The sequence below is a fragment of the Suncus etruscus genome, chromosome 16 (genome assembly GCF_024139225.1).
Source record: "Suncus etruscus isolate mSunEtr1 chromosome 16, mSunEtr1.pri.cur, whole genome shotgun sequence".
NCBI lineage: Eukaryota > Metazoa > Chordata > Mammalia > Eulipotyphla > Soricidae > Suncus > Suncus etruscus.
The window spans coordinates 62,612,607-62,684,695 of NC_064863.1; the positions used below are offsets into that span (position 1 = coordinate 62,612,607).

Below are 72,089 nucleotides of genomic sequence, written 5' to 3' on the forward strand. Positions count from 1 at the left end.
TCTTTCAGAAGTGTTACATGATTCCCACCCCAAATGTCAGGTTTACCTTTCTCTTTATTATCACCCAAATCTTTCCATACCTCCCTAGTTATTACTGATTTCTTTCTTTTTTGTTTTGGCCACACCCGGTGATGCTTAAGGGTTACTCTGACTATGTGCTCAGAAATCGCTCCTGGCTTGGGGGACCATATGGGACTCCAGGGCATCAAACTGTGGTTTGTCCTCAGTTAGCAAGTGCAAGGCAAATGCTTGACCACTTGTGCCACAGCTCTTTTTTTATTTAAAGAAAATGCATCACCTCTATAACATAGTTGATGATAATACATTTTTAGATAAGTGAAAGCAAAGTTACTGACAAATATGTAAATAAAAAGAAAATGGAAATACAAAAATAAAGAAGAAAAAAGAAATATTATTGTGTCATCAATGAAGTCACCAATAAAATGGCAGAAGGTTTGTAAGACTTGTTGTTATATAATCCAGTCTGTTAAATAGGGATGTTCCTTAAGGATGACATCAAACAAATGAAGTTGTCTAGAAATTCAAAGCTAACAGTACTCAAATTTTAAGGGCCTCAAGGCCCTCCTGGAAGAATGCCCATTTTAAACATGGTAACTGCATTTGTGGGTGTAGATAAGCAGCCAGGCTTTTCAGGAGAAGGAAGATAAGGGTTTGATGCCTATTCTTGCTCAAAAAAAAGAAGCCCATATGGATTTGTGTTGATATACAATACATCTAGACTGATGCTAATATCACACCAACAACTGGCATGGTCTGATCAGTGTACCCATAGGGAATCATAGAGGGTGAGTGTTGAGGCAGGCCATCTGAGTAACGGTGATTCTGAGTGATGGAGACAGCAAGCTTGGCATCAGCAGGGTGGGGGCCTGGCCCATCAGCTCCTCCTGAGATGGCCAGCTTTGTGCTGAGTAGGCCGGAGTAGCCATCATCTTTCAGAGCTCGGTTTACATTTCATTTGAAAAGAGTGAGTCTATGGTACTGGCCTGTTATGAACATGGCAATTGTGTTTGTGGGCATGGTTACAACTCTACGAGTTTTTTGTTAGGATTATCATTATACACAGAGGGAGTGTGGAAGTTCTTGCTTGCTGTTGTTGAATTTACTTATTTAAGTAAACTTATCTTTTAATTTAATAAATAACATTATGTATTCTATTTTCTTATTAACATAGAATTTATTTAATCCTTATATAATCATAAAAGAGGTCTGATCAAATGCTCATTTTTTAAGTGATTAAAATAAAACACAGAAATTAAATAGCTTACCCAAGTCATGTAGCTAAGATAGGCAAAAATTTAGATATGGTCCTCTATTTCACATGTTTAATGGCATTGAGTTGCCTTTCTGATCATTTGGAACAGAGTTGCTTGTAGGGATTTATTTGGTAATGAGATGGGAACGATCCCAAGAATATATGCATTGACAGTAAAACTCCTGGTTTATTTTTTCATTGGCATCTTAATTGATATAAAATACATCTAGCTGATGCTGTCTTTACCTAATTTTGCAGATTATACACACATACACTGTACATGGACTTTTTAAATTAATATCTTTATTTAAACCCTTGATTACAAACATGATTGTGTTTGGGTTTCAGTCATGTAAGGAACATCCCCCTTCAGCAGTGCAACATTCCCATCTCCAATGTCCCAAATCTATCCTCCTCCCCACCCTACCCTCGCCTGTACTCTAGACAGGCTTTCCACTTCCCTCATTCATTTGCATTGTTATGATAGTTCTCAATGTAGTTATTTCTCTAACTGCACTCATCACTCTTTGTGGTGAGCTTCAACACACATGTAATTGAGCTTGGGAAAGCAGTGAATCTTTCTTACTTACATAAAGTTGACTTTCACCAGGCATCAGAAATGAGTCTCAAAAGGCCATTATGTAGGAGAGGTCGTACTCGAAGGGGGGAGATGAGCACTTAAACAGAACGGCACAAGCAAAGTGGAGCCCACACCCTGCTTTCCTCTAAGCCTCTATACGCTGTGCATACACAAACGCCACCCTGAAGATCTTGTGACCAGTGATCACTTCCCTTCATTTAAACTTCCTGAGTGGGTAAACCTATGCATCCTGTTGACCAGACCTCTATATAAGTTCCCTACCCTTACCCACAATAAACGAGTCTGTATGTCTCCCTGAAGTTGCTTTAATTCTGTGTGAGCTCGTTCTTCTCTTTCTCAAACCACTCTAAACATTCTTCTCGGGCCCTTAGTTGTGAACTCAACCTGGAAATTCATCATGGGCTTGATCTTCATTGGCGTTCAGTGTGGGCTGTGAGATAAGCGCTCACCTACCCATCGGGATGGTCTCTCCTACATGGTTGCTTGTTGAGGCTTCTTTGGGCTGGAAGGGCTTTAGAGAGATTCGGCTTTAAGGGGGCCTTCACTGGTGTTCTTGGCGAGACGCCTTACCTCTGCTTTCCCAAGCTCAGCCTACAACATACAGAATTTAAAATATAGTTTGTGATGTTTCAAAGAAAAAATGGAGCTTATAGAATTGGAGATTTGCAAACAATTTCTGCTTTAAAGTCCTGCATTCGAACAAATATATTAAATGTTTTTTAAAAAAACACCATTCATTTCTTTCCTCATTCATCTCCCAAGTACCATATTTGTAATTTTTGACCTACTTTAAGGATTCCAAAACATCATTAAATGTGGTTTATATTCCTAAAAAACAAAACAAAACAAAAACACCATTCATTTTAATAAATATTGAATGCTAGCTATAGACCATCATGGTGATAGGCTTTGGAATATTTTTGCCAAATTTTATATATCTAGCCAAATTGTATATAATTTATTTTATAAAATAAATTCAGTAATCAAAACTTAAGCTTCTGTTTTATATATATATTTTTGGACTAGTTCAGCCACAGAACACTTTCCTAGCATCTGTGAGGCTCAGGGGTACAATCCACAGAGTACAAAAAGGCCATTTTTAAATTTATACAATGACCGTTATAATAAACAAATTTTGAAAAGCAGCAAAAAGAGAAATTCACTTGTAATTCAAGACTGTCCAGAAAAACATAATGTTAATACTTGAAGGCATAATTTTGTGTGTTTATATGCATACATATTTTTTGGAGGGAGCAGGTAAAATAACCAATTGTATACTTCCATTGTATATTTTCTCCATGTTTTTCATTTACTGACATGTTACAGCACATATCAATAAAGATTATTCCACAAGTTATTAAATAGGCTGCACTTTACTATATTTTTAACATACATCATATTGATCTATTTTCTCCTATAGTCCATTTGTTTTGTTAACGTTAGAGTAGTGAATTACCTGCAAAGCTTTACAAAGCAGTGATTCTCAGATACAGAGATGCTTGATTTAGTTAGTCTGACATACAATATAGGTAATAGAAAATTTAAAGTTTCTCTACTGATTTTACTGTGCAAGAGAAGATTGAGAATAGTATACATTGGAGAGTGAACCACTTCTAGAAATCAGGTGCACTTATTAGTGGCCTTATATTGTATTATCATAATAATCTTGAACTGTTACATCAACTGTGTAAATGAGTCTATTCACAGTTTAATTCACATGCAAAATTGTTTTGCAACAAACAAAATGAATAGAGAACTTGGTTTATCAAAGTTCTTCTTCTAAGTTTTCTGTGTTAAGCCTAATGCAGCATTCAAAGTACCTAAATATGGACATATTAACATGTTAGTGAAGGTAAATTTTGAGTTAAACGGCAACATGTAAATAAAGCAGTGCCTGCTGAGGGCCTAGCATATGATAGGCACTAGATGAATGATTTATGAATTATATATTTTAATAAATTTATAATTAAATATTTTCCATTCCTATTTTTTCTTATAAAAGATTTAAAATTTAAATTAAATTAAAATTTGAATTTGAATTTAAAAGAAATTGCTGTATAGCCTATGAATATTCTGTAGTTTAAAATATTTGACATAGTTGTAAAATGAAACTAAATATGTAAGATTTTTTTCTTTTTTACTTAAAAGAGGTCAAGTCCTTGAACATAAAAATGTAAATAATTCTGCTGTTAATTATTGACATGTCATTCCACTTTCAACCTATGGGAAATAAAGTAATAGATATACCTACAAAGGATTACTAGTTAACAGGCAATGCCTAAAAAGGGTATAAAAGAATTCTAGCATAACTTTCAAACATTCATCTTTACTACTGCTAGCAACAAAGAAATTACCAACCATGAAGTGGGTGACATTCTATATTTTTTATTTTTCTGCTTATATTTTATGGAATCTAGAGCAATGCATAAAATACACATGGAATAGGTAAGGTATTTTGCTTTTCCTTTTTATATAAAATATATAGTTTCTCTATATAAAATTTTAATTGTGTAATATATTTCCCTTGATTTATTTGTTCTAGTTCCTGTTCCACATAGAAGAAAATATTTAATTGGTGAAAAGATCTTCAAATGAATTATTAACTTCTCAGGAGACTTAGAATATTATGGCAGTGCTTCATATTGAGTTGTTTGCTTACCTCATATTGAATTGTATTTGTACCTTATTTAATTGGTGTTTATACATAATGTTTATTAGATCTCTTGATATTTATATATTTTTAGTTTGGGGTGACATGTGGTGACATGTGGTGGTACTTTGGAGGCTATTTCTGTCTTATTGCCATGTGGATCCAGGGATCAAACCTGAGTATCTTGATGCAAAATGTCCATTCCAGTACTTTGGCTTATCTCCCTAGTCCAGTATCTATTGTTTTTTACTTCAACAAAAGAGGGAGTCATTATTTTTCTGAAGAAAATAATGGGACTAGAAACCTAGAGTAAATTATGTTCAAAAGGATACAAAAATATATTCATCATTTGACTGCCATGTCACTTAGACACAAAAGTGCAGTATAAAACTTTAAAGAATTAAAAATATAAAATCTGGTTGTTAATAAAAATTACTATAGGTTTTTTTTCTCTACTTCAGTTTCCTGCAGTTTTCTCAAGTATAAATTGAGAATTTAGACTATTACTTATGTGTTCTCAGTTCTAAAATTGCAGTTGTAAAAAACTTAAAGACATACTACATAAGGGAATGATTACTTTCGTTCTTTCTTTTGGGGGAGGGAAAGATTATACCTGGTGGTGCTCAGGGGTTACTCCTAACTTTGACATCAGGAAATACTCTTGGTGATCTGGTGGGATTTTATGGGATATTGAGGACATAACCCAGAGACAGCTCATGCAAGACAAATACCCTAACCACATAACCACATCTTTCCAGTTCTGAAATAATAACTTTCTTAACTGCAGAGGAAAACAGCATTTCTCATGAAGTTATTTTGCTTTTCAGCTTCTGTGTTGGATTCTTCTCAGTGTTCCACAGACACAAATATAGTTGACATGTAAGTTTTGCTTATACAAATGCATTCTATGTATATAAAGTATTAAAAATTTTTAGTTATATAAATTAAATAAAATTTGACTATCCTATAAATTCTTAAAAATTCAAAATTGGTTTTTATTATTTATTTATATTGAATATTGAATTAATGTAAAAAAAGTTAACTATTGGCCCATACCTTTTGAGTTAACCTCTATGTTCCTTGAAATTTCATGGTACCAAAAAGTCAGATTTTAGAATTTAAGGGTTAATTTCTTTTGGGGAGGCATTGTTCTGTTTAATTAAAATTTTAATTATAACACCATAATTTACCAAGTTGTTCATAATAGTAATTTCAAACAATTAAATGTTCAAACCATCACTACTACCATGAGTGTCCTAATTTCTGATCCACCACTAGGAGTATGCATCTATACAGACACCAGACAAGCTTACCTCATATGGTTTCCTACAACATAAAGTCAAATGGATTTATCAAAATTTAGATAAACAATTTGAAATAATTATTATATCTCTCCCTGGTGTTATTAAAGTCAGTATTTAAAGATTTACTGGGACTTGGTTTGTGACATTTGAGCCTTTTGTATTATTGTTTAGGTTCACTGAGCTTGGTCTTCAATGTGTCACTTTCTCATTAGATTTCCAGGGCTGACACTATTATGGAATTATGAGGTGTTGTGTGGCCTCTGTGGCTGCATAGTACAGGACCTGTAATATGAAACAAATTTGGTGGCTAGGCAGTTTGATAAAGTTAAGTTGTGGAGCTCAGTCATTTCTGTTGAAAGTATAGGTAAGATATGTCATTGGGTTTTTGTGAGTCATTTAGAAAGGTGAATCTGACCCCACCATTTTGAGAGTGCCTGAACTAGACTACCTAGGAAGAGTCAGCAGCCATTAAACTAGGAATAACTTTTTTTTTGGGGGGGGGGTTTGAGTCATACCAGAGGCACTCAGGAGTTCTTAGTTCTGGCTTGCTCTCAGAAATATCTCCTAGCAAGATCTGTGGGACTATATGGGATGTAGAGATCAAAACATGGTCCACTGCATACAAGGCAAATGCCCTACCCATTGTGCTCTTGCTCTGGCCCTTAGATTAATTTTTAATCATGACTAACATATAAATATTTAAAAATTGTTAACTCTTAAACCCAGAGATTGAAGGTACTAAATTCTCATTTTTTCTATTTTAAATACTATTCAAAATAATAAAAGTCATTACATTCTATTTTCTATTATTGCTAGCTTTTTTACGCCTCACTTCTGAAATTTCCAATAAGAAACTTAAAGTAATGCAAAGTTACTACTGCTAGTACAAGGAGATTTGATAAACCAATATTCTGAGTCAATGGTCTCCAGATCAGCCCTTGATAATGCTTCAAGCAGACACAGGCAGAATTTTAATGATCTATTTTTTGCTTAAATGTAAAGATAAACTATAAAGATTTAAAAAAAATTACATGTACATTGGTGGCCACAAATTGAGGGAAACTTTCTCTTATGAAAAATTTATTTTTTCACAGACAAATATATATATATATTAAAATAATATGAAGGAAGGAGACAATAATAAGATTGATTTATTTTTCTGGATGAATAGAATTTTTGTGGGTTTTGTTTGTTTGTTTTATATAGCATTTTAGTTATCATCTTTTAAGCAACTCACAAAACCAAACCAAAAAATACTGAATTTAAACTCGAGAAAAATAAGCTTGATTAGAGTCTGTTTTTAAGTATTAATGAATGTTTGTTTCAGAGCTACTATAGTTTTTGCACAGTTTGTTCCAAAAGCTACACATGAGGAAATAAGCAAAATGGTGAAAGATGTGCTAACTGTTGTAGAGAAACCTACTGGCAGTGAGCAATCTACGGGGTGTCTAGATGATCAGGTGAGTAATTAATAATAATTAATAATACATAGCACCGTTAGAGTCAGCCAAAATTTAGCATGCAGAGGTAATATGAAAAGTTTTGGTATTTAATCGCCTGTTATTTAAAGAGACATTAATTCTAAATTGCCCAAAATGATAAAGAAAAAAAACTATGGATAACTATTATAAAGAGACAAAATAGTCATGGCCTCTAAGAGCTAAAATACTGAAATAAGATTATCTGGGAAAGCATAGGGCATGTACTTCACTTCTTTAAACTTTGGTTTCCTTAATTATCAATAAAGGATAATAGTAGCTTCTATTTCAGAATTGTCATGGAGACTAATGCAATAATAATAGTGGGAAGTAACTTTTTATTTTTAGTTTTAGGACCACACCTGGTGGTACCAAATGCTATTATACCTGGTTTGGTGCTGGTGAATTGCTTCTGGAAATACTAGGATTGAACAATTTGAGCTGACCAGAAGTGAATTTTGAGGAAGGGTGGGGACATGCTAGGCCTTACCTCTAACTCTGTGCTCCAGGATCACTCCTGGAAGTTCTCAGAGAACCACTTGAGGTGCTGGGATAGGCCACATGCAGAACAAGGTCCCCCATCCCTTTATTATCTTTCTGACCCCTAGAGTTATATTTTTGAAGCATGTAATGACATTTTCTAGAGAGGCAATGCAAATATTGATAATCAAAATGTTTTTATAACAGTGAGCATGGCACTGATGAATCAGAATGAACACATAGGGAGATAAGATGCCTTGGATGAGGTTGATTGACAGACTAACAGCTTCACTTAAAAATATCAATTTATTTAATCTTGACAATACTACTTGTGGAAAAATGCTCATTATCAGTAAGGAAGCTGAAGGCCCAAATTTAAGTAACTTTTTAAAAGGAGCCCAAATCCAGGATTGAGGCCATCTGGTTTCAGAACTCACACTTGGCTTAGTTGTATTATGCCCCACCACTGTGGTGAATACACACAGTACATACTTAGGTCTCCAACTTTAGCAACTAAACAATAACAAATCACAAAACCACTTACATTTTGAATTTCAAGTATTTTCTTATAGTAAAATCCAAATCCAAATACTTATTGTAAAGATATCAAATGAGTAAATAATAACATGAAGTTCAATAAATAAGTCATTACTGTTCCTTTTTCTGCATATAAAAGAACAATATAATGATGGTGTTAATGATAGAACAAAAAAAAATCATGATCCTTTGTCATATTGTACCAGAAGATAATTTGTCTGAAGTACTGTAGAGGATTTTTTTTTTTTTGCAATTTCAAAGTACTTACAACTCTGAAATAGATGATTAATAAAAATCTCCTTTTGCAATTTGAATTTTCAGCTTTCCCAACCAGATAATCTAAAAATATTATCTGGCTGGAAATTAAATAAATAATATTAATAAGAATAAACAAAATATATTTTATATTACAATTTTCCCATGAAAAGTTATTTTTATTGCATGTTAAATTATTTTATTATTTAGATCAATTTATTATTTAGATCAATGTCTTATTATAATAATTATACATGAGATACATATCCATATCTATAAAATAGTACAAAAATCAAAAAAGTTCTTTAAGATATGGGGGCCCAAATTGTTGATAACATAAAAAATATACTTAATACTTATATACTTGGCTTTTTACTTTTTTCCTTTAAAAACAAACAAGTTTGTATAGATGATAATCCTTAGACTGTCTTAGAAATTATAACTCCTAGTTTATAAAAGAAATAAAGGAGAGCAAAGGCACATTGAGAATAGGTATATTGAAGTTAGTGTGTGGAATTATTTCTTTAAATCTATAGCTCTGATTTTAAGTATTAAAAGCTTAAAAAAGTATTAGAAATACATTTCACAAAAATTTAGGTGAAATTAGTGGCTTTTAATTTAAAATAACTTTTTTAAGACTGCCAAGATAGTACAGCAAGAAGGACATTTGCCTTGCACATGCCTGAAGTGGATTTGATTGATGGTACCACATACAGTTCTTCAAACCAGGCCGAGTGTAATCCCTGAGTGTAGAGCAGGAGTAAACTCTGATCCTATGATCAAATCCTTTATCAAATCCTTGGTGTGGCCCCCAAACAAACAAGCAAACATTTTTATTTTTTGCAGTTCTCTGCCTTTTTGGAAGAAATTTGCCATGAAAAGAAAATTCTTGAAAAATACGGACTTTCAGACTGCTGCAACCAAAATGAAAAGGAAAGACATAACTGTTTATTATCACACAAAAAGGCTGTTCCAATTTCCACTCCACCCTTCCAATTCCCAGAACCTGCCTCAAGTTGTAAGGCATATGAAGAGAATAGGGAAACATTCATGAATGGGTAAAAATCTACTTTATTATTGTTTTTTACATTTCTTATTTTAGAAATAATATCTCTATTTAAGCAACATGATTACAAACATGATTGTAGTTGGGTTTCAGTCATAAAAAGAACACCCTCCCTTCACCAGTGCAACATTCTCTCCACCAATGCCTTCCATCTACCTCCTCTCCCACCCTTTACTTGTATTCAAGACAGGCATTCTATTTCTCTCATCACTACCATTGTCATGGTAGCTGTCAGTGTAGTTATTACTTTAACTTAACTCATCACTTTTTGTGGTGAGCTTCATATAGTTAGCTGGTCCTTTCAGCCCTCATCTGTATTGTCTCCGGGTATAGTTACAATAATGTCTTTGATTTTTCTTAAACTGATAGATGAGTGAGACTATTCTGTGTTTATCTATCTCCCTCTAACTTATTTCACTTAGCATAATAGTTCCCATGTACATCTATGTATTGGAAAATTTTATGACTTCATATCTCCTGATGGCTGCATAATATTCCATTGCATATATGTGCCACAGTTTCTTTTTTTCTTTTTTTTTTCTGGCCACACCTGTTTGATGCTCAGGGGTTACTCCTGGCTAAGTGCTCAGAAATTGCCCCTGGCTTGGGCATATAGGATGCTGGGGGATCGAACCATGGTCCTTCCTTGGCTAGCACTTGCAAGGCAAACACCTTACCTCTAGCACCACCTCACCAGCCCCATACCACAGTTTCTTTAGTCATTCATCTGTTGTAGAGCATCTTGGTTGTTTTCAGATTCTGGATATTGCAAATAGCACTGGAATGAATATAGGGGTGCAGAGAGAATTTTTGTATTGTGTTTTTGTGTTCCTAGGGCATATATCCCTAGGGATGGTATAGCTGGATCATATGGGAGCTCAATTTCCAATTTATTGAGGAATATCCATATTGTTTACCATAAAGCCTGGACTAGATAGCATTCCCACCAGCAGTGAATGAGAGTTCCTTTTTTTTCCACATCCCTACCAGCACTGATCTTGTTCTTTGTGATGTGTGCCATCCATGTGTTGTGAGATGGTACATCATTGTTGTTTTGATTTGTATCTACCTGATGATTAATGATCTGGAACATTTATTCATGTGCCTTTTGGATATTTGTATTTCATTTTTGAGAAAGTATTTGTTCATTTCTTCTTCCCATTTTTTGATGAGGCTAGATTTTTTTCTTGTTAAGTTCTGTCAGTACCTTGTATATCTTAGATATTAGCCCCCTATCTAATGGATATTGGGTGAATAGTTCCTCCAATTTTGTGGGTGGCTTTTGTATCCTAGGCACTATTTCCTTTGAGGTGCAGAAGCTTCTCAGCTTAATATAGTGCCATCTGTTTACCTTCCACTTGTTTGGAGAGTGATTTTTCCTCCTTAAAAATGCCTTTAATCTCAATGTCATGAAATGTTTTATCTACGTGTTCTATATACCTTATGGTTTTGGGTCTGATATCAAGATCTTTAATCCATTTGGATTTGAGCTTTGTGCATGTTGTTATGGAGGTCTTAGCTCAGTTTTTTGCATGTGACTGACCAGTTGTTCCAACGCCGCTTGTTGAAAGGCTTTCCTTTCTCCATTTTGCCTTTATTGCCCCTTTATCAAAGATTAATTGATTGTATGTCTAGGAACAGGAATCCACTTTAAAGGTAAATGAAAACTCCAACCAAGCATCAGTGTCCAGCTGATTCTAGTTTTTCCATTATTTATAGATATACTTTAAAACAAGAGAATAAAAATAAACATATTTGGTATTGGTTTTATTGACTGAGTTTCTGAAAGAGGAAATAGATCAACAATACTAAGTGTACTTTCAGTTCCCTATCCAGTTGCAATTTAATAGGTCCTTGAATTATCATCATTTTTCCAATTATGTTCATGAAGAAAAATTTTTATTTGGGGCCTGTGGAGTTTACTCATTCTTTTTTCTCTGTTTGGATATTACATTCACATTCTAAAAACTGTACCTCAGATTCACAGGCATGTCTCAGTTAACTATGATGGAGTGAATGTGAGTATGAGTTATGCTCCAGGATGGAAAAGTTGGGGTCCTCTCTTTTGACCCGAGTTGCCAGGATAGACTCCTGCCCACAATCTTCACCCAGTTGAAATAATTTATTTTGCAAATAAGAAAACGAATACAAATGACTTAAATGTAAGAAATGTTGGACTTCTTTACATAGAAATTTGGTGATATTTTTATACTCAAATCTAGGATGTTAATTTATGCCATTACCCTATGATCTAGATGGTTTTGTTCTATTATTTGACCTAAAGTTGCCATTTCCAAAAATCTACTGAAGTTGCTAAGTGAGAACACATTAAAGCCATTAGAAGTTCTTTGATTCCTTGAAACACTCCTTATTCCAGTCCTCACCCTTGCACTTCTATTCTCTTGATTTTATTTTTCCTAAGCATCTATAAGTTCAGAATGATTGTCCTTCCAGAGCAAAGTATTTACTATTTCATGCTTACTAATTACTAAGAAATTGGTACTAAGGAAAAGGTAACAGCTATTGATTAAAAAATCTGTAGGGCAGATAAGGTTCCATAAATACAACTAACATGAGTTCCATGCTTAGGATGTTGTGAAAATTTATGTACTTTGTGCTTATGACCTATTTAAATAGCTAAAAACAGCTTTTGTATTTCCTTATCTGAAGACTTTTGTCTAATAGTACAATGCTAGAACATTTCCAAGTGTGATTCTAACTCAGATCCTCATTGAGACAAGCATATATCTATCTCTTAACCACTTTTGTCTTCCTGAATTGGGATAATCTAAAGTCTGTTTGTGGAGCATTTCTGTTATGAAGCTTGTCAAGGTATCTAATTCCATTTTGTACTGAAGATAAAAAAGACTCTATCTTTATATTTTAATTAGTGGAGAGAACATTTTGCTAACTCTTAAGCATGTCCAAATAGATTTATACTGAAAAAGCATTCTTATGAATCACAGTCAGTATTGTAGTCAGTTTGTTTTCAGGATAGAAAATGGTATCAGCTGTTAGATCCCAATCTCAAATCTGTATTACCACCTGAAAATCTCAAGTTTTTATTTATATTTTAAGTTTTTAATATTCCTGAAAATCTTAAGAAAAATTTGAAAATTTTTATGGGATACAATGTTTTTGAATTTTGAACAAAATCTAAAGTCCAGTTCCAATCAGTAGTAGATTAATTTTTATGTGCTTATTAAATCTTGTGGTTTAATTTTGCTTCATTTTTCAGTTTCATCTATGACATAGCAAGAAAACATCCTTTTATGTATGCACCTATGATCCTTTCTTTGGCTGCCAGTTTTGATAAAATAATTCCACCTTGCTGCCAAGCTGAAAATGCAGTAGAATGCTTCCAAACAAAGGTATTATATTTGTGAGTCTATATGAACCAACACATTCATCTAACTGTGACTCATTAAACCAAAGTAAAACATGGAAATGTACTTATGGGCATGACATTAATTTAAGAGTAGAACATATTTCAGCAGTCTGATACTCTTTAGACTAAACCCCCACAATTTTCTCCATTTTGTTTTGGTTTTTGTGCTAAATGTAGATTGCTGATCTTCACATGTGAAACATATCTAGCCCCAATACTTTTGAAAAAAATTATTTCTTCATAATTTAGCCAATAATTATTAAGTTATTTTTGTGGGCTAAGGGAAGACAGAGGTGGAGGGGGTATTGTAAATGATAGTGAAAGGAGTAAGAGATAAAAGAAAATGAGAAAGAGATAGAGGAGGAGGAGAGAAAAAACAGAGAGAAGAAAAATGCTGGTTATTATTGTATATTAATTTATTTTAATCCTTAGAACAAATCTGAGATATGTCTTATTGCTAATTAACAAACAATAAAACTTAGTAATAGAGAACTGTATAGATTTTTAGGTCCCGAGAATTAAAAATATATCTACAAATAATTACTTCCCAACAAGTTCTTTAAAAAAATTTCTCAGGAATTGTGATTATTCCAAAAATGTCAGGAAGAGGTTCAATCTCATTTTTTTTTGCAACAAACATATATTTAAGTAATTATTACAGGAGGAGGTAGAGCAGAGTGATAATAGAATTTGTATTTGCCTTGTCTATGACCAACCATTTCAATATGCAGCATCCCATTTGCATCTCCCAGCTCACCAGGAGTGTGATCTCTGAAAGCAGAGTAAGCCTTGAACACTCCAGGGTATGGCATAAAAACTGGAAAAGAATAAAGAAGAAATGATCAGATTTCAATTTGTCTTAAATCTATTAAAAAGATTAACTGTAGATTATTTTTTACTTGGTCTCATATATGAAAGCTTTTATTTCCAACTATTTGATTTCCATGTCTGGCATAGATGCATTTAAAAAAACTTTTAGAAATGAATGAATAAATGAATAAAAGGGGCAGGAAGATAACTCAGTAGACTGAGTATATGTTTTGCCTGCAGATGGCCCGGTAATCCTAAGACCAAAAAAAAATTATGAATTAACAAGTTAACTTCTGAAAAAATATTTTATTTATTTTTTAAACAAAAATTCTATTTTCAGGGTGGCATGGAGAATAAAAGCAAAAAATATATTTTCATTTTTATTGCTAAAATTATTAAAGCTAAAAATGTGCTACTTTTTTGTCTTGTTTCTTTTATATCTAGACAGCATCACTTAAAAAAGAATTAAGAGAAAGTAGCTTGGTAAATCAACAAGTATGTTCATTATTGAGAAAATTTGGAACTTCAAGCTTCCTAAAAATGTAAGTTTAAGCTTTGTCTGAGAACAGAGATATGAGCCACATAATGATAACAATCTGCATCCAGTTGTATTAAATGAAATATTCTTTTTTTAAAAATGATTTTTATTGTGGCCAACGTGAAATACAAATCTCTTATAATAATATTTAAGGTACATAGTGACATTGAATCAGGGGTATTCCCACCACCAGTGTTGTCCTCCCTCCAACCCTGTTACCAAGATTCCCTTCCTGTGCCCCCCGGACTGCTAGTATAACTGGTCCCTTCTGTGTATAGCTTGTTGAAGATTGGGTATCGATTCTGTTGTTGACTTTGGGTTTGGTGTTTAAGTCTGATCATTTTTTATTTCTACTCAATGTTCATATGATTGTTTGATTCTGGTAGCATTCATTTCTTTCCTTCTGAATGAAATATTCTTTACTGAGTGCTGATGTAATTAAAATAATAAAATCTTAGGATTGAAAGGAAGTAAACAGATCAATCTTTTAGCATTTTTTCTTTTCTTTTCTTCTATTCTTTTTAACATTGATTAAGGCCTAGATGAAATAGCATGTAGAGAAAACTTCCTAAAGCTGAACATATGGCCTTCCTTGTGTGAACACGTGTGAGAGACTCTAAGTTTGAATCGTGGCACCCACAAAAGTTTCTGAGTTGTATATTATTTATCTGTATTGACCTGAAATTATGTCATAATTAGACTTTGTTCTTCTATATTCTCAACAAAGTAGATTCAGTCCTCAAATAACTATTTTTGAGTTAATTAAAATGCTTTATATAAATTTTACTTTCTAGCTTACAATAAAGTTTATTACGTACAATAACATTTTTCTACACAGTACAAAGATTGCCATTGATGTACTAATTGTTTATCATTAGATTTTTCCACATTATTCACTAATGATCTCAAATGCTAATTAAGGTTCACAGTAAAAAGAGATTTAATTGCAATTAATAGAAAAAAACTTTTGTAAGATGAGTCATATTCTTTGTGAGTAAGGCTACAAATTACAGAGGCAAGGTGTTAAAATTTTGGTTTTAAATTGATAAGACATACTTTTTTCCTCTTTTTCTTTTCTTTTTTGAACAAGAAAATATTTTACTTATTTATTTTCTTTTTAAAACTGAAAATATGCTATCAATGGCTTAATTTTGATAAATAAACAGGATTTTCAATTTCTTTTTTTCTTTCCTCAGAATTACTGCTAAATTGAGTCAGAAGTTTCCCCAAGCTAATTTTTCTGAAATTCAGAAATTGTCCCTGGATGTGGTTCATGTACATGAAGAATGTTGCAGTGGGAATGCTGGGGAATGTCTACAGGATGGGGTAAAGCAGTCTCACTTTCTAAAAACTGATTTTGATTAGTTTTCTCTCCTTTTCTCTTGTTCTGTTAGTTCATAATATAGTCATGGAATGTTACATGGTATAGTTAGCTGAGTGGAGTTGTAGAGTTCTTGATAACAAAGCTTAAGCCATTTTTTGTTGATACTTTCTTATGCTTAAGAGGTGCTCTTATTCATTCTTATTCTCAGGGAACCAGTAATGCCTCAGAGAGAGGGAAGAATTCTTAATTTTAATGCCCTTGTTTTTTTTAATTTATTCATTTTTTAAATTGAAAAAATATATTAAATACTTTCTATGTGTAACACATTTGTTATGATAGTGCAGGCTCATCCTAAAGTGTTTTTGGTCTGATAGGAGAGATCAGATATGTAACTGTGTTGTGCTGAAGGACAGTATTTAGTTTTCTAGTCTTTCTGTGGCTGTCAGTGTAATGTCTGGTACTTGGAGATTATTTGATTATATAATCATGTATTTGTTATAAGACGGCAGAAAATATAGCACAGTGTACTAGAGATATAGATAGTACAGCCGATTAGGTGCTTGCCATATACATGGCCAATCCTGTTCTATACCCAGCACCACATATGGTTCTCAAGCATACCCCTCAGAAAAAACTTTTGGGCAGGTCATGTATGTTCCTCCCATCAATATATACAGGCTAAGAAACTTTTGTCACAAAGTTGAAAAGCTAAGATAGCTATGTCACAGTGAGTTGTGGATAAAGCTCTCAAGGTAAATTCTAAAGCCCAAACCAAAAACTTCAGCAACAGAAGTCTCAAATATGCCCCTGTCAGTTATGTTTAAATAGTATGAAACCGGTTTATTTTGGATAAACCCTAGGATTCTTAGACATTCTAAGAGTTGTCTGTTTGTCCAGTGCTCTCTCAGATCCTCTCCAAGGAAATTTAAAGTCAAGCTTTTAGGTATTTAAGAGACCTAAAATAAATCATGCAAGGCTTCCCATGGATGAAAATGACAATAAAGTGTTCAATTTAACTCCATTCCATGATGGTTTGTCTGAGACAGTTGTGGAACTCAGCAAACTGGAAGACCTAGGGTCATAGTCCTAAGGGTAGGCCAAGGCTTGTGAAATTGGGAGGATGAATTGAGAAGTTCCAGAAAAACAATTTTTTTACATTTATTTTTACTTCTATAAGTATTTACCTGCACATTAGAGACTCTTGTAAGACACTTTTTCAAATGTCAGTTGTCTTGGTTTTTAATTGGCAATTTTGCTCTTTTATCTTTTTTTTTTTTTTTTCGGGCCACACCCGTTTGATGCTCAGGGATTACTCCTGGCTAAGCGCTCAGAAATTGCCCCTGGCTTGGGGAAACCATATGGGATGCCGGGGGGGGGGGGGGTATCGAACCACGGTCCTTCCTTGGCTAGCGCTTGCAAGGCAGACACCTTACCTCTAGCGCCACCTCGCCGGCCTCAATGTTGCTTTTTTATATAGTAAATTCAAATATTATTTTTTCAATTTTGGAACTCATAACCATATTTTTCTTTTAAAATAGGAAAATAATTTTAATTTGGTATGTAAATTGTATTTTAATGATTAAATAGCTCTAATTGTCCCCAGTGAGTATTGATAAAATTTTCAGTCCTGTTACAGTTTTATCTTGGCTTTTTTCTTGGCCACTAGGTGGCCATTTCATCACCTACAGACTGCCATCTTCAGGTCATAATGAATCACTGCAAATTTACTCTCAAAGCTGGAACAAAGTTTGCTTTCTATAATATTACATCAATAGTGTATTTTTAGTAGCACTTTTAATAAAATTTATATCCACATATCTAAGAATATATGTAACTACAATTTTATTTAAGGATTAAGTTTATTTATTTTAAAAGTTTACATTTAAAATTAAATAGTAAACTTTAGGTAACAACCATGTAAAGAATTAAACAAATGAAAAGAAAAAACAACGAGGAAAGGCAAAGTAGAGAGAAAAGACAAAAATGGGAGAGAAGGTAAATAGGAGAGAAGGTAAAAGTCTTCCTTCTGCTTCCTTTAATTTTTCCCTTTTCCCATTATTCTTTTATTCTTTTCTTTTCCTTGCTTTTTAGAACTGGCCTTGTATTAAGAATTGAGGATTTGAGTTAGAGAACACATGAGCCTTTATAAACTATATATATGTTTTTATTACAGGGAAAAGTTATGTCCCATATTTGTTCTCGACAAGATATTCTATCAAGTAAAATAAAAGAATGCTGCAAATTGCCCATACTTGAACTTGGTCAATGTATAATTCATGCAGAAAATGATGGGAAACCTGCAGATTTATCTCCAACTCTAGATAGATTTATAAATGCTAGAGATTTTAGTCAACTTTCTTCAAAGGAAAAAGACATCTCTATGGCAAGGTGATATACTATGTTAATGTGTTCTCATATTTATTGTAATAAATAGAAACATTTCTTCAATTGGAAAGGCACTTTATATAGATAATTTCTTAATCAAGAACAAGATTTCTTAACACAACAAATGACAACACTATAGTAACCATGTTACCTAACCTACAGTAAACATTTCTATAAAATGCTATTTATTTTTACATTTCTTAAATTAAAAAATTGAATTTAATATTAAGCTCTAATTAAAAATTAAGACTTTACAATGATAAAATTTTATAGTCTGTAAATAAACGAAATGGTTGCTCTTCGCCTTTCATTTGGTGCAAGCAGTAAGGTGTCTGCCTTGCACTCTCTAGCCTAGGATGAACTGTGGTTCAGTCCCCTGCAGTGTCCCATATGGTCCCCCAAGCCAGGAGCAATTTCTGAGTGCATAGTCAGGAGTAACCCGTGAGTGTCACCGGGTGTGGCCCAAAAACAACAACAACAACAACAACAACAACAAGTCTTTTACTCAGATTTCTGTTCTAAAAGAACTGCCAAAGAAACTTTTCATGACAACCTGCTCAAAGTTGGTATTACTCATTCAGTGTCATCAATATTTACATATTTCTTTTTCTTTATTTACCACCACCTGAGATTTGATCACCTTTTTCTTATTTACTTCTGTTCTGCCAGGATGTGTGCTTTTGAGAGGTCATACATTCTTATTTTACATATTTTATTATTATTACTATTATTATAGTATAAATATTATAAATTCTTAGTGCTTAAATAAATATTTGCATAAAATAGGCACTGGCAATTATATTTTGGCTAAACTATTGTAAAGTTCTTAATTTTAAAACCAAAGTAAAGGGTGCAAAAAATACACCCACTACTTTAAAAAAATTGAGTGTAATTTTTATTAGCAGTTTTACCATTCAGATTTTAAGTATATTTTACTTTTAAGTTTATTTACTTGAATATTTTTTTGTTTGTTTGCTTTTTGGGGGGCACACCTGGTGACTCTCAGGGGTTACTCCTGGTTATGCTCTCAGAAATCGCTCCTGGCTTGGGGGACCATATGAGAAGCCGTGGGTTCGAACCGTGGTTTGTCCTAGGTCAGCGCGTGCAAGGCAAATAAATGCCCTACCGCTTGCACCACCTCTCTGGCCCCTACTTAAATTTTTAACTACAGTATTTCTTTTTATATATGAATACTCTATTAACGATAATAAAATTATATTTTCTCAATATATTTCAGATATATTTATGAATATTCAAGAAGACATACTGATCTTAGTACCATGGCAATTCTAAGATATGCTGAAAAATTCCAGGAGTTATTGGAAAACTGTTCTCAGTCTGAAAAGCCTCTTGAATGCCAGGATAAAGAGGTATATTACAACTTTTTAAGATACAATCTGAAAACCTCCATTAATGCCCATTAAAAAGTGTTACTTGTAGACTAGAGAGATAGTTCAGCAGGTAGTGACTTATCATGCTCGGAGAAACTTGGGTTAGATCATGGTCACCTTTGGCCTTCTAAGTTCCATGGGGAGTGATCTCTGAGCAGAGTCAGAAATAAGCCCTAACTACTCCCATGTGTGGCTTCTCTCCTTTCAAAAATCAAAATCAAAATACATATTGTTGTTTAAAATATTGTTTAAATTTTAATAATGGCATGCAGCTATTATCAACTAATACCAGCTTCATGTTTTCACTCAAACAACTGTTAATAAGTAGTAATAAATATATATATTTATCTAGTTAGCTGGCAATTGAGTACTTTACTTAGAATTAAAATAGTGTTGGAACATAGCATATCTGAAACCTGAAATTTAACTATGAATAACATTGAAAATCACATTGCCTTAATATTAAAATATTTTAAAGTAAAAACACTTTAAATTAATAAAAATTTTTAATATTAATCCAAAATTCTTTAATGTACAAAATACAAGCATCATTTTAGGGCAGGGCACTGTCAAGTGGTGTTGGGGGCAGATTCCAGGGCCAATCCAGGTGATACTTAGATAACTAAACTGTGATTCAATGCTAAGGTTCACAGATTCCTTTGTGGCCCAAGAATGGTAAGTAATTTCATCCTGCAAAGTCTGGTGGTTAGTGATTAGGACCATTAGAAGCCTTTGGGTCCATACACCCTCATGCTCTGGGCCTTCAGTGCTACATCCAGCTATGTTTCATTGGTCATATGCTGCTAAAAATGGAATCTGCCCCTTCATAAGCCATAACCCTTGTATTATCTCCCTACTGCCCCTCCCCTCCCCTGCCAATACACATTTTAAAAAACATTTCTAGGGGCTGGAGCTGTGGCACAGCGGTAGAACATTTGTCTTGCATGCAGCTGACCTAAGATAGATCATGGTTAGATCCCCTGAAGTCCCATATGGTCCTCCAAGACAGGAGCGATTTTTGAGGTTATAGCCAGGTGTAACCCCTGAGCATCACTGGGTGTGGCCCAAAAGCCAAAAAAAAAAAAATAAGAGAGAAAAAAAAAGAAAAGAAATTCTAGAAAGGCAGTGTTTTTTTTTTTTTGAGAGAGAGAGATTTATTCTTTTTCTAAAAATGGAGTTCTGTCATCACATAATTTTATAATTCATAAAAGTTTACGCTTATCTACCTAAAGTCCATTGGGTTTTATTTAACAATTGCTACTTTACTGTCTTTAGGTTTTGTTTTGTTTTGTTTTGGGGCCACACCCAGTGATGCTCAGGGGTTACTCCTGGCTATGCACTCAGAAATTGCTCCTGGCTTAGATTATATAGGACACCTGGGGGATAGAACCAAGATCAGTTCTGGATCTGCTGCATGCAAGGCAAACGCCCTACTGCTGTGCTATTCCTCCAGTCCCATATCTTTAGTATTTAGTATTTTTTAAGAAGAACTTAAGGTTTATTTTTCCTCTAAAATAGTATTAAAATAGAATAAAATATTATATTTCAACTTTCACATACAAAGTTATACCTTTAAGAAGAATAAAATGTGTGTAATGGTTGTATTTTCAGGAAAAAGACCTGGAGAAACAGACTCAGGAGAGCGAAGCACTGGCAAAGAAAAGCTGTGTAGTCTTCCAGAAACTAGGAGACCATTACTTACATAATCTGTATGTTTTTTTAAAACTGTATTTTTAGCAATTTAAAATTATTAACTAATTAGGGAAAATAAATCTAAAGTAGTCATCTATGACTACCATAATTTCTCTCTCCTTTTAAAATTGTAAGTCACTATGATCGAATCAGCCAATTTCCTCCAGGAGAAGGTAGTTTTTCCCATTCCCCTATCATAGCCTGCAAGAAGGGCCTGTGAAGTTTGGTCTATGATGCTGACTTTAGTTTCTCTAAGATATGCATTGCTTATTTTTTCTTGTAAAGATAACTATTCTGGGTAGCCTTATCATAGCTGAATGCCCAGTGATCAAAGTTAAAGCTAATGAAGCATCTGAGGTTAGGATCAGGAGTCAATCTTCTTTCCAGAGCTTGTTTTCCCATTATGATAGGGCAAAAGAAATAGAGGGAATATTTGTTATAAAAAACGCATCTCAAAAGTTGGCCAGATACTATGTGGATGAAACAACCAAATACATTGATTTTATTTTCTGATAGAAAAAAGACTGTGCAAAGTTCATTGATAACTCATCAGGATCTGATGTGAAATGCTCTTTTTTTCCTTCCAGATTTCTTGTTGCTTACACAAAGAAAGCCCCACAGATGACTGCATCCGAGTTGATAGCGCTCACAAAGGAAATGGCGAGGGCAGCAGCTTCTTGTTGCCAACTCAGTGAGGACAAACAGTTGACCTGTGGTGAGGGAGCGGTAGGTGATCAGTTTAGTAAAATTTTGCTTCTGCCTTCTTAGACTGAAAATAGCTTCATAATTCTCAGTTAGGAGAAATGGTAAAAGTCCAATGAATACATGGCCTTGTTCCAATAGTGAACCCATAGTTAGAGGTGTGGGGGTGGAGTAGTAGGTGGGGTTTGGACCTCATTTCTGAATAGTTGGCCTATGGCTAGGTTTACTGTCTTTCTAGAATTGCTGGTGCAGACAATTTATTCAACAATGTCTGAGCAAATGGTTTCATGTTTCTTTGTGTGTGTTTACTAAATACTTCAGTGTTAGAAAAAAGAAAAAACTTTACCTTTGCAGATAGAAGTCACTTTGTTTTTAGTTATATTTTCTATTTTGCTTTTTTGTAGCACACTTTTATTATGATATTGGATATAATTTGTTTCCCTTAATGGAATATAAAATAGGGTAAGTCCCATTTTTAAATTAGCCATTTTAAATGGCTAATGTCCCAAGTATCATGAATATTATTATAAGTTTACTATTTTTCATTAGTTTTTTTCCCTTAAAATTATACTCATGAACAAAATTTTGTTTTTCTATTAATTTCTTTTGCTGATAGTTGTTTGTTAGCTTCATTATTATTTGTTTTTACCTTTTTAACCAAAGTTTGCATATCTAAGGAGGAGTTATTGTAAATAAGTACCATGTTTATGATTCCCATATATTAGAAATAGGTCAGGATACAGGACAGTGTAGTTGAGAAGATTCTGGAAGCCTCCATGCCCAGAGTCTTGAGAAGACTATCTCTTTACCACCCTCTGGTCCTAATACACTGAGAAAATTAATTAGTTAACTAAGCTTATGATTTTTATTCTGTTCTTTTTTTGGGGGGGGTCACACCCGGTGATGCTCAGGGGTTACTCCTGGCTATGCACTCAGAAATTGCTCCTGGCTGGGGGACTAAATGGAATGCCTGGGGATTGAAATGCGGTCTGTCCTAGGTCATAGTGTGTAAGGCAAATGCCATATTGCTTGAGCCACTGTCTCGATCCCAAGCTTCTGATTTTTCATCTGACATTTAAAAATACAATGTGCTCTCTGATTGGATGGTAATAGAAGGGTTTGACTCTGGCTATCAATTAAAACTATTTACCCAATTTTATCAGTGGGATGGTGGTAGGTGTTTCACTCCACCAAGAGATTATCAGATACTACCTGGGTATTCTGCAATTCAATTCAATCCCATTTTGTCTATATGGAACTATCATCAGTCACAAGGTCAAAATACAGTTCTGGGGCTAGAAAGATAGTACAATGGGTAGGGCATATGCCTTACATGTGTCTGACCCATGTTCAATCTCGAGTATCCTATATAGTTCCTCAAGCAGCTCTAGAAATAATCCCTTTCAGAACCAAAGGTAACACTTGAGCATCACCAGGTATAACCCCCAAAACAAAAACTCAATCCTAAAGACTGCCCCAGAACTCAGTACTATAGACATCAATTTTAAGTCTAGATTGTCACCTGTTTTTGACATTAGCTATAGACCAGAGGCTCCTATGACTCTCCCTTACCTATGAATAATTTTCTGTAGAACTTAGAAAAACATGTTACTTATTAAGTTATCAATTTATTATAAAAGATTATAATTTAGGAACAACAAAATGGAAAAGATTCATATAGTAAAGTGTGAGGGAGCATTCATATTTTTTCTTAAGTGTGACGCTTTTCCCATGATTCCAATCCAGAGGCTCCCTAGATCTAGTTATTTTGAGATTTTTTTTACATCAAATTGAATGATTAAACGACAAACCATTGGCAATTTATTTATTTATTTGTTTAACCACTCCCCTCTCTTAAGGTTTGGGATTTGAAATTAAAGGTGCCATCACTTAAGACATTGTAAAGTTTCTAACATGCTAAGTTTTTGTCCTATAAATTAAATATTGGATCAATGTTTTGAAAACTGTAAAATTTTATGGCTTATAATCAATATCCTTACTTTCTTCTTTCTTGTTCTACTAACTAGGCTGATCTTATTATTGGACAATTATGTGTCAGGCATGAAGAGAATCCAGTGAATGCTCGTATTGGCCAGTGTTGCTCTTCTTCATATCCCAACAGGAGGCCATGCTTTAGCAGCTTGGTGATGGATGAAGCATATATCCCTCCACCCTTCTCTGCCGACAAGTTCATCTTCCATAAGGATCTGTGCCAAGCTCAGGGTGTAGCGCTACAAACAATGAAACAAGAGTAAGAGATTCTTTGTGACCAGTGAAAAGACAAACAATAGCAAAAAAGCAGTTGAGATTTATATTCTACACATCCAATACTCTTGGGCTAATTGAAGAAAATAATGATCTCAAGGCTCTTAAAGTGACTTCCAAAATAGTTTTGTCTTGGTGTATTTGCAATGTCATTGGGATGTAAAAATCTATGAGAGTAGATAATTTTAGGTTTATAAAAATAGTTTTCATTGCAAAATATCATTGCAACACATTTTGAGCGTGAGAGAAAACGTGTACTTTCCTTTGCTGAATTAGTATGTCTTTGCAATGAGTCTGAGTAATTCCATTTCAAAGTACTAGAAAAATGCCATAGGATATTTTATTATATTATTTATTCTTTGGATAATATAACTGTAATATTTGATTGAACTACAATATGGTTGTTAAAAGTGAAATCATATTTCAGTTCTTGTGGATGCTATTCTGCAGTATTGGTGGCAATGCAAGTCAGTAAACTCATATGCTTCAATTCTTATAAATTTTAACACTTGATTTGTGATGATCTTCATTTTAGAAAAAACATTATTCTCAGTCAAAATATAAGGCGTATTTTAAGATAGAGTAAAAAAATGACAACTTTCTTAGAGAAAGTTGCAATAGTAATTGCAATATAAGAGTTTAGACATTAATATGTTTCAGTGCTCAGGTAAAAATATAGTGATGGCAAGACTTTAAATCTGGCTTTATGAGTATGAAAGCCAGGAAAAGGATACCTAGAGCAATAGGTATGTAGGGCATCTACAAGGCCACCCCAAGTCATCCCCAGCAGCATGAATGGTCACCAGAGCTTGTCAAGAGTTAAATCTACCAGAATCAGGAGTAAGCCTTGAGCACTACCTGGATGGCACCAAACAAACAACAGCAATAGAGCTTTTGAAAAGCTTTTTAAATAAGAGATAAGCTAAGACTGCTTTTAAAAAGAAATCATTGGAAAATAAATTCTAAAAATTAAGCAAGTAAGAAAAAGACTGAATTTCATACATAAGTATATAAAATAATGTTTCATTTATAATCTGCACAGTCCAGACTAGTGGAGAATAAGCATGTTTCCAGTCAGTCTTTATGATACAAGTATTAGACACGGTTAATATGTAAGTTATCAGTTGCTGAAGTGAAGGCATAGGTGCAGGAGTCCCCAAATTATGACCTGTGGGCCTCATGCGGCTCACCAAGAACATTTATCCAGCCTGCTGGGTGTTTTGGCCACAGCTGCCTGTCATGCTTAGCAGCCTGTTTGTTCCAAGCCACAGTGTGTAATTGTGGGATGTATGCAGCACTCTCTGTGTGCTCCTCTCTGTCTCTGGAATCCTTCTCAGTTTCGGGTAGGGGTCCTCAAATTACAAACAGTCAAAAGCAGCCCCATAGTTACCATTGAAATACTACTGGTAAAGGGGGCTGGAGAGATAACACAGCAGTAGGGCGCTTGCCTTGCATATGGTCAACACAGGAGGGACTCTGGTTTGATTTCCGGCATCCCATACGGTCCCCCGAGCCTGCCAGGAGTGATTTCTGAACGCAGAGCCAGGAGTAAACCCTGAGCCGCGCCTGGTGTAACCCAAAAGTTAAAAACCAAAACCAAAACCAAAACCAAAACAAATACTGATAAGTTTGTTAATATAATTTCTTTTTGTTTTTGTTTTTTTGGTCATACCCTGTGAAGTTCAGGGGTTACTCTTGGCTATTCACTCATAAATTGCTCCTGGCTTGGGGGACCATGTGAGATGCTGGGGATAGAATCCAAGTCCGTCCTGGTCAGCAGTGTGCAAGGCAAACACTCTACAGCCGCACTATCGTTCTGGCCCTGGTTAATATAATTTTTGTTCTTTATTTTATTTTTATTTTTTTATTTTTTGTTTTTTTTTTTGACCACACCTGTTTGATGCTCAGAAGTTACTCCTGGCTAAGGGCTCAGAAATTGCCCCTGGCTTGGGGGGACCATATGGGACGCTGGGGAACGAACCGTGGTCCTTCCTTGGCTAGCGCTTGCAAGACAGACACCTTACCTCTAGTGCCACCTCACCGGCCCCTTGTTCTTTATTTTAAATACTGTATTTGTTCCTGTACTTTTTTAACTTCAAAACAAGATATGTGCAGTGTGGGTAGGAATTCGTTCACAGATTCTTTTAAATTATAGTGCAGCTCTCCAATGATCTGAGGAATAATGAACTGGCCTTCTCTTTACAAAGTCCGAGGACCCCTGCGAGGGTGATGATTGCTAGGATTTAGGAAATTCTCTATTCAGGCTGTAGGGCAATTGTATATTATTGCATGTTATATTGCTTTGTTTTAAATTCTAGATTTCTCATTAACCTTGTGAAACAAACGCCACAAATAACAGAAGAACAACTTGAGACTATGACTACAGATTTTTCAGCCTTAATGGAAAAATGCTGCCAAAGTGAAGGGAAAGAAATTTGCTTGGCCGAAGAAGTAAGTAGCAACTCATCTTTTCACTCAGAATAACTGGTATAAAATTTTCTGTAATGAGATAATCCCATGACAATATATTCCAATGGTGGAGAAACCCTGTATATCTTAGGCCAAGGGAATTCCCTTTTTGAATGACCCCAATATTTACTTTGCTTATGCAGGAGCGAAAAAAAAAAGAGACAAAAAGCAAAAAATAATCTTTTTTTTTCTTTTATCTAGCTTGTCAATTTCACTGTTTTAAGGTGGATATTGAAGAAGTTGTCCACTTTTTTTTATATATTTACTTTTTCTTTCTTTTCTCTTCTTTTTTGTGCTCTGTCATGTTTTTTATCTCAAGACCATGGCAATTATGTGGTGCACATCTTTATTGCTGCAGTGCTCACTGGATATCTTATTTGATATTTCTGTTGTGTTTCACCTTCTTTTCCCCCCCTCATCTCTCAAACCGAGGATGAGAACCTCTAGAAGGACTCCGCCCATTGTCGGGGTAGTTGATTTTTACCCCATTTTATTACTTTTCTCTTCCTCAAACAAAACCACATAACTTGAACTATCTAGTCCCGCCTCCCAATTAGAGGGGCAAGTAATGGAGGTACCAAGACCAAACAGTAATAAGATCACTAAGTAATAAACTAGACACAGAGAGGACCACTCATTCTAGCAGCCCCTGGGGTGAGGGTAGAGGATATGGGAGGCAGGAATGGAACAGAGGTGGAGGGAGGACAATTCGGTGATGGGAATTCCCCTGATTCAATGTTAATATGTACCTGGAATATTACCGTGAACGATATGTAAGCCACTATAATTAAAATAAAAATTATATTAAAATTTTTTCTGTAAAGAATAGCATACAGACTGCTCCACAAATGTATGACTTTAAAATAATTCCACAGAGATTTAAATTTAGAAATGAATTGAAGTATTTATGATTAAATAAGTACAATGCTTTCATTACATATTAACATTTAAACTTTAAAATATTGGAGCCAAAGTGATAGCACAGTGGATAGAGCATTTATTTGCTCCGCATGTGGCCAACTTGGATTCAATCCCTTGCTTTCCAAATGCTCCCCCAGGAGTAATTTCTAAATACAGAACCAGGCATAACCCTTCAGCACCACTTGGTGTGGCCTTTGAACAAAATAAAATGAATCAACAATAACAAAAAACCTTTAAAATATGATGGAAAATAAATAATTTGGACTTATTTTTAGTATAGAAGACTGTGGGGGGGTGAATCTATAATTAATTAACAATAACTTAGATACATTATGGCCTAAAATTCATCATTTAAGGTAATTATATTATGATAATTAATAATACTTTAATTATGCACCATATTATTTGGTGATTCTTTCTGAATTTGGTTTTTAACTCAGAGGCTGCCAATGATGACAGTGGGTTGGTGTTTCTCTGGGCTATATTTGCCAGGACTGTGGGGAAGATGAGGTCCAACAAAGGGAGTGCAGTGCAGTGGGCAATGTGCTTTTTTTTGATCTTGCAGTGCTCCTCAGGTATGCCAAATGGGCATTCTAATACTTTGAACACTCTCCCAAACACCATTTATTTTGTCCTCTGAGGCCATATCAATGGTGCTTGGGGACTGAGAGGGACCATGTGATGCCATGAAAGAGATCTGGTGCTCCCTCATGTCAGTCATGAGCTATATGAAAAAATTACTAAGATAGTTTTTGAACTACCTCCTAGACTTATGCAAAAATTATTTTAACTCATTAAAGAGTATAATTTTGTATATTAGAATAGTTATTAGGAATTCTATTAATTTTATTTTTAGCACTATTACTAAGCTATATATATAATTATCTACATTTGATAACACTTTAGTTTTTATTACTAACTACATTTGGATGATAACTATATTTGAAATACAAGAGAGTCTATGATTCATCATTTTTACCAAGTTTATCAGACTCATACAATAAAGGTTTGAATATTTTGTTATGTGAACTTCCAAAAAAGAAGATATTTACAAATACCAAGATTTCTAATTAATAATATAATTTAGTCTGTTTGAGTGTGTGGAGTTATCAGTATGCTTGTGTCTCTGTCTTTACTAGGATGGGTGGACACAAGTAATCAAATCAGACTAAACAAAACTAGTGATTTTATGTAAAACAGCTTTGATTTAAAAATATAAAAGATAAATATTATTTGACTTAAAAACATTTTCATCTAGATGTGAATCATTAACAAATCAATAGTGATCACTAAAAACTGTTTTATTTATGTCTGATTTTAGAAGGGTAAATGTGAGGTGAGAAATAATAAGGGTTTGGAGACTAGTATAATTAAAAAAAGAAACAATAATTGCTGGGATTTGAGCATTGTACAATGGTAGAGTACTTGCTTTGCAGATTCGAGGCCACAAGTTTTCTCCTCAGCACCACCCCACATTCCCAGTGCCTCCTGAGACCTCTAACACACTTGTAAAATATAAAATATACTGTTACTATGAGTAGATTTATCTCTCTCTCAAGAGATTATATCATTACTGTTTTTTGGCTCCAAAATTATTTATCTTTACTGTCATTTTAGTTTATAAATCTATAAATCCAACACTGAATAGTATAGTGTCACCTCTATTGTTACAAAGCGATCAATTATTACTTTACTGATTATTCTTACTTGTTTTTTAATTTTCAGGGCCAAAAACTTATTTCAAAAGCTCGTGCAGCATTGGGGGCTTAAATAACTTCAGGTAAGAAAAAATTCAAACAAGGCTAAATAAAATGTAAGAGCTATTATCAAATTATTTTCTTTTTTTTGGAGAGACACACCCAGCAGTGTTCAGTTTATTTCTGGCTCTGCACTCAGGAATCACTCCTGGCAGACTCAGGGGACCATATGTGATGACCATATGTGGGTCATCTTCACTCTGGGTCAGCCAGATGCCAGGCAAACACCCTACTTGCTGTGCTATTGCATTGGTCTCTACAAATGATTTTCTTTTTTTTCTATTTTTTTTTTTTTTTTTGGTTTTTGGGCCACACCCGGTAACGCTCAGGGGTTACTCCTGGCTATGAGCTCAGAAGTTGCTCCTGGCTTGGGGGACCAAATGGGAAGCCGGGGGATCGAACTGTGGTCCGTCCAAGGCTAGCGCAGGCAAGGCAGGCACCTTACCTCTTGCGCCACCGCCCGGCCCCTACAAATGATTTTCTTAAAAATGAATGCAATTCAATAAAAAAGTTTATTTAAAAATCACTTGCACAAAATTATGCTTACACCATTATAACATTGATTGAACTCATAATTTGTCTTATTTCAAAGGTCTCAAAGAAATATGTCATAGCATTCTTATTAATACTTTGCTGATATTAAGTTATTATTAGTTTTTAATTATAAGTTACTATCTTAATTATCATTTTCTTAATTAACAGTATATTTTTGTTTGTATTACAGGGATAAAAGAAATAAATACAATTTTTATGAGTTGCTGTTAACTTTTTAAAAAATTTCTAAATGATTTATACATCAATAAAATGATGAAGACTTTTAAGATGTACCTATAATGAAAATAAAATATCTCCAATTATTTTTCTGGCATGTTTATTTATGAAAATGTAATTTTTAAATTATAATATATACCATTGTCTTTGCAGGCATCAATTATTAGCTATCAGAAAAAATTAAAGTCATTCAGGGTCGATTTACCACACTAAAGACTACATCAATTAGTAAACTAATTAGAATGGTCCAAATTTAAGCAGTTTGATAATTTAAGGGTACCTTGTTCATAATATAATCATTTAAGTATTCTTTTTTTTTAAATTTTATTTTGACCAAAGTGGATTACAAGTCTTTCACAGTAATTTTTAGGTACATAGTGACACTGAATTAGGGACACTCCCACCAATGTTGTCCTCCTTCTACCCCTGTTTCCAGCATGCATTATGTGTTGCTTTCTTTTTCCCTTTCTTTTCTTTTTTTTTAATTGTAAGAATTTATTCAAGAGACAAAATTGATTAACATAATGAGGTAAACTAACATAACATAATATAATGACCTAACATAACATATAATATAAATCATATAATAATAATACATGTAAGTCAAAGAAAGTTTCTGATTAAAAACACAATTTTTTTCCATAATGGCTTACATAGCTTTCACAGGGTACATATTAACATTGAATCAGGGGAATACCCATCACCATGATTTGATTTCAGAACTGAGACTATTGTGTGGTTTCTGTCTTTATTGCTGTAGTGCTCACCGGTTATTTAATTCGATATTTTTTTCTGTATTGTTGTGGTATCTCAATTACCTTTTTCACGTCCTCTCTCAAACTGAGGTTGGAAGCCTCTAGAGAGACTCAGCCCATTTTCAGCGTATTTGACTTTTGACTTCTTTTTTTTCTCTTCCTCTTATGTTGTACCCCAATCTATTGCTTTTCTTTCCTTCAAACAAAACCACATACCTTGATTTTTCTAGCTCTGCCTCTTAAATAGAGGGGGAAACAAGGGAGGGTTCCAGGACCAAACAGATATGTGATCACTAATAGTAAGCCAGACAAAGAGGGGTCCACCTACTCTAGGAGCCCGGGGGGTGATGGTGGGGTATTTGGGTTGTAGAAAGGGAACTGGAATGGGGGGAGGACATAGTTGGTGATGGGTATTCCCCTGATTCAATGTTAATATGTACCTAAAATACTACTGTGAAAGATATGTAAGCCATTATGGAAAAAAATTGTGTTTTTAATCAGAAACTTTCTTTGACTTACATGTATTATTATTATATCAATTATACTATATGCTAAGTTATGTCACTATATTATGTTATGTTAGCTTACCTTTATGTTAATCACTTAAGTATTCTAACAGATAAACTGAAATTGAAAAGATAAATTATGAATGCATCTGGAGGTTCCAGCCACTTAAAAATATTTTATTTTTTTTTTTTTGTTACACCTGACAGTGCTCAGGAGTCACTTCTGGCTTTATTGGGCTTGGGGGAATCTCATGCGATGCTAGGGATAAGCTCATATGAATTGGCCATATGGAAGTGAAGTGCCCTACCTGTTGTACTAAGTCTTTGGCCCCACAGACATTTAAGAAGTTGTGTATTGGGGCCGGAATAGTGGTGCTAGAGGTAAGGCATCTGCCTTGCAAGGGCTAGCCTAGGACTGACTGTGGTTTCATCCTCTGACATCTCATATGGTCCCCGCCCCAAAAGCCAGGAGTGATTTCTGAGCTCATAGCCAGGAGTAACCCCTGAGCGTCAATGGGTGTGGCACAAAAACAAAAACAAAAAAATTACATAAAAGGTTGTGTATTACAGGTTTTTGTCAAGTTATAATAGTTTTGGTCAGATGCAATTAATATTTTAATAAATAAGTTATTTTATTTCCCATGTATTTATTGAGCACTCACTGTGTATTATTCTGTGGATAATCAAGCAGTTGCTCTAGTTGAGAAAGAAACAACTGATAGTAATGCAACAGACTATAGCTATCAGATAGGTGATAATAAATTGGTGAGATAATTAAAGGGTGGTTGAGATGAATTTTGATTGAAGAAATTTCCACTGGAGGGGGGAAATAGTTCAAAAGAGGTTTAAGGGGCTGGAGTGATTAGGAAAGTAGTAGAGCATTTGCCTTGTATGCAGCTGATCCAGGACCGACTGGGTTTGATCCCTGGCGTCCCATATGGTTCGACAATCCAGGAGCTATTTCTGAACACAGAGCCAGGAGTAACCCCTGAGCCTCACTGGTTGTGACCCAAACACACACACACACACACACACACACACACACACACACACACGAGGTTTAAGCAGCTGAATTGTCATTTATCTATTAATATAAAAGTTGAAAAAGGAAACGGCCTATGACAAATTACAAGTTATGGTCTTAGATGGATAGAGACTAGGAAGAAATGGCACAGATATGGAAGATGTGTCATTCAAGTTTGATGGGATTGAGTCAGTTCTCAAGTGTTTTATTCCAAGGGGTTAGACAGTATCTTATGGGTAATGGAGGACCTTTGTTATGTATAAACAGAGGATGGCAATCAGTGATTAACTTCTAGAAAAAAAATTCATGATATATGGAGGATGTATAGGATGTATAGGGAAAAGTAAATAAAGACAAGTCAGCAAGTAAGTGATGACAAAATATCAGTAGGAAGATTTTATATTTATAAAGATTTATAATGAATTAGATTTGATTAGAAATAAAAAACTTATGCTTTATCTTTTTCCAAGGGGCATGCAGTAACATCGAGTAATAACATGGGTTTTCAATTCCAATCCAATTGTTTGTTTTCTTTTAGCTATTTTGTAACACTTTTAACTTTGATCTGGGTAAAATTCTAAAGTTATTGGAGATCACAATTAAATAAAGTTCAATATAAAAGCATAAAAAGGAATTTTTTAATATCTTTATTTAAACACCTTGATTACAAACATGATTATAGTTGGGTTTCAGTCATGTAAAGAACACCCTCCTTCACCAGAGCAACATTCCCATCACCAATGTCCCAAATCTCCCTCCTCCCCACCCAACCCCTCTCGTATTCTAGACAGGCTTTCTACTCCCTCGTTTATTCTCATTGTTAGGATAGTTCTCAATGTAGTTATTTCTCTAACTACACTCATCACTCTTTGTGGTGAACCTCAGGAAGTGAGCTGGAACTTCCAGCCCCCCTCTCTTTTGTCTCTGAAAATTATTGCAAGAGTGTTTTTTCATTTTTCTTAAAACCCATAGATGAGTGAGACTATTCTGCATCTTTCTCTCTCTCCTTCTGACTTATTTCACTCAGCATAATAGATTCCATGTATTAAACAGGAATTTTTTTAATGTTTAAAAATATTTTGGGCCGGAGAGATAGCATGGAGGTAGGGCATTTACTGCATGCAGAAGGATGGTGGTTTGAATCCCAGCATCCCATATGGTCCTCCATGCCTGCCAAGAGCAACTTCTGAGAGCAGAGCCAGGAGTAACCCTGAGCACTGCTGGTGTGACCCAAAAACCAAAAAAAAAAAAAAAAAAAAAAAGAAAGAAAAGAAAGAAAGAAAGAAAGAAAGAAAGAAAGAAAGAAAGAAAGAAAGAAAGAAAGGAAAGAAAGAAAGAAAGAAAGAAAGAAAGAAAGAAAGAAAGAAAGAAAGAAAGAAAGAAAGAAAGAAAGAAAGAAAGAAAGAAAGAAAGAAAGAAAGAAAGAAAGAAAGAAAGAAAGAAAGAAAGAAAGAAATATTTTTAAACATGAATGGGTGGGGCCATCCCTGGAAGTTCTCAAGATTTAGTCCTATCTCTGTGCTCACTTGTGGTGATGTTCAGGGGATTATATGCAGTAATAGGAATCAAACTGAAGTGGACTGTGCACAAGACTAGCAACTTAATCCATGAACTACTTCTGTAACTCAAAAAACATTTATTTTTAAAAGAAAAGTTCAATGAAGGCACAATTATAGAAAAATTTAAAGAAAAAATATTGAAAACATAAGGGCAAATTGACACAACTACAATGGTAAATGGAAGATGTCAGAATATTTCCACTTTGAAAAACAAGTCAGACCTAGAGATAAGGAAGATTCAATGCTTCAAAGTGTATTATTAAATAATAGTTAATAAAAGTTTATGGAGTCAGGGCACATGTACTCCTTGGCCCAGGTGTGTTGCCATCTCATGCAGAAAGTGCCTAAAAATACATGTAGCCCTTTTGATGAAATGAAATGAAATAATGAAATGAAATGAAATGAAATGAAATGAAATGAAATGAAATGAAAGCACATTTCCCCTCTTGAGAAGTGGACTTTTCATACTTCGTACTTCCATGCTGGGGTCTGTACTGGGGAACTCTCTGCCTTTGGAGAAGCCTGCAATCTCTCTTGAATACATCATTCTATTTTACTATCTCTGTCTTCCCTTCCTCAAAATTTCTAAATAAAACTTCACTTAAAAATAAGTGTAGAGAATAAGAACAGTTGGCACATAAAACAATGGAAAGGATTAGAGAGCTAAGGTGATAGTGGGGAAAACTGGCAACCACACAACTATAAATTGAATTAATACATAACCTGCATCTTTATTTAATATCACATACAACAATTCACATATAATGAATCACTGTCAAAGGTGATCCCTGGGCCGGGAAGATAGCATAGAGGTGGGGCGTTTGCCTTGCATGCAGAGGGATGGTGGTTCAAATCCTGGCAAACCATGTGGTCCCCGGAGCCTGCCAGGGGCTATTTCTGAGCGTAGAGCCAGGAAAAACCCCTGAGCACTGCTGGGTGTGACCCAAAGACAAAAAAAAAAGTGATTCCTGAGTGCAGAGCCAGAATAAACCTTGAGCACAGCAGGGTGTGTCCCTCCACTTTCTCCCCCAAAATAAAAAAAATAAAAAGAATAAATACAGGGAAAAACATTAATTTAAAAAGTTTCTATGTAGCAAAAAATATATAGTGATTATTGAAGTTGTTGTCCCCAGTTATATGTGCTATGCCATGTTTCTTATATCAAGACCATGGCGTTTTTTTTTTTTTGTTTTGTTTTGTTTTTTTTTTTTTGTGGTGCTTATCGTTATTGTTGGAGTCCTCACTGGATATTTGACACTTCTTTTTGTACTGGTGGAGTGTTTCACCTTCTTTTTCTCCTTCGTCTCTCAAACCGATGATGAGAGCCTCTAGAAGAATTCCGCTTATTTTCGGCGTATTAGACTTTTACCCCAGTTTATTACTTTTCTCTTCTTCAAACAAAACCACATAACTTAAACTGTCTAGTCCTGCCTCCCAGTTAGAGGGGGGAAAAAAGGAGGCATCAGGACCAAACAGGTGCAAGACTACTAAGTAATAGGCTAGATACAGAGGGGACCACATATTCTGACAGCCCTGGGGGTGAAGGAAGAGAATATGGAAGGTAGGACAAAAACTGAGGAGTAGGGAGGAGAAACTGGTGATGGGAATCCCCCCTGTTTTTATGTAAATATGTACCTAAAATATTATTGTCAACAATATGTAAGCCACTATGATCAAAATAAAAATTATATTTAACAAAAAAGAAAAGGTTGTTGCCAAAAGAAATGTAACATGATCAGCAGACCTAGGACATGGTATTTTAGAAGGATGTCTCCATGTTTACTGTTGAAGATGGAATCTTTATCTCTACAACTAGAGATTAGCACTTAGGTGGAAATAATTGAACAATTAAATGGTTTATTTGAAGAATATCAAATGAAGAATGCCATGGGTAACTTTAGAGGGATTGCATTAAATCTAATGTTTTGGAAAGTATTGCCATTTTAATTATGTTAATCCTCTTAATCCATGAGCAGGGTATGTTTCTTCATTTCTGTGTGTCCTTTTTTATTTCTTGAAGCAGGATTTTGTAGTTTTCTTAATATAGGTCCTTCACCTCTTTAGTTAAATTGACTCCAAGATATTTGAGTTTGTGTGACACTAATGTAAAGAGGATTTTCTTTTTGGGCCACTACCCATTGACTCTCAGAAATCACTCCTGGCTTGGGGGACCATATGGGAAGCCAGAGGATCGAACCACGGACCGACCTAGGCTAGCATGAGCAAGCCTAGGCGCATTATTGCTTGCACCACCACTTGGGCCCCAGGATTGTATTTTTAATGTTCATTTCTTCCCTATCATTATTGGTGTACAAGAAGACCATTGATTTTTACATATTAATTTTGTAGCCTTACAGTTATATGAACTATTGTTTCTAGAAGCTTTTTGGTAGAATATTTAGAGTTTTCTAAATATAGTATCATATCATCTTCAAACAGTGAGAGATTGAATTTTTCCTTTCCTATCTGGATGCCCATATCATCTTTTTCTTGCCTAATCGCTATGGCAAGAATTTCCAGCACTATATTGAATAGGAGTGGTGAAAGAGGGCACCCTTGTCTTGTAGCAGATTTTAGAGGAAAGGCTTTTAGTTTATCTCCATTGAGAATAATATTTGTTATTGGCTTGTGATAGATGTGTGGCCAATTTCTTGACTTGGATTCTTTGAAAAACCTGGGTACTGCTGATGTGATTTCCGGGTCTATAAGCCTCCTGGTCTGCCCCCTAAAGCCTTGTTGCTCTTGTGCAGGTTAAGCTGCTTTTGTTCTTCCAGTTGTTATGGATTCTGATTTGACATTGTAGAGGGCTTCTCTGACCCACATCTACGTGGCTGAACTTCAGGGTGACCAGATCCCACTCCAGGCCACTACCTCCTGCCATGTTGTTTCTATCTTCAGCCTTCAGCTCCTATGCGTGAGCACTCATTGTATCAGCCTCTGTCCTCAGGTATTTTTGTCAGACCTCAACTTGCCCTACTCAGACATCTGTAAGTAAGGGTAGTATCAGGTTCCTAGTAAAGGATGGGACCACTGAAGCTGTGGTGACATTTAACAATCATCATGTGGCAGCAACACTAAGGCTGTGTCTAAGTGAGTGGACCTCCCTCTTAGAGTTGGTTCCAAGGCCATGAAGAGAGGCCTTGAAATTTAAATGTTCTGGAACCAGTTACAATTTTCATCCAATATTAATGATCCCTTGACCCTGTTCCTCTGGACACTTTGTACCAGCATTTCTGTCCCTTACCCAGTTATGCTTACTTTTGAACTTGAGAGAAAACCCACCAAAATCATTCCATTAGAATGTCTTCAGCTACAGCCATGCCTCTGTAGAGAACTCCCCTTCCAGACTCCTGTATATCCAAAGATCCAGTTGTCATGCCTTTCCTTCCAAGAACTCACACACTCAAGATCTGTAGGAGCCTTTGCTATCTCCTGCTAACCTGAGCTTAACAATGACCTGAATGAAAGTTCTTACGCAACTGAAAACTTTGATACCTGGACCCCAACATTATCCCCTGTTCTTGGCCGCTTTCTTCTGTGTAGCTGAACCAGGTCCTCATTTCCCTTGGTTCAAAACCTGCTAGCCACTGCCAGAGAGATAGAACTATAGGTTGGATACTATATATACCAACTGATAATCCAAGACACCTTATATGGTCCCCCCAGCACTGCTAGAAGTGATCCCTTCGAACAGACCAAGAAGCCAGCTCTGAGCAAAATAATTCCTACTCTAATAATCCCAAAATAATTCCTACTCTACCTTCAATTTTCCTTCAGAATTGGTACGTGAACCCTGAAGAGTGGTCTCCCAACTAAAAGAAATTATCCTGATCCCTACCTTAGTCTTTCATTAATATCTTGTGCCAACATGCCTAAGGGAACTGTGGGAATAGAGAAAACATGGAACTGCTGATATTTCTTTTATGTTTGGTATTGCCACTGACAGGTTGCCAAATCATCTGGGTTCTGCTAACATGATAGGAAAAATAAAATACTTGCCTCTTGGGGCATGTTTAACAGTTCTCTTGACAATAATGTTAAAGGGATGCTGAAAAATAAAACTAAAAAAATAGAATGTGTAATTATTTTTTTCTTTTTCTTTTTTTTTCTTGTTTTGTTTTGTGGGCCACACCCAGTGACACTTGAGAGTTGCTCCTAGCTCTGTGCTCAGAAATTATTCCTGAGTCTCCAGGGACCCTATGGATGCTGGGAATCAAATTTGGGCTGGTCCCAAGTCAGAAGCTTGCAAAGGCAAATGCCCTACCACTATCAATTGCTTCTGCCCTTGATTACTTTTTATAAGACTATCCAACCTGAGTACCTTACAGATAGGAGATAAAGCATTACAAAAGGAGTGATGAGCCTCTTACTAAAATATATCATCTCCATCTTTATTTCCATATAGAAATACATAAATCAACTTTTAAGAACACACTTTTTGCAAAAGTTTAGTAAGCAGATTCCAAAACATTACCATTTCCAGTCCCCCCACAGATTTCTCACTGCTTAAATGCAGTCATATAAATAACACACTCTTCTTTCTTAGTTCAGTTTTTCATAGCAAAAAGTATCAACAACAAAAAAAAAGTCACTGGATTTGGATGCTTCTTGCACTGCGTGATCAACTGGCATTTTCTTCACATGGGACTCAAGCCTCCTTGAAGTGAGGCCAGCTTTTGTGTCTGGATGAGATGGTCAGGACAACTTGACAGAGAGCAAGGAAACTTTCCACTAAAGACTGTGAAACAGGAAGAGTCTATAAAGAATGATCATGGAGACAGACGGGCAGAGAATGACGCCCATTTTAATAACCTGCCAAGAGAAAAAAGAAAGGGGTTTGCTTCAGGAAAAGGAGGGAGAATCATTCCATCTATCAGGAATTGATTTAAAATGCCATAAACATATATACATGTATGTTATGTGTGCACTACTAATATCTAGACCTGTAACTGTTCAAAGCTTTTAAAATGCTACTAAGAGTCGGAGTGATAACACTGCAGGTAGAGCATTTGCCTGGTATGTAGCCAACACAGGTTCTATCCTTGGTTTCCTTTTCTTTTAATAAGATCTTTATTTAAACACCATGATTACAAATATGGTTGTAGTTGGATTTCAGTCATAAAAAGAGCACCCCTTTACCAGTGCACAATTCTAATAAATATTTCTTTTTTTTAATATTTTTATTTAAACACCTTGGTTACAAACATGATTGTGGTTGGGTTTCAGTCATATCAGATGACACCCCCCCATCACCAGTGCAATATTCCCATCACCAGTGACCCAAATATCTCTCCTCCCCTCCCAGCCCCTACCTAGACAGGCTTTCCACTTCCCTCATATATTTTCATTGTTAAGATAGTTCGCAATGTGGTTATTTCTCTAACTAAACTCATCACTGTTTGTGGTGAGATTCATGAGGTCGGCTGTAACATCCAGTCCTCCTCTCTTTTGTCTCTGAAAATTGTTGAGAAATGTCTTTCATTTTTCTTAAAACCCATAGATAAATGAGACCATTCTCCATCTTTCTCTTTCTCTCTGACTTATTTCACTCAACATAATAGATTCCATGTACATCCATGTATAGAAAATTTTCATGACTTCATCTCTCCTGATGGCTGCATAATATTCCATTGTGTATATGTACCACTATCCTTGGTATTTCATATGGTCTCCTGAGCACCAAAAGGAGTAATTAAGGGATAATCCCTGGTTTATGACAAAATCAAAAATCAATTAATCAATTTTTAATCAGGAATACACAAATATTGTGATTACTAGTGAAATGGGGGTTACTTAATCCTTAGCTGACTGGAGAATAGAACTGAACACAAAGAACAAGAAATTTTGGTTCATTTGCTTCTTGAACTAGCAATGCCACATGGGTGCCTGACGAAGCATATAGGATTGGAGATTGACTCCCCCCATTTGTGTCAGACGGCCACTACAATCCCCTAAGCTGTATCTCAAGCCCAAAGTGAGAATATTTTATCATTATACTCAAGGAACATCTTAATTTCTCTGTTTTCATTAGAACCATAGAAAAAGTGTCTCTTTTCCAAGATTAAATTTGAAAGAAAATAAAATAATGACACCATTGACATGATACATTGATAATAAAGGTAAAATCCCAAGATGTTAAAAACAAAAAAGAACCCTGTATCATGCATGCAAATATTTGTATAAAGTAAAGGAAAAAAACATGCAGAAATACTTATTAAAAATTCTCTGGAGAAGATATCATTATTACAATGAGCACCCTAGATAAGACCCAAAGCAATCAACAAAACTACCAAACAACCAAACCGTTTTCTCCCCAACCCATACTTTGGCAAAGATGATGTAAAATTCTCATTTTAGGGTACATCTCTCCACTGAGATGATCTGGTACTGGCTGGAGTCGAAAAATGATGAGATGGATGTTGGCGAGTTGGTGGAAGTGGTTATTATGAGAGCAGGCATCTTCTAAATGCTCCCAAAGTAGCAAAATACTCTGAAAAAAACACAATATTTCATTTAGTGGGGAGATCAAAAACACCCCACCAGGAAGTCCAGTACTTTCCTTAACTGTTGTCCCATCTTCTCAGTTTTCCTTAGGCTCCAGGATCTCCAATACTGTAGGCAACAGCAAACAACATATTCTCAGAAAAAAGTTCCTGCTCCACACACAACAGCTGTGTCAAGGTCTATCCACTAATGCTTCCAGGTCCCCCAGTCCCCACCACCCACCTTGGCAAAGTTCAGTAAGTCATTCCCTGCAACAGCATGTAGACTTCCCTGAAAGATTCTATGACTCATCTTCTATGACTCATAGATTGCTCATGAAGAGGTCATAAGGACTTTTCCAAAGTTATGCTCACCTTAAGCTTTAAATGGATTATCATCGTCATCTTCACCATCGTAACAATATAAGACCATACAATAAAAATGTTGATAAAATATTGAAAGAATGAGCATGTCTTGAGGAAACTTTCTCTAAGGACAAAAACAAGTCAAAAAGTGTTAAGATTATATTGTCCAAAATGCTATATCAGTGTCCAAAATAAAAAGTACAGAGAGTAAGAAACTAGCCTATACCTGGTCATCCGGGTTTTTGATCCCCATGACCCTGGAACCAATCATAGGTGATTCCTGAAGGAATATGACCGGGATTTTCTGGCTATAACCTACACCACAAAATAAAATAAAATAAAATATTGTAGCATTAAATCAAATAACAATTTAAACAAAGGGTTAAGAAACTAAATTAAAAACTTCCTTCTAAATCCTTCTTTTTCAATATTTTCATGGAAATTCAACTTTGGGATATTTATTTCATTTCCCAACAGGGCAAGGAGACGCTTCTCTGGGCTGCAGTGCATGCTCTGCTGGTTTTATCCCAGAGACAACTGAGACTGGTAAAAGTCCCTCAGCATACAGGGTGTGTTCCACAAACAGAAACTCCACAACAAAGACCACCAGAAGACATTCTTTCAAAAGAGGAGCCTCTACAGTAATAGGGGCATCAAAGGATACAGAGTTCACCCTTTGGACTATCTCCCCAGCCCCTAGAAAACTTTTTGGATATTATCTTTTATTTACCTTATTACATAGGTTTGCACTGAAAACCACAGATATGCAAGCAAGACCCAGGTTCCACCAAAACCACAAGATACACCCCTGAAACAAATGAAAAAGGAGATGGGGAAGTTGAGGGTTCATTTTTATTCTCCAATAGTGGCAGCATGAAACTGTTCATCAGAGGGAGGAAGTCTTGTAGTTAATTTCTAACTCGTGAAAAAATATGTCTGCCTTTATTGTGACTCCATTTTGCTCTTAAAAAAAATGGAGGCATCTATTTTGAGTATTTACAAATATTCATAGTAGTCAATAGCTTACACTTACTAAGCAACAAAGGCAAAATAAGAATCAAATCAATAAAAAAAGAATCAAATCAATGATGTTTAAAAGGTACTGTACTGATTGTAATATGGCTCGAAAATGAAGGTGAAGAAAAAGAATAAAATGCAAACTTACTACTTTATGTTCTGAGAATTCTGGGTCTGAGGTAACATCTAGAAGAGCAAATGAGCCAGCATGGCATGTAGGCAGCCTGGTGTAATTCTCAGCAGCAGACTGATCCAAAAATTCTTTTTAGAAATTGAGAGAATACACAAATATTTTGATTACTAGTGATATGGTGGATACCCACTTGAAGGTTATTTCACTGGAGAAGAGAACTGAGTACAAAGAATGAGAAATCTTTATTTATTTGCTTCTTGAGCCAGTCCCAGAAGTTATGAGGTTCACCAGAGCCATGCCCAATGATTGTACAGACACATACCAAAGCCCTCCTGAGCTTTTTGAGATCCTAGACTGAGGATTTTTTTAACATTACACTCAAGGGACATCTTGAGTTCCCTCTGTTATTCTTAGAACCATGGAAATATAGTCAGTCTCCTTTCCAATATTAAATTTGAAGGAAAAAAGTAATATCACTGAAATGATACATAGGGAATAAATGTACAAACTAAAGATGTTTAAAAAATATACCTATATCCTGACTGTTAATATTTGTATAAAAATAAAAGAATACCATAAGTATATGTGAAAAATTATCTGGAGAAGAGATCACTATGACAAGGAGCACCCTAGATGTGACCCACAAACTAACCAACTAACCAACCAACCAACCAACCAAACCATTTTCTTCTCAAACCCATACATTTGCAAAGGTAACATAAAACTCCCATTTCAGGGAACTTCTGTCCACTGAGTTGATACAGTACAGGCTGCAGCTGAAGGTGAAGGCAAGGCTTACCCTAAGTGAATGAGAAGGATTCTGGTGAGGTGGTAGACATGGTAACTAAGAAAGCTGGTGTCTTCAAACTGCTCCCAAAGTAGCAAATTACTCAGAAAAGAAAACAAAAATAAATATTTCATTCAGTGGGGAGATCCAAAACACCCCACCAGGAAATCCAGTACTTTCCTTAACACTTGCTCCCTCTTCTCATTTTTTCGTAGGCTTTAGGATCTCCAATACTGTAGATAACAGCGAAGAGCATCTTCTCAGAAATCAGTGTTAGGGTACCTCCAACAATACCTCACAATCCCCCCACAAACCCCTGCACACACCTTGTTGAAGTCTAGTAGGCATGTCCTGAAACAGCTTGTAGACCTCTCAAAGGTTCTATGACATCATCCATGACTCATAAAATGATTGCTCATGAGTAGGGCCCAAGGACGTTTCCAAAGTCATAAAGGTCACCTTAAGCTACAGAAAGAGCTCATCATCATCAGTACTAGTGGTATAACTAATAAGATAATTCAAAAATGTTGATAAAATGTTGAAAGAATGATCATGACTAGAGGAAAACTTGTCGAAGGACAAAAACAAGTCAAAAGGGGTTAAGATTGTATGGCCCACAATGTTATATCAGAGGCCAAAGAAAAATTACAGAGGATAAGACACTAGTCTTGCACCTCATCAGGTTTCAATCCCCATGACCTTGGATGCAACCAGGGGTGATTCCTGAGTATACAAAGAGGAATACGACCTGGGTCTGCTAGGTATGTCTAAACACCAAAATAATAAAATATTGTTTCATGAAATCAAAGAATAAATATTAAAAAGAAAGTCAAGACTTTTACCACTTCTATTCACCATAGTGCTGGACGTTGTTGCCATAGAAATTAGGCAAAAAAAAATATCAAGGGTATCCAGATAGGAAAAGAACACGTCAAACTCTCACAGTTTACAGATGACATGATACTATATTTAGAAAACAATAAAGACTCGGGGGCCCAGAGAGACAGCACAGCGGCGTTTGCCTTGCATGCAGCTGAGCCAGGACCAAAGGTGGTTGGTTTGAATCCCGGTGTCCCAAAAGGTCCCCCGTGCCTGCCAGGAGCGATTTCTGAGCAGACAGCCAGGAGTAATCCCTGAGCACTGCCGGGTGTGGCCCAAAAACCAAAAAAAAAAAAAAAAAAAAAAAAGACTCGGCCAAAAAAAATTCTAGAAACAATAGATACATACAGCAATGAAGCAGGCATTGCTCAAAAGTTCATGTCCTTCATAAACACCAATAAAGAAAGAGAAAAAATGAACATTAAGTAAACAATCCCATTCACATTAGTGTCACACAAACTCAACTACCTTGGAGTCAACTTAACTAAAGAGGTAAAGAATCTATACAAAGAAAAAACTACAAAACATTGCTTCAAGAAATTAAATGCAGGCACATACCCTGTTCATGGATTGGGAGGATTTATATCATTAAAATGGCAATACTCCCCAAAGTATTGTACAGATTTAGTACAGTTTCTCTAAGAATGCCCATATCTTTCTTCAGAGAAGTGGATCAAGCACACCCGAAATTCTTTTGGAACATAAGCACACAGGAATACCTAGAGCAACCTTTAGGAAAAATAAGATGGGAGGCATCACTTACTCTAACTTTAAATTGTACTACAAAAAATAGTCATTAAACAGCACGTTGGGCTGGAGAGATAGCATAGAGGTAGTGTTTTTGCCTTGCATGCAGAACGATGGCACTTCGAATCGCTGCATCCCATATGGTCCTCTGAGCCTGCCAGTAGCAACTTTTGAGCATAGTCCCAGCAGTAACCCCTGATCCTGTGTGACCCAAAAACAAAAGAAAAATGGTATTGGCATAAAAACAGAACCTCCTATCAATGGAATAGACTTGAGTATTTAGAGAATGTTCCCGAGACAATCAATCAATTAATCTTTGAAAAGGGGGCAAGAAATAAAAAATAGAGCTGGAAAGCCTCTTTAAAAAGGAATGTTGTGACAACTGGCCAGTTATATGCCAAAAAAGCAAACTCAGACTCAAATGGATAAAAGACCTTGATATCAGACCCAAATCCATATGACCTAAAGAACAAAATATAGGAAAACCACTTCATGACATTGAGTCTAAAGGCATCTTCAAGGATTAAACATTAGTTTTCAAACAAGTTAAGCAGAGATTAAACTGATGGAACATATTCAGCTGAGAAACTTCTGCACCTCAAAGAAAATAGTGACTAAGATAATAAGGCCATCCTCAGAATTCGAGAAACTATTCACGCAATACCCATCATGTAAGATAATACTTAATATAAACAAGATACTGACAGAATTTAACAAGAAAAAAAAAAACATCTAACCCCATCGAAAAATGGGGAGAAGAAATGAACAGACTTTCTCAAAGAAGAAATACAAAAGACCAAAATATACCTGACAAAAGACTGCACATCACTCATCATCAGGGAGATCCAAATCAAAACAGCAAAGCAGATTTCACCCTTTGGACTATCTCCCCAGCCCCTAGAAAACTCTTTGGATGGTATCTTTTAGTTACCTTATCTCTGTGTTATTCACTGAAAACCACAGATAGTCAAGCAAAAACTACAAGGTACACTCCTGAAACAAATGAAAAAGGAGTTAGGTAAGTTGGGGGCTCATTTTTATTCTCACACAGAGGCACACATAAAACTGTTCTTCAGGAGGGAAGAAGTCTTGCAAGAGCGCATGTGTGCTTTAGTGATTAATTTCTACTAACACATGACAAATATGTCTGCTGTTATTGTGATGCCATTTTGCTTTTAGTAATCAAATGGATGCATCTATTCTGAGTGCTTACAAATACTCATAGTAGTCAGTCGCTTAACTTTACTAAGCAACAAAGGCAAAATAAGAATCAAATCAATGATGTTTAAAAGGTACTGTACTGATTGTAATATGGCTGGAATTGAAGGTGAAGAAAAAGAATAAAATGCAAACTTACTACTTAATGCTCAGAGAATTCTGTGTCTGAGGTAACATCTAGAAGTGCAAATGAGCCAGCATGGCATGGAGGCAGCCTGATGTAATTCTCAGCAGCAGACTGATCCAAAAATTCTTTTTAGAAATTGAGAGAATACACAGATATTTTGATTATTAGTAAAATGGTGGATACCCACTTGAAGATTAGTTCATTGGAGAATAGAACTGAGTACAAAGAATGAGAAATATTTGTTTATTTGCTTCTTGAGCCAGTCCCAGAAGTTATGAGGTGCACCAGAGCCATGCCCAATGCTTATGTCAGACACATACTAAAGCCCTCCTGAACTTTTTTAGGAGTCTAGAGTGAGAAATTTTTTAACATTATACTCAAGGAACATCTTGAATTCCCTCTGTTATCCTTAGAACTATGGAAATGTAATCAGTAACCTTTCCAACATTAAATTTTAAGGAAAAAAATATAAGTAAAATGATACATAGGGAATAAAGGTAAAAACTAGAGATGTTTAAAATATATACCTATATCTTGCTGTTAATAATTGTACAAAAATAAAGAAAAAAACAAATATATGTGAAAAATTCTCTGGAGAAGAGACCACTATGACAAGGAGCATCCTAGATGTGACCCCACAAACTAACTAACCAACTAACCAGACAACCAAACCATTTTATCCCCCTTTATAGCAATGGTGATATAAAACTCCCATTTCAGGGAACTTCTGTCCACTGAGTTGATCCAGTACAGGCTGCAGCTGAAGGAGGAGGCAAGGCTTACCCTTAATGGATGAGAAGGATCCTGGTGAGATGGTGGCAATGGTAACGATGAGGGCTGGTGTCTTTGAACTGCTCCCAAAGTAGCAAATTACTCAGGAATAGAAACAAAAAAGAATATTTCATTTAGTGGGGAGATCCAAAACACCCCACCCCCAGGAAATCCAGTACTTTCCTTAACTCTTGCCCCTCTTCTCATTTTTCCGTAGGCTTTAGGATCTCCAATGCTGTAGATAACAGCAAATAGCATCTTCTCAGATGCAAAGTTCCTGCTCCACACACAAAAGCAGTGTCAGCGTACCTCCAACAATGCCTCACGGTCCCCCACAACCCCTACACCCACCTTGGTGAAATCCAGTAGTCCATGTCCTGAAACAGCATGTAGACCCCCTCAAGGGTTCTATGACATCATCCATGACTCATAAAATGATTGCTCATGAGTTGGGTCCAAGGATGTTTCCAAAGTCATAAAGGTCACCTTAAGCTACAGAAAGAGCTCATCATCATCAGTACTAGTGGTATAATTAATGATATAATTAAAAATGTTGATAAAATATTGAAAGACTGATCATGACTAGAGGAAAACATGTCGAAGGACAAAAACAAGTCAAAAGGGGTTAAGATTGTATGGCCCACAATGTTTTATCAGAGGCCAAAGAAAAATTACAGAGGATAAGACACTAGCCTTGTACCTCATCAGGTTTCAATCCCCATGACCTTGGATGCAACCAGGGGTGATTCCTGAGTATACAAAGAGGAATACGACCTGGGTCTGCTGGGTATGCCTAAACACCAAAATATAAAAATATTGTTTCATGAAATCAAAGAATAAATATTAAAAAGAAAGGCAAGACTTTTACCACTTCTATTCACCATAGTGCTGGATTTTGTTGCCATAGAAATTAGGCAAAAAAAAATATCAAGGGTATCCAGATAGGAAAAGAACACGTCAAACTCTCACAGTTTACAGATGACATGATACTATATTTAGAAAACAATAAAGACTCGGGGGCCCAGAGAGACAGCACAGCGGCGTTTGCCTTGCATGCAGCTGAGCCAGGACCAAAGGTGGTTGGTTTGAATCTCGGTGTCCCATATGGTCCCCCGTGCCTGCCAGGAGCGATTTCTGAGCAGACAGCCAGGAGTAACCCCTGAGCACTGCCGGGTGTGGCCCAAAAACCAAAAAAAAAAAAAAAAAAAAAGACTCGGCCAAAAAAATTCTAGAAACAATAGATACATACAGCAATGCAGCAGGCATTGCTCAAAAGTTCATGTCCTTCATAAACACCAATAAAGAAAGAGAAAAAATGAACATTAAGTAAACAATCCCATTCACATTAGTGTCACACAAACTCAACTACCTTGGAGTCAACTTAACTAAAGAGGTAAAGAATCTATACAAAGAAAACTACAAAACATTGCTTCAAGAAATTAAATTCAGGCACATACCCTGTTCATGGATTGGGAGGATTTATATCATTAAAATGGCAATACTCCCCAAAGTATTGTACAGATTTAGTACAGTTTCTCTAAGAATGCCCATATCTTTCTTCAGAGAAGTGGATCAAGCACACCCGAAATTCTTTTGGAACATAAGCACACAGGAATACCTAGAGCAACCTTTAGGAAAAATAAGATGGGAGGCATCACTTACTCTAACTTTAAATTGCACTACAAAATGAAAGTCATTAAACAGCATGTTGGGCTGGAGAGATAGCATGGAGGTAGTGTTTTTTCTTGCATGCAGAATGATGGTAGTTCTAATCCCGGCATCCCATATGGTCCCTTCAGTCTGCCAGTAGCAACTTTTGAGCATAGGCCTAGAAGTAACCCCTGATCCTGTGTGACCCAAAAACAAAAGAAAAATGGTATTGGCATAAAAACAGAACCTCCTATCAATGGAATAGACTTGAGTATTTAGAGAATGTTCCCGAGACAATCAATCAATTAATCTTTGAAAAGGGGGCAAGAAATAAAAAATAGAGCTGGGAAAGCCTCTTTAAAAAGTAATGTTGTGACAACTGGCCAGTTACATGCCAAAAAAGGAAACTCAGACTCAAATGGATAAAAGACCTTGATATCAGACCCAAATCCATATGGCCTAAAGAACAAAACATAGGGAAACCACTTCATGACATTGAGTCTAAAGGCATCTTCAAGGATTAAACATTAGTTTCCAAACAAGTTAAGCAGAGATTAAACTGATGGAACATATTCAGCTGAGAAACTTCTGCACCTCAAAGAAAATAGTGAATAAGATAATAAGGCCATCATCAGAATTCGAGAAACTATTCACCCAATACCCATCAGGTAAGATAATAATACTTAATATAAACAAGATACCAACAGAATTTAACAAGAAAGAAAAACATCTAACCCCATCAAAAAATGGGGAGAAGATATGAACAGACTTTTTCAAAGAAGAAATACAAAAGGCCAAAATATATCTGACAAAAGACTGCACATCACTCATCATCAGGGAGATCCAAATCAAAACAGCAAAGCAGATTTCACCCTTTGGACTATCTCCCCAGCCCCTAGAAAACTCTTTGGATGGTATCTTTTAGTTACCTTATTTCTGTGTTATTCTCTGAAAACCACAGATAGTCAAGCAAAAACTACAAGGTACACTCCTGAAACAAATGAAAAAGGAGTCAGGTAAGTTGGGGGCTCATTTTTATTCTCCCACAGAGGCACACATAAAACTGTTCTTCAGGAGGGAGGAAGTCTTGCAAGAGCACATGTGTGCTTTAGTGATTAATTTCTATTAACACATGAAAAATATGTCTGCTGTTATTGTGATGCCATTTTGCTTTTAGTAATCAAATGAATGCATCTATTCTGAGTGCTTACAAATACTCATAGTAGTCAATCGCTTACCTTTACTAAGCAACAAAGGCAAGATAAGAATCAAATCAATGATGTTTAAAAGGTACTGGACTAATTTTAATATGGCTGGAAAATGAAGGTGAAGAAAAAGAATAAAATGAAAACTTACTACTTGATGCTCAGAGAATTCTGGGTCTCAGGTAACATCTAGAAGAGCAAATAAGCCAGCATGGCATGTAGGCAGCCTGGTGTAATTCTCAGCAGCAGACTGATCCAAAGATTCTTTTTAGAAATTGAGAGAATACACAAATATTTTGATTACTAGTGAAGTGGTGGATACCCACTTGAAGATTAGTTCACTGGAGAATAGAACTGAGTATAAAGAATGAGAAATTTTTGTTTATTTGCTTCTTGAGCCAGTCCCAGAAGTTATGAGGTACACCAGAACCATGCCCAATGCTTATGTCAGACATACTAAAGCCCTCCTGAACTGTTTTAGGAGTCTAGAGTGAGAAATTTTTTAACATTATACTCAAGGACCATCTTGAATTCCCTCTGTTTTCCTTAGAACCATGGAAATATAGTTTCCTTTCCAATATTAAATGTTAAGGGAAAAACAATATGAGTGAAATGATAGGGAATAAAGGTAAAAACTAGAGATGTTTAAAATATATACCTATATCTTGACTGTTAGTTGTACAAAAATAAAGAAAAAAGCATAAATATATGTGAAAAATTCTCTGGAGAAGAGACCACTATGACAAGGAGCATCCTAGATGTGACCCCACAAACTAACTAACCAACTAACCAGACAACCAAACCATTTTCTCCCACTTTATAGCAATGGTGATATAAAACTCCCATTTCAGGGAACTTCTGTCCACTGAGTTGATCCAGTACAGGCTGCAGCTGAAGGAGGAGGCAAGGCTTACCCTTAATGGATGAGAAGGATCCTGGTGAGAATGTGGGCATGGTAACTATGAGGGCTGGTGTCTTTGAACTGCTCCCAAAGTAGCAAATTACTCAGAAAAAGAAACAAAATGATTATTTCATTTAGTGGGGAGATCCAAAACACCCCCCCCAGGAAATCCAGTACTTTCCTTAACTCTTGCCCCCTCTTCTTATTTTCCATAGGCTTTAGGATCTCCAATGCTGTAGATAACAGCGCACAGCATCTTCTCAGATGCAAAGTTCCTGCTCCACACACAAAAGCAGTGTCAGGGTACCTCCAACAATGCCTCACAGTCCCCCACAAACCCTACACCCACCTTGGTGAAATCCAGTAGGCCATGTCCTGAAACAGCATGTAGACCCCCTCAAGGGTTCTATGACATCATCCATGACTCAAAAAATGATTGCTCATGAGTAGGGCCCAAGGATGTATCCAAAGTCATAAAGGTCACCTTAAGCAGAAAGAGCTCATCATCATCAGTACTAGTAATATAATTAATAAGATAATTCAAAAAATGTTGATAAAATGTTGAAAGAATGATCATGACTAGAGGAAAACATATCGAGGACAAAAACAAGTCAAAAGGGGTTAAGATTGTATGGCCCACAATGTTTTATCAGAGGCCAAAGAAAAATTACAGAGGATAAGACACTAGCCTTGCACCTCATTAGGTTTCAATTCCCATGACCTTGGATGCAACCAGGGGTGATTCCTGAGTGTACAAAGAGGAAAATTATCTGGGTCCTCTGGGTATGCCTAAACACCAAAATAATAAAATATTGTTTCATGAAATCAAGGAATAAATATTAAAAAGAAAGTCAAGACTTTTACCACTTCTATTCACCATAGTGCTGGAAGTTGTTGCCATAGAAATTAGGCAAAAAAATATATCAAGGGCATCCACATAGGAAAAGAAAACATCAAACTCTCACAGTTTACAGATGACATGATACTATATTTAGAAAACAAAAAAGACTAGGCCAAAAAAATTCTAGAAACAATAGATACATATAGAAATGCAGCAGGCATTACTCAAAAGTTCATGTCCTTCATAAACACCAAGAAAGAAAGAGAAGAAATGAACATTAACTTTACTATCCCATTCACATTAGTCACACAAGCTGTAGTACCTTGGAGTCAACTTAACTAAAGAGGTAAAGAATCTATACAAAGAAAACTACAAAACACTGCTTTAAGAAATAAAAGATGATACAAGAAAATGGAAGCACATACATTGTTCATGGATTGGGAGGATTCATATCATTAAAATGTCAATACTCCTCAAAGTATTGTACAGATTTAATATAATTTCTCTAAAAATACCCATATCTTTCTTCAACAAAGTGGATCAAACACACCTGAAATTCTTTTGGAACATAAACACTCAGAGCAACCTTTAGGAAAAAATAAGAAGGGAGGCATCACTTACTCCAACTTTAAATTATACTACAAGTAAATAGTCATTAAACAGCATGTTGGGCTGGAGAGATAGCATGGAGTTAAGGTGTTTGCCTTGCATGCAGAACGATGGTGGTTCTAATCCTGGAATCCTAAGATTCCCTGAGCCTTCCAAGAGTGACTTTTGAGCAAAGAGCCTGCAGTAACCCCTGATCATGGCCAGGTATGTCCCAAAAACCAAAAAAAAAAAAATGGTATTGGCATAGAAATAGAACCTCCTATCAATGGAATAGACTTGAGTAGTTAGAGAATGTTCCTGAGACATACAATCAATTAATCTTTCAAAAAAGGAGCAAAAAATGCAAAATAGAGCAAGAAAAGCCTCTTTAAAAAGTAGTGTTGTGACAACAGGCCAGTCACATGCCAAAAAGCAAACTCAGACCTCCATCTAAAATTATGCACAAAAGTCAGATCCAAATGGATGAAAGACCTTGGTATCAGACCCAAATCCATATGGTATAAAGAACAAAACATAGGGAAAACACTTATGACATTGAGACTAAAGGCATCTTCAAGGAGGAAACATTAGTCTCCAAACAACTGGAAGCAGAAATAAACAGATGGGACATATTAAGCTGAGAAACTTCTGCACCTCAAAGAAAATAGTGACTAAGATAATAAGGCCAGCCTCAGAATGCAAGAAACTATTCATCCAATACCCATCAGATAAAAAATTAATATCTAAGATAAACAAGATACTGACAGAATTTAACAAGAAAAAAAGAACATCTAGCACACAATATAATCTAAAGACATTAGACTTATGTAACTCCTTAAACATTGAGGACAAAGTACATTTCTCTAGTTCCATGCACATGCTTACTAGTTTAAGTTAACCTCAAAAGTTTTAGTGGGTTGTTTTTCTTAAGGATTGAAGTCAAGGGAACATAGTAAAAAACGGCATTAAAGTGGCATTTGTTTGCATAGGCCCACCAAAACATAAGGGACATGGAAAGACAAATTATGGTCTAAATACAAGGAGACCCTACCCCTGAAGTTTCCTGGCACAGGACTGACTCTAGGCTCCAGGCAAACTAGTTTGTCCAATACAAGTCATCGTCTGTAGTGGCAATACACCTCCATTCCTCACAGTCTCTGTTGTTGGTATCATGCTTCTGTATTAAAGATCCTGGAGTCTGCATATCCCATATTGCAGTCAGGATGGTGCAGAGCATCCTCTCATTTCACCTCACACTTAAGGGGCACTAGAGAGAACCATGTCCTGTAGAGCAGGTCATTGTTGTTGTCAAGCCTTCTCAGTGTAAACGGAAGTCTCTTTTTTAGGAGGTCGATGTCAGACCCTTGGTAGTGTCTTTCCTGGTAGAGGACTGCTTCCAGCTGTTGCTATAAAAGACCTTGGAAGTTTTGTAGATAGCTTGCCTGGTTCTGGCGTGAATGGCGGATGCCCATTCTTCTGAGGCCTGTGCCAGGTCATTATATCAATGTTCAGGGTGTAAGGTACATTGTACTGAGATTTATTAGATAAGAACTTATCTGTATGTATGGTGTTTTCCCATTTTAATGTGTCTATGCAAACAAGGATCAATGCCATGAAGCGTTATTGGTGCATCTGGAAGCAATAGGAACAAGATCAGCAATTTCCATGACATAGTTCAATCATGGGCATCAAACTGAGGGACAGTTCCACTGAGGGACAGTTCCACCAACAATCCTTACTTAACAGCTTACAAAGAAAAGACAAGATGAAAAGTGGTCCTCCAGATCTCCAGGTGGGTTCTGGGAAGGAACTGACGGGGCACCCTGGGTTTTCCCCATTCCCAGGCCGGGGCCGGAGACTGGCCTAGGGTGGGGCTTAAATCCCTGTCCTTCTGGCTTGGGAGAGTCTCTCTCCCTTCCTGGAGCAGGATTTTTAGCCGGCACGGGCGGGCAGCTGGCAGGCCTCAGCATGTGCCAGCGGCCTCTTGGCCCGGCCTAGGGTAGGGGGGCCTGGACATGGGTCACCCGACCCCCCTCTCCCCCATTCCTCCGGATCTCCAGGTGGGTTCCGGGAAGGAGCTGATGGGGCACCCTGGGTTTTCCCCACTCCCAGGCCGGGCCTGGAGACTGGCCTAGGTTGGGGCTTACGGGGTGGAGTTTGATCTGGTGGGTGGCAGATAGCTGCTCAGCTATACTCAGGCTGTCACTGGCAATTTCATACCAGTCTACATTTTGCAGATCGTTCGGGGGCTAGCGCCCCCACTCGAACATATGCTCCTCCCAACCATCACTACCCTAGATTTACCCTTCTTAACTTCAGAAACACACAGCTGTAATCTCTGACCTAAGACATATAGTAGACCTAACAAATCCCAGAACTTTTTAGAAGGACACAAATTGAACACATATTGAACACATATATCTTTTGAATATTTTATGGTTATTTTCTTTAACTGATGTAACTCTCTATATATTCTTCTACCATGATGTTTCCTAGAGGAATCTTTTATGTTTTGTTTTGTTTTAGTTGTTTGGGTCACACCTTCCAATGTTCAAGGCTTACTACTGACTTTGCACTCAAGGATCACCCCGACTTTGCCTCCTGCGGCCCCCAGGTAAATTGAGTTTGAAACCCCTGTCTGACTATTTCCCTGGTACTCTAGGATTCTCAGTACCTGTGAAAGTTACTGCCAAAGGATGTCTTCAAGTTGATTTCTCACTATAGACATTTTAGGAACTATCACTTTTCTCCAGTGGGATCCCCAGTTCTTGCTCACATATCTATGTAAAACATATTCACACATTGTATGCAAACTCATACAAGGCAGCTTTCTGGTTAAGAGCCTTCTGCTTTTCTGAGTGATTAGTATGTTAAAAATCTTTTAAAGAAATATTGTTTCTATAAAGGTATACTAAATTTAACCAGAAATACTAATTAATATCTATCATTTACCTGATGAGTGTGTTCCTTGAAGCCTTGTAGAGAGATACTCACTAAAAATTAGTTAATGGATTGGGGTATCTTTCCCAAGTGTTTATTATCACCTCTGTCATTATAAAATGGTTTAATTTTATTTAAAATAAACCTTAAGGCCATGCGATTTTATAAATGTAGCTAATAAGACTTAACTGTTTATGTTTTTATTTCTTTTTTTCCCTCTCAGGGTACACAATTTGCAGCCAAAAGTCAGGCTATTTAAGAAATATCAAGGAAAATATTTCAGAGGTAATATCTTCTATGTCAATCAAATGCTGTGACCTATTTAGGTGCCCTGACTTTTCTCCTCTTATTATTTGTTATTTATTTCTGGTTCATTCTACATGGAAACTAACAGACTGCAGTATTAATCCTGTAATTTATTTTTACATCAATCACTTCTTAGGGAGTGCACTGCTACTTCTGAGTAAGTACTTTGGCTACTGTTTAAGCATTTTTCTGGAGTCCAAAGGTCTCAGCTCCTCTGTCTTCCTGTGTTATTTCTCTCAGCTATTTAAGGCAGAAAGGAGAGGTGGTCAAATTTCTGAATGCTGACAGAGAGGGAAAAGAGGTGGGATGGACAAATAGGCCTCATTAGACTTATTACATAAACAAACTGTCCTGTTTGTTTCAAAATGATGTATTAAAGAATGCCACCTCACCTTCAGATTATGTAAGATGCCTACACAAAGCTTAGGAACAAAATTTTGCAAAGGCAAATATTTTCAGTGTTGCTCAGTGTTCTAGAATCCCCTCTTCCCCAATAAAGAGTTTTCTATAACAGACCTTAGTCTTTATGTCCATGACTTTTGGCCATTTAACTTACAATATTTGCCCAGTAAGGTATTATGTTTCCCAGGTTGCTGAAATAAAGAGATGAATTATCTTTTTTTGGTGTGGTGAATTTCATTTTCTAAGAAGAAAGCATTCAAAAGGCTCTTTGTTATCTTTACCTGAACTTCTATTGCAGCAAGCAATAAGTTCAAATTAAAGTAATTTCTCAAAGACTAATGTTATTTGTCAACTCTTTAGCAAGATTAAACCATCAAAATTAATTCTTTCGTTTGTTTGTTTTTGGGCCACACCCGGTGATGCTCAAGGGTTACTCCTGGCTATGCGCTCAGAAATTGCTCCTGGCTTGGGGGACCATATGGGACTCTGGGGGAATGAACTGAGGTCTGTCCTAGGTTAACCGTGTGCAAGGCAAGAACCCTACTGCCGTGTCACTGCTCTGGCCCCCATCAAGATTAATTTGCTTGGTATTTTTTCCTCATTGGCTACTCTTACCCTACTCAATGAAAGGATTTTGGAATAGAGCTATGTGGGTTAAATTCTCACAGATCCTGTTTTTACTGCTATCAAGAAGGAAATGGGGGAAAGACTTATATGCATTATTGCTATTGTCAATAAGGGAACAACTAGGAAGACTGCTACAATTATTGAATATCGACCTACTCAAAAGAGACTTCCCTTAACATTGAGAAGACTTTACAACAACAACGACCTGCTTACAGGACAGGGCTCTCTGCTTTGCCCTTGAATTGTGAGGTGAAAATAAAGGATGGTCCACACCATCCTGACTTCAATATAGGATATGCAGATTCCAGAATCTTTAATACAGAAACCTGATACTAACAACAGAGACTGTGTGAAAAATAAGTGTATTGGCACTACAGACAATGACTTGGATTGGACAAACTAGTATGCCTGGAGCCTAGAATTGGTTTTATGCCAGGAAAATTCAGGGGTAGGGTCTCCTTGTGTTTAGGCCAAAGCTTTTCCTCTCCATGTCCCCATATTATAGTGAGCCTATGCAAACAATAATTGCCAATCTAACACCGTTTTTACTGTGCTCCTTTGACTCTAATCCTTAAAAAAACACTTAAACTTTTGAGGTTAACTTAAACTAATAAGCATGTGCATGGAACTGTAAAAAAAATACTATGCCTTCAATGTTTAAGGAGGTACATAAATTTTATGGCTTTAGATTGCTTTGTGTACTGCTAAGAAATGTTATAATGAACTACAATCTGGTAACTTGAGAGACAAGGTAATTGTACATGGGTTCTGTTTTATTTTTCTTAATGTTCTTTGGCTGAAAGTTCAAAATTAAGGTGTTAGCAAGGGGATTTCTTCTGAGAATTCTGTTTATGGGTAATTATCCTCCAACTGTAACTTCACCTTGTCCTCTTTCCTTGCATCTTTGTTCTCATAATTAAAAATAAAAAATTAAGAAAAATAAATAAAAATCATGTATCACATAGTTGCTCATATACATTTGTTTTCAGGTAAGTGAGAGCAAAATATATTTTTATAAGAAAGAAAGAAAGAAAGAAAAAAAGAAAGAAAGAAAGAAAGAAAGAAAGAAAGAAAGAAAGAAAGAAAGAAAGAAAGAAAGAAAGAAAGAAAGAAGGAAGGAAGGAAGGAAGTAAAGATGTAAGGAAGGAAGGAAGGAAGGTAGGAATGAAGGAAGGAAGGAAGAAAGAAGAAAGAAAGAAAGAAAGAAAGAAAGAAAGAAAGAAAGAAAGAAAGAAAGAAAGAAAGAAAGAAAGAAAGAAGGAAGGAAAAGTAAAAAATACAGCAACAAAACATTTGTGAAAATCCCAATAATTTTGAGATATTATGCAGTGCTACAAATGGGACATGAGCCTCCCACACGCAAAGCATTAAACTTTCTCTTAGGTTCTAGGCATGGGTTTTTAATGCAACAATATAACTCAAATAAAACACAAAATATAACTTCATACATTTATATACCTACAGTTCATTGGTTCATCTCTGAGAGATCATGTAAGAAAATGATTATAATCTAGACTTTATTTTTGAGTGCAAATTGGTTGATATTCCTGTTAGAAGACTATTGAATGACATTTATAATGTACATTTATAAATGTAGTAGATACTTAAGGTACTAACTTCTATGTTTTCAGGAAAACATAAAAAAGAAATAAATATCACTAAAGACTACTTGTTCACAGTTGGTAGAAAATTTTGGCCTTATTAATGTGTATCTATTTTACTGAAAATACTGTCTGTTCCATTTCAAGTTTTAGCTCCTTTGTCAAATATTAGTTGACTGTGTTTTTGGAAGTATGTCACTGGATATTCTATTTTGACCCAGTGGACTGAGACTCTGTCTTTGTTCCAGTACCATGCTGTTTTTTTTTTATCACTTGTAGTAAAGCTTCAAGACATATTAAAAGATTCCACCTAATTTCTTGTTTTTCAATATGGATTTGGCTAACCTAGGTCTTTTGTAATTTCACAAAAATGTTATCATAAATTATTCTAAGTCCTTAAAAATAATGTCTGAATTTGAATAGGGATTGTATTGAATCTATATAGTAGTTTAGTTAAGATGGTCATTTTGATGATATTGATTCTTCCTACACATTTGCATGGGATGTTCTTACAATTCCTTAGGTCCTCTTCAATTTATTTTTAAAGTGTTTTGAAGTTTTGGTATAGGTCTTTCACCTCTCTTGTTAGGATGATTCCTAGTTTTTATTTTATTAAATTTTTTATTTTTTGATACTATTTTAAATGGGATGGACTCTTTTTATCTCTTTCCCCTCTGTCTCATTACTTGCATAAAGGAATGCAACTGCCTTTGTGTATTGACTTTGTAGTCAGTCACTTTGTTGTATTGGTTTATTGTTTCCAGGAGCTTTTCATTGGACTCTTTAGGGTTTTCGATGTATATCATCATATCATCTGCAAATAGAGACAGTTTGACTTCCTCTTTCTTTATTTGCGTTCCTATGATTTCCTTCTCTTGGATGACTGCTATTGCTAGGACTTTTAATATTATGTTAAGAGTGGAGACATTGGACGTCCTTACCTAGTGCCTGACCTTTGTGGAAATGCTTTCAGTGTTTTGCCATTTTGAATAATGTTGGCTGTGGGATACTTATAGATAGCTGTAAATAGCTTGAGGAAGATTTATTCCAGTCCTATTTTGCTGAATGTTTTCATCATCATTGGGTATTGGATTTTGTTAAATGCCGTCTCTGCATGGATTGATATGATTATGTGGTTTTTGTCTTCCTTTTTGTTGATGTGGTATATGATGTTGATGGATTTGTGTATATTGAACCATCCTTGCTTCTCTGGAATGAAACCCACTTGGTCATGATGAATAATCTTTTTGATGTATTGTTGGATTCAATTTGTTAAGATTTTGTTAAGGATTTTTGCGTCCATTTTTATCAGTGAGATTGATATGTAGTTTGCTTTCTTGGTGGTATCTTAGTCAGCTTTGGGAATGAGCATGATATTAGCTTCATAAAAGGAATTAGGAAGGATTCCTGGGGCCGTCGAGGTGGCACTAGAGGTAAGGTGTCTGCCTTGCAAGCGCTAGCCAAGGAAAGACCGCGGTTCGATCCCCCAGCGTCCCATATGGTCCCCCTGAGCATCAAATGGGTGTGGCTCAAAAAACCAATTTAAAAAAAGGGAAGGATTCCTGTATTTTCACTGTTTTGAAAGAGGCTATTTCTGGCTATGCACTCAGAAATTGCTCCTGACTTGGGGGACCATATGGGACGATAGGAGATCTAACCGCGGTTCGTGCTAGGCTAGCACCAGCAAGGCAGACACCTTACTACTCTGCACCACCACTCTGCTCCCTCGTTTCTTTATTGACTTCTTTATTGTTGCTGGTTTGCATTTTGTTTTCAAGTTTATCCATGCAAGTCTCTGTGTGTAATTTTGCTACTGTGCTTTGCTAGCATGTATTTTTTAGTTTCCTTAGTTCCATTTGTAAGAATTCTCTCATCTTCTGATAGAGTTCTTCTTTGAGTTGAATGAATTCATTTATGGATTTTTTAATTTCCTTTGTTAGTGATTCTTTGAATTTCAGTGCTATGACATTAAATGCTGATTTTAGGTCCTCATCTATGGAGTCAGTACAGTTTGAAGAACTTGGAAATCTGCTAGGATTTCTCTCCATATCCCCAGGTGCTGGTGACTTAGTTTCCTCATTGTTCTTTGCTTAGGAAAAGTTGGGGTGCTGGAGTTTCAGGGTGTTTTAAAAAAAGTGTTCTGTTTAATTGTGTAGAAGGTGGTTGGAAGTAGATCTGTTTTAGGGTTTATTTATTGTAGGAAAGAGAGGTTACCCAAGCATGGTCGAGATGTTGCAAACTAGTTTGTTGAGTTTTTCTTTTGATTTTGGGGTTGTATATTTTCTAAGGGAGAAAGAGGTTGGGCCTGATTTGTGTAGGAGGGTCTAAAGTGTCAGCGAGGTTTGTAAGGGACTGGGACTATGGCCAGTGTGTGTATGTACAGAATCCACTGACCTCTCCTGTGCAAAAAGAATATGGGCTTCTGGCCAGTGGTGACTGGAGACAAAGTGAAAGCATTTGGGGGAGGGGCTGTTTACACAAGGTTTAGGTTTAAAACCTGTCATTCCACTTCCACTGAAGTAGGGTCTACTAGGTTGGGGTGCCGAGGACTTATGGGGGAGTCACAGCCGGTTCACCTTAGCTGGAGGGACTGGGGTATCTGGCTGGCAGTGGCTGAAGACCTGGTGGAGACCTTCTTTATTATTATAAGAAGAGTTAGTTGTCCATACCAAGCAATTTAAATACAAACAAGAAGTTTTCTTAATGTATATATATTTCGTTTTTTTGGGCCATATCCTGTGGTGCTCAGGGGTTACTCAAACTGTCAGCTTAAAAATTACTCCTGGCAGTCTCGAGGTATTATTTGGGATGCGAGGAATTCAAACGGGGTCAGCCATGTGCAAGGCACATGTCCTACCTGTTGTGCTATCTCTCCAGCCCCAATGTATATATATTTAAAGCCATCTTCTTGAGGCTAAAACTAATATTTTATAAGAATTAAAATCATAGAAAAAGAATTAGTCTAATTAGATAGGATTTCAAAGGAACACTTATGTTAGTTTTATTAATTTTAGTGGTTCCTTTAAAAGATGACCTTTTTCTGCTTTTATACCCAAATCTGGAAATATATAATTTGAGGTTTCCAACATCCTACACACTTCCTGTCTCCCAATGACATTTTAAAACTAACAGAGTTATTACTGAATCCATTTGAATATTTGACACTACATACACATGGCCTCAGAGTTTAGTTCTTAAAATAAGTTGCCATGGAAACCAAGCTAAAGGCAATTAGGAAGCAAGAAAACTGTATCTTGATGGATAGTTCTTATTAAACATACCTTGGTTTAGGTCCAGAGTAATGGTACAGCAAGTAAGGCAATTTTCATTGTGCAGAGTCAACCTGGATTATATCTTTGGCATCCCATCTAGTTTCCTGAGCACTATCAAGAGTAATCTCTGAGTGTCATTGGGTGTGGCTCCGAACAAACAACAACAAAACAAACTTTGATTTTTGTTTTGTTCCTGAACATTTTCACTCATATTTATTTTGATACTTTTCAACTGTTTAAAAGAAAACAATAACAGGAAATATATTTTTTAAAAAAGTAATATTTTTATTTAACACCGTGATTACAAACATGATTGTAGTTGGGTTTCGGTCATAAAAAGAACAGCCCTCTTCACCAGTGCAACATTCCACCACCAATGCCCCCTATCTCCCTCCTCCCCCATCCCCTGCCTGCATTCGAGATAGTCTTTCTACTTCTTTCACTCATTAACATTGTCATGGTAGTTGTTAGTGTAGTTATTTCCCTAACTGCACTCACCCCTCTTTGTGGTGAGCTTCATATCGTGAGCTGGTCCTCATGGCCCTCATCTCTGGGCATTATTACAACAATATTTTTATTTTTCTTAAAACCCATAGATAAGGGGCCATAGCGGTAACACAGTGGTAGGGCAATTGTCTTGCATATGGCTGACCCAGGATGGACCTGGGTTTAATCCCTGGCATCCCATATGGTCCCCCAAGCCAGGAACAATGTCTGAGCTCATAGCCAGGAGTAACCTCTGAGCATCATTGGGTGTGGCCCAAAAACAAAATAAAAATATTAAAAAAATAGAGAAGTGAGACAATTCTGTGTCTCCCTCCCTCTGACTTATTTCACTCAGCATAATAATTGCCATGTCCATCCATGTATGGGAAAACTTCAAGACTTAATCTCTTCTGATGGCTGCATAATATTCCATTGTATATACCATATATACTTGAGTATAAGCCAAGTTGTTTGGCACAAAATTTGTGCCAAAAAACCTGAACTCAGCTTATACTTGGGTCATAGAGATTATTTAATTCGGTCAAATCAAATGCACATAGTCTCCAATTGTCTTTTGCCATCTGCTGGAGGGGACAGTGCTTCAGCTCTGTCCACAAGTTAAGGCTGAAATGCAGAGGTAGGCGGCTGAACTAAAATGTATGCCACTAACTATTTTTTGTTTGTTTTTGGGTAACATTGGCAATGCTCAGGAGTTACTGCTCTTTCTACACTAAGAAATCGCTACTGGTAGGCTCGGGGGACCATATGGGATGTCGGGATTCGAACGACCATCCTTCTGCATCTAAGGCAAACTCCCTACACTGTGCTATCTCTCCAGCCTTGCCACTGAACTATTTACCCACAATATGAGACCGACAGCAGTGATAATGATATCTGAGAACTCAGTGATGATGACAATGTCTATGCCAATACCCTCACATCATATACAGCTGAATATGTTTGAATATACGATGAGGAGGAGGAGGAATCCAATTTTGAAGGATTTTAACCTTTGTGATTTTGCTTGATTACCTGTTAAGCTATGGCTTTCTGCACTTTATTTAAAGTTTATTTAAACTATAAACTTGTTAACATTTTTCTTTAGCAATAAATATTGAAAAACATTTAACCTACAGATTCCTCAATTATCGTAGTTATTTTGGGTATATATTTTTATTTTTATTTTTGAAATTTACCAGTGGCTGCTGCATTTTTCACCTTGACTTTGACTTGAGTCACTAATTTTCCCCAGTTTCTAGGGTAAATTCAGTGGCTTATACTGAATTGGCTTATACTCAGGTCAGCATATAATCGAGTATATACACTATGTAACCACAGTTTCTTTAGCCATTCATCTATTGAAGAGCATCTTGCTTGTTTCCAGAGTTTGGTTATTGTAAATAGCACATCAATCAATATAGATGTGAGGAAGGGATTTTTGTATTGTGTCCCCCGCCAGGGTATATCCCTAGGTGTGATATAGCTGGATTATATGGAGCTCAATTTTCAGTTTTTTGAGGAATCTCCATATTGTTTTCCATAAGGGCTGGATTAGACGGCATTCCCACCAACAGTCAATGAGAGTTCCTTTCTCCCCACATCAATGCCAGCACTGATTGTTCTTGTTTTTTTCTGATTTGTGCCAGCTTCTGTGGTGTGAGATGGTACCTTATTGTTGTTTTGATTTGCATTTCCCTGATAATTAGTGATGTGGAACATTTTTTCATATGCCATTTGTATTTCATCTTTGACAACATGTCTGTTCATTTCTTCTCCCCATTTTTTGATGGGGTTAGATATTCTGTTCTTGTGAAGTTCTGTCAGTAACTTGTATATCTTAGATATTAGCCCCTTATCTGATGAGTATTGGGTAAATAGTTTCTCCCATTCTGTGAGTGGCTTTTTTTCTAGGCACTATTTCCTTTGAGGTGCAGAAGCTTCTCAGCTTAATATAGTCCCATCTGTTGATCTCTGTTTCCACTTGTATGGCGAATATTGTTTCCTCATTGAAGATGCCTATAGTAAATGTCATGGAGTGTTTTACCCATGTGTTATTCAATATACCTTATGGTTTTAGATCTGATATCAGGCCTTTAATTCATTTGGAACTGACTTTTGTGCATGGTGTTAAATGGAGGTCTGTGTTCACATTTTTGCAAGTGGCTTACCAGTTTTTCTCAACACGGCTTGTTGAAGAGGCTTTTCTTGCTCCATTTTGCATTTCTTACTCCTTGATCAAATTGATTGTATGTCTGGGAAACATTCTCTGAATACTCAAGTCTATTTCACTGATCTGAGGGTCAGGAATGATAAATTCTATTTGATCAATCTGAATTCGGAAAATTTGGATTTGAAAGCATAAAAGGTTTTGTGCAAAAGACTTTTTTATAGACTTTCGGATAGTGCATAACACTCTACACTCAGTTGCTTTTTTGTTTATAATAATTCCTTAATATTCCTGTAATTAATAAACACATGTTTTTTCTTAATGTTACTTCCTGATATAACATATTTATATATACATATAATTATATTTATATAGACAAAGAATAACTGATAAACATGCTTTTCCATAACTATTGCAATGAGACTAACACAGTAAGACATGAGTGCTTCCTATTACACAAAAAACATGATGAAAATTATAGTAATATATCCAAAATTTTACTCCTGAAGATATTTGTGAAACTTTAGTATCAATAAAGCAGAAGTAAATCATCTCACTTGTCCTTTTCTTTGAAGAAGAACATTTTTCATCTCTGAAAACAGATATCTTTTATATAAAAATTCTCTAGGACATATAGCCTTACAATATTTTAAAAAACTACAATAATTACTAGATAAGTTAAATTATATTATAGTAATAAATGACCTTTATCTTTAGCTACTTATTGTGACAAGAAGTTTATTTTGCAGTCAGTCTCTCTAATGTACATTGGTAGATGGGCCTATTAGAGACCCAAACTGAGAAACTCCATTTCAACACGTCTTCTTGATTATTGTTATAGGGGTAGAAGATGGTTGTAAATCATTCACTTATCTTAAGTGTTTATTTCAATATAACAACAAAACAAATTATTCTTATCTACCTTATTCTTCTAGTTATTCTTATTCTTGTAGTTATTCTTATATAACTACAAAAATCACATTGTATTTCCTTCAGAAAAGATAAGAAAATACAATCCTATCTCTTGTTGAGGCAAAAGAGCAAGGGACATTTAGTAAATAATTCTAATAGTTACCATCTCAATCATCTGCCGATTAAAGATTCCTTACTTTAAACCAAAAGGAAACATAACTAAAGGATCACAGCATACACAAGTTGTTAGAGAAGATGTTTTCCATGTTTGTTTAGTGTTTTGGGTCATCTGAAAAATGTTGTTTTGTATATGGTTCTACTCTTAGGAGATTCTCAAGAAACACTCTTCTAATAAACTTATATATGGACATTGAGTCATGTGTTGTTTAATAATGGTGAAACAATCAGAAAAATGTGCCATATATTGATTTTTGTTTGTGTGAATGCCATCGTGTCTAACCAAACAAATCTAAGTAGCATAACCTACTATTCATGTGGGCCAAATGGTATAGTCAATTGGGAACACTGATGTGTAAGTAATTCCTCATTGTGAAGCCCCTGGTTTTGGCTAGTCTTTAGTCTGATTCAGTTTAATAGACTCTTCACAAATTGAGATATTCATATTCAAATATTTCAAGCATCTTTTTGGCCAGTTGTTTTGACATATAGTTGTTTTCTCAATCATTGCGTTTTATAATGATGTGATCATGTTGGCATCTCAAGGAGTAGGAGGTAGGAAAATTGTAGAATCAAAGAATTATGCAAGACATGTATAATCAAAGGACTTGCGGTTGAGTGAAACTCATCAATATATATGAATCTTTTTTATTGATTACTCCACCACTATTTTGTAATTTTAAGAACTAGTCATTTTTATGATGACATACTGTAGCTTTTCAGGGGAGGTCACACCCCTCATGAGTGGTTAGAGTTATTTCTGGTTCTGCACTTAGAAATAAATTACTCCTGGTAGGCTCAACAGATCATATGGAATTCTAGGGAATCAACCTAAGTCAAAAGCCCTACCTGCTGTACTATCATTCTGGTACCTATACTATAATTTTTGATGGATCAATTATCAAAGCTTTATTGCCATAAAATAATAAAATAGAAATGTAGTTGTAAGTATATTTAGAAAATACAATATTCCACACTTAATTTTAACCATGGGACTTTTGTTATTTTGTTGAATAGATGTAAAGCAGTAATTGGATTCATGTTAAAAATACTGTTCTTATCAACTAAAAATAATAGTTTAAAGGGCTGGAGCATTAGCTTTGCTTGCATGAGGCCTAGGTTTGATCTCTAACATCATTTGGCATTGTCAAAAGTGATACCTAAGGATTTAGGTGGGAATAGTCTGTGAGCATCATGAGAAGAGTAATCCTATTTTTTTTCTATGTATGCTTATAATAAATGACTATAAAAATGACTCTATTGAAATGCATGGCAGATAGATATCCCAAAATTTGAAGAAATTTGTATTTAATATCTACCTGATAAATTTTAATTATAAACACAATACTACTTCATTCTTGCAATTTTCATTGATCCTGTCAGTAAGAAATGTTATTCTTGTCCTATAAACTTCATTAGAATTTGTTTGTCCTACTAAGATCATCAATGTTACCTTCTGTAATAAATTTAATAATGTATCAAAAGGTTGTTGGCATAAATACTTACTTGTAACTCTTATAATTAAAAGCTATGTATAGGTAGTTAATATCTACATGTCATACATATGCATAATATATATTCTGCCTCTTTTGTTATTCTTTTCCTAGTGAACTCCCAATTTCTTTAGAAATATGTTATTAATTCCTAAGTAGGAAAGTCATTTTTTCCTTTTAGTTTTTTAAATTTAATTTATTTAAAGAGCATGCATCACATAGTTGACAGTTAATTAGAATACATTCATTTCCAGATAAGTGAGATAAAATATTTTAAAAATAATAGAAAAAATAGAAAGAAGAAAGATAAGAGAAGACAAAAAAAGAAAATTTATAAAATTTATTGTATTTCCAAAGAGGTCATTAAGTCATTGTCAAAAGTTTTAGTAAGCTTTAGTTGCTAAGGATCATTTCTGTTATTTCATTTGTTTCTAAATATAAAGTGAGTTCAACTACACATTGGCATTTAAATTGGTGTGTTTCTAGGAAGATGACAGTATTAAGTAAAAATAAAGTTGTCACAGCCACAGGGTCCAAGAATCTCAAGCACTATTACTGATCCTGTGGCTTTTTTTGGGGGGAGGGCTGTTTATTGGTTGCCAGGTCTTTTGGAAGTAGGAGAAGGGGCAAGGTGACTGCAAAAGAGTACAGGTTATATCATATAAAATTTCAGCATACCTGGAGTTTGGTCAAATTGGTGTGTGCAAAGAGTTGTAGAGGAATGGTGAAGCAGGCAATAGGCAAAGCAGTGATTGTGGTTGACTTATTTCACTTAACATAATAGATTCCATGTACATCCATGTACAGGAAAATTTCATGATTTCATCTCTCCTGTTGGCTGCATAATATTCCATTGTGTATATGTATCACAGTTTTTTTTAGCCATTTATTTGTTGAAGGGCATCTTGGTTGTTTCCAGAGTCTGGATATTGTAAATAATGCTGCAGTGAATATAGGTGTGAGGAAGAGATTATTGTATTGTATCTCTGTGTTCTTAGGATGTGTCCCTAGAACTATAATAGCTGGGCTATATGGGAGTTCAATTTCCAGTTTTTTGAGGAATCTTATTATTGTTTTTCATAAAGAGTGGACTAGATAGCATTCCCACCAGCAGTGAATGAGAGTTCCTTTCTCTCCACATCCCCACCAGCACTGATTGTTCTTGTTCTTTGTGATGTGTGTCAGTCTCTGTGGTGAGAGATGGTACCTCATTGTAGTTTTGATTTGCATCTCCCTGATGATTAGTGATGTGGAGCATTTTTCAATGTGTGTTTTGGCTATTTGTATTTCTTCCTTGAGGAAGTGTCTGTTCATTTCTTATCCCCATTTTTTGATGGGGTTATATGTTTTTTTCATATTAAATTCTGTCAGTACCTTGTATATTTCAGAGATTAGCCCCTTGTTTGATGGATATTGAGTGAATAGTTTCTCCCATTCTGTGGGAGGCTATTGTATCTTAGACACTATTTCCTTTGAGGTGCAGAAGCTTCTCAGTTTAATATAGTCCCATCTATTTATCTCTATTTCGATTTGTTTGGAGAGTGCTATTTCCTCTTGAAGATGCCTTTAGTCTCAGTGTCATATAGTGTTTTATCTATGTGTTGTTCTATATACCTTACTTACGGCTTCAGGCCTGATATAAAGGTCTTTAATCCATTTGGATTTGATCTTTGTGCATGGTGTTAGATGGGAGTATGAGTTCACTGTTTTGCAAGTGGCTAACCAGTTATTCCTACATCACTTGTTGAAGAGGCTTTCCTTGCTCCATTTTGGATTTCTTGCCCCTTTATCAAATAGTAGTTGATTGTATGTCTGGGGAATATTCTCTGAATACTCAAGCCTATTCCACTTATCTAAGAATATGTCTTTATTCTAATACCATGCTTTTTTGATAACTATTGCTTTGTAATACAGTTTAAAATTGGGGAAAGTAATGCCCCCCATATTCCTTTTCCCAAGGATTGCTTTATCTATTCTTGGGTGTTTATTGTTCCAAATCAATTTCAGGAGTATTTGATCCACTTCTTTGAGAAATGCCATGGGTATCTGTAGATGGAGTGCATTAAATCTGTACAATGCTTTGGGGAATATTGTCATTTTAATGACATTAATCTTGCCCAATTTATGAGCAGGGTATGTGTCTCCATTTCCTTTTGTCCTCTCTTATTTCTTGAAGCAGGGTTTTGTAGTTTTCTTTGTATAGGTCCTTCATATCTTTAGTTAAGTTGACTCCAAGATATTTGAGTTTGAGGGGCACTAATATGAATGGAATTGTTTTCTTAAAATTCATTTTTCTATATTATTATTAGTATATAAGAAGGCCATTGACTTTTGCATGTTAATTTTGTAGCCTGCCACTTTGCTATATGAATCTATGGTTTCTAGAAGCTTTGTGCCAGAGTCAAGGGTTTTCTAAATATATTATCATGTCATCTACAAATAGTGAGAACTTTACTTCTTCCTTACCTATCTGAATGCCCTCACTATCTTTTTTTTTTTTGCCTAATCCCTATGGCAAGTACTTCCAGTACTATGTTGAATAGGAGTGGTGAGAGAGGGCAACCTTGTACCAGATTTTAGGGGAAAGGCTTTTAGTTTATCTCCATTAATAATAATGTTGCCATTGGCTTGTGGTAGATGTCCTTGACTATATTGAGAAAAGTTCCTTTCATTACCATCTTGATGAGGGTTTTTTAATCAAGAATGGGTGTTAACCTTATCAAATGCTTTCTATGTATTTATTGATATAATCATATGATTTTTTTTGTTGATAGAGTGTATTATCTTGATTGATTTATGGATGTTAAACCATCCTTGCATACCTGGGATGAAACCTATTTTTTGGTCATGGTGAATGATCTTCTTGATGATGTATTGAATTCTATTTGCCAGAATTTTGCTGAGGATCTTTGCATTTGTGCTCATCAGGGATATTGGTCTGTAATTTTCTTTTTTGGCAGAACTTCTGTCTGGTTTTGGTATCAAGGTGATGTTAACTTCATAGAAACTGTTTGGAAGTGTTCCCTTTTTTTTCAATTTCATGAAAGAGCCTGGCAAGGATTGGTAGTAATTCCTCTTGAAAGGTTTGAAATAATTCATTAGTGAACCCATATGGGCCTGCACTTTTGTTTTGGGGAAGATTTTTGATCATCATTTTAATTTTCTCAATAGTGATGGGGCTATTTAGATATGCCACCTCATCCTTATTTAACCGTGGGAGGTTATAAGCTTCCAAAAATTTGTCCATTCCTGCCAGGTTCTCATGTTTCATGGCATAGAGTTTTTCAAAGTAGTCTGTGATCACCCTTTGAATCGCTGCAATATCTGTAGTGATTTTCACCTTTTCATTTCTAATCCAGTTTATCAAGTTTCTCTCTCGATTTCTCTGTGAGTTTTGTCAGTGTTTTATCAATCTTGTTCATTTTTCAAAGAACCAACATTTGCTTTTGTTGATTTTTCGGATTGTTTTTATGAATTTCCACTTCATTTATTTCTACTCTAAGTTTTGTTATTTCCTCCTGGCTACCTATTTTTGGTCCCATTTGTTGATCATTTTCTAAGTTTATAAGCTGTGTCATTAAGCTATTCAAGTAGGTCTCTTTTTCCTTCCTGATGTGTGCTTGCAAAGCTATAAAATGTCCTCCCAGTACTGCTTTTTATGTGTTCCATAAATTCTCTCTTTTTTTTTTTGTTTTTTTTTTGGGGGCCACACCCGGCATTGCTCAGGGGTTACTCCTGGCTGTCTGCTCAGAAATAGCTCCTGGCAGGCACGGGGGACCACATGGGACACCGGGGATTAGAACCAACCACCTTTGGTCCTGGATCGGCTGCTTGCAAGGCAAACGCCGCTGTGCTATCTCTCTGGGCCCGTGTTCCATAAATTCTGATAATTTGTGTCTTTATTGTCATTTGTTTCTAAGAATGTTTTGATTTCCTCTTTTATTTCATCTCTGACCCACTGATTGTTCAGTAGTAAGCTGTTTAAGTTCCAGGTATTAAAGTTTTTCTTCTATGTCCCTTTGTAGTTTACATCTAATTTCAGTGCCTTGTGATCAGCAAAGTTAGTCTGCACTATTGCTATCTTTTTGATTTCATGAATATATGTTTTACAGGCTAGCTTGTAGTCTAATCTGGAGAATGACCCAGGTGCATCGAAGAAGAATGTGCATCCAGTTTCTGGAGATGAAGTGCCATATATATATATATATATATATATATATATATATATATATATATATATATACTAGTTCACTTTCTTCCATTTCTCTTTTCAGAATTAGTATATTTTTGTTGGATTTCAGTCTAGTTGGCCTATCAAGGGGTGACAGGTCAGTGTTGAGGTCTCCCACAATTATTGTGTCATTAATATCCTCTTTCAAATTTGAGAATAATTGTATTAGATATTTTTCTGTTCTCTCATTGGGTGTATATATGTTTAGTAGTAGTAAAGTTATGCTGAAGATGGAGTTAGGGTGACAGCTATAGACTACTAATAAAATCTAGATATGCTAAAATCTCTACTAAAAATTATGTTAACAATGTGATTGAAGCACTGTCTCTGGAAGAAAAAATTGTTAAAAATGGAGAACATCAAAAGTGATATATCTATGTGGCAAAAACTTTGCTAATATTTAAAAGTTTAAGAATTATTTTGTATAAGTAAATAAAATAAATAAATAAAATATTCTACTGGATTTGAATTTTTTTTACTTATATAACTGTACCTTAAAGTATAATTTAGTTTAATTTAATTTTGTTTTTGTGCTACAGCCATTAGTGCTCAAAACTTACTCCTGGCTTTACACTTAGGGGTCACCTTTGGTAGGTTCAGGGGACCATGTGGGATGTCGGAGACTGAACACAGGTTGGCTGTATACAAGGCAAACTCTACCCACTCTACTATTGCTACTTGTCCTATAGCATAATTATAAAAAACAGTTTAGAAAATATATGTAAAAGCAGCATTTAAGCCTCAAAACAGGTATAGTAACAATAGTTCTATTTATTACAAATTTTTAAATAAAATTTTGTTCTAATTTGATCATATTAAAAGTCATTTAAGTCATTTAAACTTAAATGAAAATAAGCTCATCTACTTTATAAGGGAGTCTCTGGGGATGTAAAACTCATAAAGTTATGTTACCAAAGACCCAATTTTTACACAATAAATTATGTAAATTTCTTTGAGGAAGGAGCAAGAACCACTAAGAATAGAGATTCTGGGAACAGAAAGATAGTAGACATTATAAAGTGAAACTAAGGAAAAAACAAAAACCTCTTAGTTAACTTTAAAGTAACTGCTTATGTTAACTTTATAGAGGTACTCTATATAGTAAAAATTTTTTCTACCAAAAATAATCAACATTAAAAGAATTTTATAGGGCTAGAACTATAATACCAATGGGTAGGGTATTGGCCTTGTATGTTGCCAACCCAGGTTCAATCCCCAACATTCCATAGAGCCCCCTGAAACCTCGAGGAGTGATTCCTGAGTATACAGACAAGATTAACTCTTAAATATCACCAAAAAACTATTATGAGTAACTGTAAACCATGCTGTCTAAAATAACTAAAATGTGTATATATTTTAATTAATATATAGTAAATTACATTATATATAATATATATCATATATAGTTAACTATATACATGTATATATAGTGGCTGGAGTGACAGCATAGTAGTAGGAGTAGCATGCAGCTAACCAGGGATGGACCCTGGTTTGACCCGCATCCCTTAAGGTCCCGAGCCTTCCAGGAGCTATTTCTGAGAGGAGGGCCAAGAAGTAACCCCTGATTGCTGCCAGGTATGACCCCCAAACCAATATATAAATTTATATATAACTATATATTATTATATTATATATTATATTAATTGACAGGTAATAAATACAAAGAAAACAAAACCACTTACCCAAATATAAAGGCAATTCTAGACTTTAACAACATATTAAATAAATGTATACTTGAATATAAAAACAAAAAAAAAAAGGAAAAGAAAGAAAAAGAGAAAACTTTGCCGAGCAAAGCTTATGTATGACTCAGTGGTCAAGCACAAGAGATCTGGTTTGAATCACATGCAACACCAAAATTT

The 72,089-nt window shown here is 35.6% G+C and overlaps 1 protein-coding gene across 1 annotated transcript; it reads left to right on the forward strand.

Moving 5' to 3' along the window:
* The first annotated feature begins 850 nt into the window (after positions 1-850).
* On the forward strand, positions 851-29,304 carry AFP (alpha fetoprotein). Its single transcript, XM_049789863.1, has 14 exons — positions 851-929; positions 5,352-5,403; positions 7,156-7,288; positions 9,425-9,636; positions 12,883-13,015; positions 14,287-14,384; positions 15,577-15,706; positions 17,878-18,092; positions 19,327-19,459; positions 21,092-21,189; positions 21,760-21,898; positions 23,902-24,125; positions 26,458-26,590; positions 29,255-29,304. Exons 1-14 carry the CDS (start codon positions 851-853, stop codon positions 29,297-29,299), a joined length of 1,824 nt encoding a protein of 607 aa, XP_049645820.1. The 3' UTR covers positions 29,300-29,304.
* Positions 29,305-72,089: the final 42,785 nt, after the last annotated feature.

Bases quoted from the DNA above. Each gene is read 5' to 3' on its own strand.
- AFP (XM_049789863.1), top strand. From the start codon at position 851: ATGGAGACAGCAAGCTTGGCATCAGCAGGGTGGGGGCCTGGCCCATCA. The intron at 5,404-7,155 runs GTAAGTTTTGCT...TGTTTGTTTCAG, and splicing joins GACACAAATATAGTTGACAT to AGCTACTATAGTTTTTGCAC. The intron at 26,591-29,254 runs GTAAGTAGCAAC...TTTAATTTTCAG, and splicing joins AAATTTGCTTGGCCGAAGAA to GGCCAAAAACTTATTTCAAA.